Source organism: Sphaeramia orbicularis, chromosome 8 (assembly GCF_902148855.1).
Source record: "Sphaeramia orbicularis chromosome 8, fSphaOr1.1, whole genome shotgun sequence".
In the NCBI taxonomy this organism is placed as follows: domain Eukaryota; kingdom Metazoa; phylum Chordata; class Actinopteri; order Kurtiformes; family Apogonidae; genus Sphaeramia; species Sphaeramia orbicularis.
In genome coordinates this window covers 40,864,312-40,936,292 of record NC_043964.1, presented here as the reverse complement: position 1 = coordinate 40,936,292, position 71,981 = coordinate 40,864,312, and the positions used below count along the sequence as shown (strand labels likewise).

General features: G+C 36.8%; 3 protein-coding genes across 5 annotated transcripts in view; 2 read left to right on the top strand and 1 right to left on the bottom strand.

The window, feature by feature from the left end:
* pdgfbb (platelet-derived growth factor beta polypeptide b) overlaps positions 1 to 7,027 on the top strand; it is a 13,130-nt gene extending 6,103 nt beyond the window's left edge. For both annotated transcript variants that reach the window (XM_030142035.1, XM_030142036.1), the window contains 6 exons: positions 1,523 to 1,579; positions 2,597 to 2,790; positions 2,866 to 3,057; positions 3,721 to 4,585; positions 5,082 to 5,241; positions 5,353 to 7,027. In XM_030142035.1, the coding sequence (XP_029997895.1) occupies positions 1,523 to 1,579; positions 2,597 to 2,790; positions 2,866 to 3,057; positions 3,721 to 4,585; positions 5,082 to 5,224 (1,451 nt within the window). In that variant the 3' untranslated portion in view covers positions 5,225 to 5,241; positions 5,353 to 7,027. The remainder of the gene's footprint in view (positions 1 to 1,522; positions 1,580 to 2,596; positions 2,791 to 2,865; positions 3,058 to 3,720; positions 4,586 to 5,081; positions 5,242 to 5,352) is intronic.
* A 12,153-nt stretch (positions 7,028 to 19,180) lies between these two features.
* csf2rb (colony stimulating factor 2 receptor subunit beta) lies at positions 19,181 to 43,657 on the bottom strand. Of its 2 annotated transcripts, XM_030140157.1 has the most exons (16): positions 43,603 to 43,657; positions 34,893 to 34,975; positions 34,581 to 34,769; positions 31,362 to 31,488; positions 31,073 to 31,239; positions 29,541 to 29,707; positions 29,052 to 29,196; positions 26,111 to 26,243; positions 25,832 to 25,986; positions 24,922 to 25,055; positions 24,044 to 24,221; positions 23,840 to 23,936; positions 23,154 to 23,220; positions 22,961 to 23,040; positions 22,525 to 22,687; positions 19,181 to 20,395 (listed from the first exon to the last, which is right to left on the bottom strand). In XM_030140157.1, exons 3-16 carry the CDS (start codon positions 34,681 to 34,683, stop codon positions 19,982 to 19,984), a joined length of 2,130 nt encoding a protein of 709 aa, XP_029996017.1. In that variant the 5' UTR covers positions 34,684 to 34,769; positions 34,893 to 34,975; positions 43,603 to 43,657; the 3' UTR covers positions 19,181 to 19,981. The 2 variants fall into 2 exon arrangements, with proteins under 2 accessions (XP_029996017.1, XP_029996018.1); XM_030140158.1 differs by lacking the exons at positions 34,893 to 34,975; positions 43,603 to 43,657 and having other exon boundaries at positions 34,581 to 34,806.
* Positions 43,658 to 58,997: 15,340 nt separating this feature from the next.
* Positions 58,998 to 71,981, top strand: part of pvalb6 (parvalbumin 6) — a 78,842-nt gene continuing 65,858 nt past the window's right edge. Inside the window, exon 1 of the mRNA XM_030142156.1 lies at positions 58,998 to 59,256. The gene's annotated coding sequence lies outside the window, so the exon portion shown is untranslated. The remainder of the gene's footprint in view (positions 59,257 to 71,981) is intronic.

Here is a 71,981-nt window from a genome sequence, read left to right as displayed (position 1 = left end):
AGCACTCATTCTGGCCTCATCTGTTTTATTTGGACCTCTAATAAGCAATCTATTCCATATTAACATTTTACTTTTTACATTCCTCTGTTGATCAGATCTCAGATCAAATAGAAGCTTTGATGCCTGGTGCGTCAGGGTTTGATTGACAGGCCTGGATGACAGCTTGCTCAGACTTTCGGAGTTTTGACTTATTTAGTAAAACACATTTTTTTTCTGACAAACAGGTTGACATTGATTAATTGTGATGAATAGATGGTACTTAAAAGAATGTGAAATGACTTTCTTTTGCAATGCTGATGAAGTTTGCTGTGTTTACTGAGTCCATTAACTCACCTCTGAACCCTTGGGCTCCTGTAGTCCTGCTCCTCTAAATATGGTTGCCTCTGGCTCCAAACAGCCTACCTGGTGATGGCCAAATTGGATGATATTGACTTGGAAATGTCCGTTCAGAAACCAGTGAAGGATGTCACTATCCCTCTGCCCACTAATATATAGTCTATGGATTAACTCTTTAGAACCTGACGTGTCATCGCTGACACACCCTGCACATATGCAGTTTAGATGGCTGTAACTCTTTCACTGTTTGTGCAATTGGAAAAATTCCAACAGTTTCTGACACCTGAGACCTTGCGATTTATAGATTTTACTGGGTCATTACAGCAATTTCCCTCATGCCTGTACTAGTAGCTGGAGAAGAAGCCACTTTAGCAGAATTACTCATGTAGTAAATTGTAAATGATTGCTAGATTTGGAAAGATCTGGGGGAAAAAAAGTACTCTGGAAAAACGGACTAGCGGACTCATTCACAACATATTTTCTAACCTTTTTATAGTCAAAATAAGAAAAATAAAGTCCAGACAGACCATTTTGGACTAAGGGTTTAAAGGGTTAAGTATGTTAGCCTTAGCCAGAGTCATCATGATTTTCTTCTTCTTCTTGAATGAATTGTGCTCGTTTTCGTACCCCCTTGTTTTTCCTCCATTTACTGAGCCAGGTCTGTGTGCAAATGGAGATACCCTCTGAATCTGACAAAAGTGTGCGGGATTAGAATGGCCTACTCCGCCTTTAATTTGCATATAAACGTTGTAAATGATGCACAAGTGGCTTTTTACTGTTCTACACTAACTGTGACTAGTAAACATCCTCAACTGAAGTAAAACCAACTCAGACAAACAAAGAGTGATTCAGGGTGTTTGGAGAATGTCTGCTGTCAGAAACATACTCATTCTGACAAATCCAATGGACATAAATGAAGGAAAAATGACTATGGAGCCAAAGTACCTTAATGACTTTTAGTTCTGTCCCTCATATCAACATATAATAAACTACTTCCCCCTCTCTTTCTTCTTCCCTGTTGTTTTCCCTCTTGTTCATTCACTCTCGACCACATACTTGGACTCATTTTTTCACTATGCGTGCAGAGGGCGCCAAAAGGCCTCAGAGTACTATTCATGTCAGATCTTTAAAAGAGTCCATTCCTTGCATATATCAGATGTTGTATGTATGTATTGTTTATTTCCAGATGAGGAGGATGATGCTTCACCAGCTAATGGAGGTCACAGATTACCAAGGAGCCTCGGTGAGATAACCCTGCCATCCTTTGTGTTGCTCTATCTCTGTCATTCTCTATCGCTGCATATTTTTCCATGCCATGCGCTCCTTATTTGTACCAGCTGAGGTCAAATGAAGGATTTCTCATTTGGTGCAGATGTAAACTTCAAATTTGTTTACTTTATCATTCCATCATCATCCTGACATGATCTTTTTCTGCTGGTGGTTTGTTACTCATCTGTGAACAGTTATAAGCATGTTCTTCGGAAAGCTGACATCCAGTAAAACAATTTGTGATGATAAATGAATAACGCTCAAACGAATAGGTTAATAGAGGGTTGTAGAAGGTTCCAGATTTTCCTCATGAATGAAAATGTGCTCCATCCTCATTAGTAGAAGCCTGAAGATGGCGTTTTTAGTGACACGGCAAAATGATTCTCATTAACCTCTTTTTGCTATCATGATAAAGTGGATGTCTGAATTATTAATGACATAAGACATCAATTTTCAGCAGCCTTGGTTCCTTTATTAATCAAAATATCAACTATGCAGAATGTCCCACGTCCTACCAAAAAAAGCAAAGCTGTAGTAGCATTTGTACTAATCTGAAATGTTGCCTTTGTTGCAGACAGATACAGATTGTGATTCTAATGCAAGGCAGCGGCAGGTAGCATGACTTAGACAGTGGAAAATTTGGCCTCTGAGAGAAAAGCATCTGTTGCACTATCCCATCAATACAAATTTATCTAAGATAAGCGAGTGACTGAGTAAGCCAAATGGAATTTAACAAATTGGGCTGATCGTATTTACCAGACGCTGTTCTCCTAGCAACTGGGAATGGTTTAGATTTCTGTAGCTAATATTGATAATGACTGATCCCATGTGGATTTGGATTGTTGTTTTTTTCTTATTGGATGAACACATATTGTACACAGACAAGGAGCCTGTTGCTGTTCACAGTCAAATATGGCAGAATTTGATTTTTCAGAATACCATATGTTCTGAATATTCCCAGCTGTACTCACATTTGTATCTCATCGATCAGATGCCCAACCAGCTCAGCAAGCCCTATGTAAAGTTCGGACTGAGGTGGTCGAGGTCACGAGGGCCATGTTGGACCGTAGCAATGCCAACTTCCTGTTATGGCCGCCCTGTGTTGAGGTCCAACGCTGCTCTGGCTGCTGTAACACCAAGAGCCTGCAGTGTGTCCCAGTCGTAACACACACCAGATACTTGCAAGTGAGTAACTATATTCAGACACAAACATATTCTGCCATTTTCCCCCTATACTCATGATCTTTCCTGATTCTCCAGGTTATGAAGATCGAGTATGTCAACAAAAGACCCACATACGCCAAAGCGGTGGTGTCCGTCATCGATCATGTAGAGTGTCGATGTCAGACTGCACCGCGTCTCCCTGTGTCGAGGAAGAAATCATCCCGCAGACAGCACAGTCACAGTAAAGACCAGCATCGAAACCAGACACTCAGCCAAGGCCAAGGACAGGTACAGTTTACCAGTTCAGTTAGACTCATTCAGTAACAACAAAATGGAAGAAAAACAGAAACAAACTGGGAACTGGGAGAGCTTCCAACAGTAGGTTTGTAGGGAATAATGAAGGCTGTGTAGTGTTGTCAGGAGAAGATGTAGAGGTGTCTAAGTGGCTGTGATGTGGAGTTCATGGATGAGACTGAGGAATATTTACCTCTGCCCAGGAGGTTATGTTTTCATTGGGGTTTGTCTGTCTGTTTGTTTGTTTGTCTGTTAGGAAGATAACTCTAAAAGTTATGAAAGGATTTTGATGAAATTTTCAGGAAATGTTGATAGGGGCACAAGGAACAAAATGACAAAATTTTGGTGGTGATTGGCGGGCGGGGGGGGGCTGATCTGCCTTGGCAGAGATATGTGCTCTCCAAGTGCTTTTCTAGTTTGTTTATTTTATCAGTCCATCTGAACCTGTTGCTGTTCTTCATCATTTTAGTTAACGTCTTGCTACTACTTAACTAAGTGTAGTGTCTCAACACCTACGTGATAAAAAAAACCTTTGGTCTAGTAATTATCCACTACTGTTGATATGTTGTTTCGAGTGCATTATATACAATACATATAAATGTCAGATAAGTCTTCTAATTAAAACTGAACCACATTTAATTTAATTATATCCTCAAGGTCAAGCTTCACTCCAAAGATGAACTCCATCAGTGGGACGAGCTGAAGCAGAACCAGAGGTCCCACTTGGAGGATCTGCTGGAGCAGCACTGGAGCTCCAGAGGAGACACCTTCACTCAGCTTGGAGACGGGTACAGTCTCACTGGGGAGGATGTGTCTCAAACTGATGACGCTCTCCTCTATGCTCCACACTGGGCGCAAAACTCCACCAGGCCTCTAGGGACTAAAGACCAAACGGAGACTCAGGGGAGTGTGGAGAGGAGGAATGGGAGGATCTCAGATAACAACAAGACTGTAAACTCAGCAGATAATGTTACTGCTGAGGTAAAGAACAGACTGGTTGAAGGAGGCGATGGACTGTTGCTTAACAGTACTGAAGGAAAAGTTCGAGTGGATGAGAGACAGCTGGATATTCCAAGCTCCAATACAGAAAATGGAGCCCAGACACACAGCCCATTATGGCAAGAAGACAAATCCAAAATGTCAAAGAGCCACACCAGTGGTTTCTCTCAGCTTGTTACTCCAAATCCTCAAGCTGAGAGTGGTCCGACTGAGGCGGCTGGTGAAAGATCCAGGAGGAGATTCCGACCGACCAAAGAGCCAAATCCAGAGCCTCGAGAGCTGGCCAGACAGAGAGACAATGAGACTCCAGAGAAGGAGAGGATATTACAGATGGAGGAGGCAAAACTGGAGGAGGAGAGGAAAGAGCTGTTACTTCTCCATAAAAGGCTGGACCAAGAGAAGGAGTTCCTGAGACAGCAGCAAATGAAACGAGAAGAGGAGGAAAGGCACAGACAAAAGGAAGCAAATAATCACCAGCACAATAAACATCACCATCATCTGCAAATGACAACTCAGAAACCAGGTAAAGAACGTTACTGAACACTTGACGTTAGGAGCTGGAGGTTTGTTAACATTAACTGTTTTCACTGCTAATGATAAGATAAGATAAGATAAGATAAGATAAGACTTTATTTATCCCACCATGAGGAAATTTCACAGTCAACAGCAGCAACGTACTACAAAAAAGTACAGAGAAAAAGACAGGTAAAATCACAAACAAGTGAAAAATGAAATATAAAGAAATAATAGCTATTCTTATAAAATGTTGCTGTGGAAGATGAACAGAAAAGAGGCATGAGGATAAGGATTTCCAACAGCCCAGTCCAACTCCACAACATAAAAAAATCAGTGCACAGGCTTTTATTGTGGCTTTAGGCAATGACTGCAGTTATTTACTTAGAGATGGAGTTAATCAAATGTCAACAAGCAACTGGCTCCAAAGAAAAACATTAACACACAAACATTCACAATGTTTTATATTAAAACAATGCATAATGTATGAATCATCATTTTTGCAGATACAATATCTACGTCTACCACACAACAGCCATCAGCTCCAGCAGGTCCCAGACCACCTGCTCATTCAAAACCAACAAAGAGGAGAATGAGGAAAAATCGCAAACGGATCAGCAAGGCAGCTATGAGAGCGATGCTAATGTAGAGCTAAAGTAAAGCCGGGTGAGCTCCTTTAGATAATAAAATGAAGGTGTATTAATCATTAATCATGTTATTTCTGGTGTTTAATTTCTGGTATTTCTATTTATGCTTCTTGTTTCTTTATCTCCCCAGGCACACAACGTGAACTTGGTGTATTTTGTGGATAATCCAGAGGTGAAGCAGCGACTCCCTTCCAATAAGTATTTATTCACCTGTCAGTAACCTGCTTATCCTGTGAGATCTCCTCGGTAACACTACTAATGACCGTCTGGTGAACCTGTAACTACACATGGACGGAGAAGAAGGAATGATGGGATATTAAGAACCGGTGGACCTTTTCAAGAAAACATTGTCTTTATGACAGTCGCTGGTGGGAAGTAACAAGTGGCACCCGAAGACTGATGAACCGGGTGTGAGAAGTACCTGTGGCAGACTGAAACTGCATAGCTGTAGAACTGTGGAAAAATAGTGCAATTTCAAAGCTCTCCTTGGAACCTTGTTTTGATATCGAAAGAGAGAAACTGCACTTGACGTCTTTCCGGGATTTTTTAATTTTTTGCTGAATGACTTTATGCTAACCACAGTCAGAGACTCATCACGACTACTAAGTGCATTTGGTGGAACAACAGACATAACCCTCATGTCACTGAAGAATTTGTTGTTTTATTGTAATTGGATAATCTGAGACAATCATCGACAGACTGCAAAAATGTTGACTGAAATGAGCAGTATTTCCACTTGTAATCATTCTAACATGTTTCTGGTTCAGTGTTGACTATGATAGGATGATAACATGTAGATTTACCGAACTGAGGCCTGATATCATTTATTAGTTCATTAAACCACATGGTCTCACTTTAACCATATTTAATTGTATTTAACTCATTGCAGACACTGGAATTACAAACCATGTTATTCGACAACAAAAACATCAAATGTTTTTTCTGTTTCAAAATTCAGGTGTGCAGAAAAAAAAAGGTGCTCTCTAAATACTCAGTAGCATTTCACCTGTGACCTGACTGTGTGGTATGTCTTTATTTATTTATCCTTATCATTACTGTGGATTAACTTTCTACACAAATACTGCAAATAGGATTCAGATTTGGAGAAATGCTTCAACCTGGCATGACGGCTGGATGGTTCAGAAAGGAAATCGACCGGCAAAGTTTAAGAAAACTCCTGTGACCGCTCAGTATAATGCAGTGTTTGGCTTCTGTGTCAAAGTGTGTGTATGTGTATTTTTGTATTTTTGTATGCCGGAGTGTGGTGTAGTGTACATGGATTGTGCCGATGCCAACACTTTCTGTCAAGATCCATACTTTATCTGTTTCTCTCTTTGCTTAGAGAGATGTCTCTCCTCTGGTGATTACGCTTTGGAAAAACAATCACATTCCTCTCAAACTCTGGGAAAGCAATACCTTTGTTCAGTGTATTTTTCTCCTCTACTGTCCCCACTGTATTTGTGTTATCACTCTGCCAGATATTGTTTCTGACATTTCATTTAACAGAAAACTAAAAAAAAGAAACAAAAACAACAGCTTGTCATCCACCAACATTGTCTTATCCCTTACAATTAATTCAGTTAGTTTGAACATATAGAAATACAATACACTGGTGATGCTGTGTCAATAATGCATAATTAGCAGTCGACATCTTAAGTTATTGAAAAACGTGTACATTCTTCATGCTAACGTAGAACTGTTAACTGATTTGTCTGTTTTATTATAATGAAAAAGAAATGTTTGTGATAACATTGCCACCTAATGCTATTTTCATATGGTATAAGAAGCTAATGTGCTTAAATGGACCCTGCCTTGTGTTTTTATTCCTTTTCAGTTTCAGTTTTTCCAGCTCTGTCCGTTAATGTACTTTCCAAATGCCTGAGGTATTGTTGAAATGACATATAGAGTTTATTTAAAGAAGCTGCCACAGTCCCATATGAAAAGTTAAACAATACTAGCTTTAAGAAACAGCAGAGCTCATATGTGGGAGGACAATTAGAGAACAACTCTAATTTACATGTGATTTCAGGATTGGAGACATAAGTGTTGCAGATTGTCCCTTGTTGAGCCATTGCTAAACATTCACGCAGACATTATAAGTTACAAGGATCAAGTCCTGACAGATTGGATTTTATGACTTCCCTGCCGACAATATGGGTCTAGGTGGACTTATTTTTTAAAACCATTTGGCCTGATGCACCACGAGGCCTGTTCAATCTGACATGAGCGAGAGAAAAGACCCTGTGGGGGGTTCACATACTGTAGGTGAACTCTGGCACGCATTGTCTTTGTGGTTTGTTTTTCACATTTACCCACTTGACTCTTGGCTGCAAAAACCCCACAACTCAGCAACCAGCTGCATAGCTACGTCTGCTAATTATTGAGTCAAGAAGTCATCTGCTCTTGCTGTTTAAATGAAATCATATGAGGAATGGCTTTGAAGCACAATAAATTCTAATATGCTTGGATTTATTCCTTATTTAGCATGAAGAGATGCACTCGCATATGATTTTAGGCTTATAGTCTTATCTTTTACCATAAGAAATCCTTTAAATCTTAACAAATCTTTTGATCGTACGTTAATATATTACCGGTGTGACATGAGTTCACATCTGCATTTCATTCTTAATCTATACACCGCAAAAATCTAAATCTTACCAAGTGTATTTTTCTCCTTTCTAGTCAAAATATCTCATCAAACTTAAAATAAGACAATCACCTAAAGAGGAACTCGTGAGATAGAACTTATTTTTAGACAGAAACATAAAGTAGAAGAGCAGATGAAAACAAACACTTTTACACGTAAAATTTATTATAATGCAAAAATGTGTTTTGTTTATTCTTGATTTACCTCAATGCTTCTCCTTCAATCCATTATAAATACACAATAGCCATGAGAACATCCAGCTGAGAAGTTCAAAGCTGTTGTAAACCTTACCATTCTCCAACTCTACCACCATTACATAGTGTCATGAAACAAAGGAGCAACTTAGCTCATGGTGCAATAAAATGAAATCAATAGAATTAATCATTCCACAAGAAAACGACTAACAAAAAGGGTAAAATACACCATAACTCTGTTATCAAACAAGAACAACACTTCTTTTAAACTTAGAACACTGTAAATACATAAAACTATCCCAAATTACTTTGTCCCAATGCATGCTGGGAAACTTCCCCCAGCTGCTCCTCCAACATGCCACAATATATTTTATTTTATTAAACATAGAAAATTTAGACAAATTAGACATACACTGCAAAAATTTCAATCTTCCAATGTATATTTGTCTAATTTCTGGTCAAAATATCTCATCACACTTCAAATTAGACATAATCACCTAAAGAGTAACTTTTCAGTGAGATATGAGAACTTATTTTTAGACAATAGATCTTGAAAGTCTTAATTCAAAAAATGTTACCAAGATTATTTTCACTTGTTCCATTGGCCGATTTTTTTTTTTTTTTTTTTTTTGCTTAATTCAAGATTTTTTGCTTAATTCAAGATTTTTTTTTTTTCTTAATTCAAGATTTTTTTTGCTTAATTCAAGCAAAAAAAAAAAAAAAAAAAAAATCTGCCAATGGAACAAGTGAAAATTACCTTGATAAGATTTTCAAAATCTATTGTCTAAAAATAAGTCCTTATATCTCACTGAAAAGTTACTCTTTAGGTGATTATGTCTTTTTTTTAAGTGTGATGAGATATTTTGACTAGAAATGAGAAAAAATACACTTGGCAAGATTTTGATTTTTGTAGCGTATGTGACTCTTTAGACCTGATTTGCGTATTCAGGTCCTTACTCAGCACTTCCCGTTGCCCAACTGTCAATCTCACACAGATGTATGATTTCTAAACAACACACCATCTCCAAATTCAACATCGAGGTGGGATGCCTGCTTTCCACGGGTGTCCCAGCACTTCCCCACCCCCCGTGGACTTCAAACAGGGAGAAAACCAAGGAGCACACGGAGGCTTGTTGACTGTGACAAACACACACACACACACACACACACACACACACACAGGCATACTCACTCATTCAAACACACACACAGGGATCACCCACCATGACAGAGTGGGAGTGTCTCCAGAGTGGGACCAGAGACTGTGACTAAACACCAAACCAGGGAACAACCAGTGGAAAAATATAATGACCCTTCATGACAAAAACCTGAACACTTAAACACAGATTAGAACAAACCATGATCCGTGCATTATTACATTTCTTGTGGTAGTTTGATCATTGAACTCATGCTACAGGAAACAAAGCAGAGGTGGAGCTGTGGAATTAACTCCTCCGTCTTTAAAGACTATAAAAACAACTGCTCATTATGTTTGTCATGGGTCAGAACTGTCAAAGTATGAGGGGTTAAGACTTGGTTTAGGTTTATTCCACAGAGTAGAGTTGAAGAATGTGGTGGATATGGGAGTGAACCAGTGCGATGTCATCCGATGTGTGTGAAATCAGCCATTTAAACATGTGTCTATGCCCAACAGAAGCAGCCGCCGTGTATAATGATCTTACAGCTACTTTCTCTACAGTGTTGTCTTTTGATCAGTCATCACCTACAGTGTTACACAATTACAGAGTTTCTCAGTGATGTGAAGTGATTAAAAGCATTGTTCTTGTTGTAAAGTTTCATTATTAATATAAAAAAAGAAAGAAAGTGGACATTTCACCCAAACATACTCTTCTAGTGAAATTTGACTCAATAAAACACTCTAAATTATTATTATCATGATTTTTGCTTCCATAATAGTCTGGTTTATTAAATAACGGCCTTATTAAATGACTTGAATATGTCCAAACATACGGCATTTACAGGTGATGTAACTGTTCATGTACAGGGTGGGGAAGCAAAATTTACAATATTTTGAGGTAGGGATTGAAAGACAGTGTATGACCAGTTAGTTTATTGAAAGGCATGAGAATTTATTTGCCACAAGAAAATTTACATAATAGAAAATGTTTTTATTCTATGTGTCCTCCTTCTTTCTCAATAACTGCCTTCACACGCTTCCTGAAACTTGTGCAAGTGTTCCTCAAATATTGGGGTGACACTTCTCCCATTCTTCTTTAATAGTATCTTCCAGACTTTCTCGTAATAGTTTTGCTCATAGTCATTCTCTTCTTTACATTATAAACAGTCTTTATGAACACTCCAACTATTTTTGAAATCTCCTTTGGTGTGACGAGTGCATTCAGCAAATCACACACTCTTTGACGTTTGCTTTCCTGATTACTCATATGCACAAAAGTTTCTGAAAAGGTATGGATAATAGTGTTAGGTATGAGTATGACATCATATATGTTTGGTTTTCAAAACAACTGACGTAGTGCCTGCTGAGAAAAAACAACTAAATGTTTCATTGTAAATTTTGCTTCCCCACCCTGTATAGGTAGATATGTGACAACTCCACACGAATGATTCTGATTGGCTGCTTCGAAACAGTTAAACCAACTACTCAGTGTTTAAGAAAACAGCACACACGTCCTTCAATACATTAACTAAAGTGAAATATAAAAGCAGGTGTTCACGGTGAAGAGGAATGACATGGATTTGCACATTATAAGACCTTTAATCTTTAATAAAGCATATGTAAAGTCATGGATTCTTATATTTTACATACTGTAGCATATGTACGTAAGACATTAGTCATAAAAAATAATATTTAAAGTTAAAACCCGTCAATTCCTCTTAGAACGATGAAATAACTATTCATGCACTCACAAGACTAAACTCAGAATACAATCATATTTCCTTCCCCTTCAATACAATTATTATTTTTTACTAGAATTTAGTGACTTTTCTAAGACAGAAATTAAATAATAATGCAAATAAAAATAAATAAATAAATAAATAAAAAAGTAAACTTTTGTCAGTATCAGAATCAGCTTTATTGGCTAAGTACGTGAACATATACAAGGAATTTGGCTTTGATTTTTCTTTGCACACATGTTTCAACATGAACCCAGAACAACATGAACCCAGTCACACTTGAATACAGACCTAATATAGACAAACATTTGACCAGAGACACGGACAACAATGGGATGAGATTTACAATGCATTTATATTGTAATATGTACAGAGTGCAAAGTGGAGATTTATACAGTGAGTGGATGTGTTCAGGGATCCGGTCTATTAGAATATATATTATATATTATATTATTTACAGTGGGTTTTATATTGTAATATGTTCAGAAAGTGCAAATTGGAGTTTAGCAAACTTTTGTTGTAGTTTTTATACAGTAACACTTATTCAGGTCAAATATCATATCTGTTAAAATGCATGTTCTTACTCTATGTTCAGTTTTAGTAACAAATAGAACATGCTAGTAGTCAATGCATCTTCCTTCTCATACATCTGCTGTAAAATACAAAAAAAAAAAAAAAAAAATGAAAAGGATATGTTTTTGTATTTTAAATAAATCTATAGATCAAGTTTGGGTAAAAGATCACACTATGATGAAGAAAACGAACATTATTTAATGGTTAAGCTTTACTGTGAAGTTTATAGTGATTTGTTATTGTAGTAAGTTTATATAAATGTCATTTAATCACCATAAAATGATTCATTTAAGAGAAATAACAAACAAGAGTATAGGGTCTACACAGCACCCTCAGTAACTACATCAAATTAAGCAAATATAAAAACAACTTTAATTAATGCTTAAATTCCAATAAAATGGCAAATGAATGTAACTTTTGTAATGTTTTGTTTAATCTAATCATCTGTCACTCGTCGGAACATAACGTGAATGTGTCACCACTTTTCAACAATTACCATGAGTACAACTTTAATTCATTATCTCATCTGTAAACAGGATATGTGATTCTGTGAGTCATGTCACATATTTTCAGTGGCAATGGCGGTGAGAAGAACTCCCACGCTGCTTCAAGATGCAAAAAAACTGTCTTTAGTTATTGTATAGACTAAGAAACTCCAGTGTGTGTTCAGAAAATACTAATTTAACTTATAAAGACTCAAACATCCACTGGCGACCAAAATCATTTACTGATATAGAAAGTTAAATACCTGTTGATCCACTAATCCTATCAATCCATGTAAATAATTGGTGTAAAATGCAGTTTGTCATCTTTTCATGGTCATCAGATATGACCCATTTGGACGTTCAGAGGCTCCGTAGTGAATATGGAAACACTGTCATCCTCTACAACACTGATTCACCAGTAAAACCCATGGAGTTGGATCAATGGCAGTGAATGGAGACACTGGGTTCATGTTCAGTTATCAGTATCTTTGCCGAAAAAGTCACTTTTTCTTCTGTTTTCTCTGTTTTTGATATAATAACCCTTAACTTTAGTCTGAGCTTTGAGGAACATCTACATGATCAGTGAGTTGAATACAGAAAAACACCTAATTTTCCCTTAAAGGAGTGATATTTTGCTTTTTTAAATGGAATTATCCATTTTAAAACATTTCCTTGTGGTCTACATAAACTGTAAATGCTATGTTTGGGTCTGAATTCTTCATTAATTCAACTCCACAGGTCCATCTTCAACCCTATTTCTGAGTAGTGACACCAGAAAGGTCGTTTTGAGCACTGGCCCTTTAAATGTAAATAAGCCACTCCATGCCCCACCCCTTCCAGGTTGTTGGCTGTGCTGTTCTGTCCTGTTCACCCACTTGTGTTCATTAATACAACCAACAACTGAACATTTTAGGCTCAAAGTTTGGACAAATTTTCAGTATGGACTACAACCGCTGCTGCTGACAAACAATTATGTCATACTCGGAGAAATGTTCATCAGAACTCTTGACTTTATATGTGCAAATGTCGTGAAGTAACTAGTTATAGACGTAACAAATTAAGAGGGAATTAAACAGGTTGTAGAAATCCACTTGATTTTTGCCACAATGAATATAAAGATATCTTTGCAGCACCTGGAGGGTTCAAATTCAAACTTTATGAACTACTAGAGTCCAAATACACAAATAAATGTACCAAAGACTAATAAAAGTGGGTTTAACAAAATATGACCCCTTTAACCCATAAAGACCCAAACACCGACTCCTGACCAAAATCATTTACTGATATAAAAAGTTAAATAACAATTGATTCACTAATTCTGTCAATACATGTAAATAATTGGTGTAAAATACAATTTGTCATCTTTTCATGGTCATCAGATATGACCCATTTGGACGTTCAGAGACTCCATAATTACCATGGAAACAGTGTCATCTTCTACAACATTGATTCACCAGTAAAACCCATGGAGTTGGATCAATGACAGTGGATGGAGACACTTGTTTTTATGTTCACTTAATGATATATTTTACTGAAAAAGTCCCTTTTTCCTCAATTTTCTCAGCTTTTGATATAATACCCCTCAATTTTAATTTGAGATTTTATGGACATCAATCATGAATCAGTAAATTAAATGTAGAAAAATACCTGATTTTCACTTAAGAATGCAAAATATCAGTGGTGGGCCATCACGGCCTGCAAGGCCTCCTGTGCTTGCCTAAAAAAATTTCTGAATCACAGACTGATGTTAATTATATTTTGTCCATGAATACTTCCAAATGGTCTGTCTGCTTCCTTTCATAGCTTTTTCCCTAGTTGTGCTGCTTCCAGACATGTATTTTCATATTAAAGCATTTAACCAATCACATTACAGCCATCATTTGTTAACAGGCAGGGTTAAAGTCAAAGAAATCTGCCTGGAGACCTCCGCAATTGGCTCTGCGGGCCCTCCAGCAAAACATAAGGCTCGATGAAACTGTTGCTTCAACCAATCAGATTTTGAGTTGGCCACACCAAGGCCCTCTAGCAGGCGTACGGCAGCTATTTCTCAAGGACTGTAAGGGAAGCTCAGCTTCTCCTAAAATTACGAAAATTAAATGGTCAAATATGTATGGTTGTGTTGACATTTCATTGACTACAAATGTGTTAGAACACGTTCATCTCACAGACGAGTTCGTTCAGAATCAGCTTTATCACAAACCAACAGACTCGATGTTGTTCACTTCTCATACATTCCCGTTGCGCTGTTTTCTCATGCGATCTATGCTCAGTGCATTTGCCCGTAGACGCTCAGCGTCCATGCACTTCAGTGGGACTGAGTGGAACAGTGTTTTTTCATTGCCTCAAAACTGGACGGTAATTGGATAAATGCCACAATGTTGTCCCGCCCCTGGACGCTCAGTGTCTCTGGGGGTGAATGGAGCTATGGGCGGAGCTCGGCTGGGCTGGACGCTGAGCTTCCACGTGCTGATTGGAGGATCAGTTGAAAGGCTGAATCCCGTTTGATTGACAGCTATTTTGAGATCTACTCCTTCACTGACAGAGTTCAGTTTAATACCGTCGCACATCCTGCTATGAAATGGAGAGAGAAACCACTACGAAATTACTTGTTCATTTCTTGCACTGTAAATAAAACAGACTCATTGTACTTCCTTGTTTCAATTTAACAATTTCAACGTTTTCTTGTTTCAGTTACATAATTCAATCATTTTTTGTTCATGTTTAATATCGTTTTGTAGATAGTTAAATCAATCATACTGTTGGCTAGGTCGGAGTGAACTATCTATCCAGCAAAGTGCACATGAAGGCAGACAATGCTTATGGAACAGAGGGCTGAATTTATGTTTAAATAACTTGAGAATTTTTTGATGTAAGCCGACAATGAGCTTCCCCTGTCTGACAGACCAGCAGCCGCCCTGGCGTACGGTAATGTCAGCGTATTCACAAACTTTGACTGGATGGTCAGAGAGCGTACTAGCCAAAGCTAGCAAACTGCATCTGTAGCCAGCTGCATGAACAGAATTATAGTTGTGTTGGTTTAACAGCTGTGTTGTCCACCCACAATGGCTGAGGGAGGAGAAGAAATGGATTTGGAAGCAGATTTATTGTCAAAGCCATTTCCAAGACGGGCTTTTCAAGAAAAGCTGGACATCGTCAAGAAAGGTCGGACAATTCCTAAGCTAGCAAGCCGGTCACAACCAGGAAAAGGATTTGTCCGTCACTTTCACTCCACTCACTGCCCCCGGTGCCCACAGGGATAATCTGTGCAACAGAGCAGTTAAACTCCTTTAGAAGAAAGAAAGGAGGATGGATTTGGTGTACCAATAATCAGAATTTTTGTTGAGTAAAATGTTGCTATTTTCCTAAATAATATTTCAAGTTAATGAGGTTATTATTGATGCTTTTTTCTGTGTGTCGCAGCTGTAGCTGCTGTAGGAGACTTGTGCACCCCAGGTTTGTTTAGTTTGTTTCAGTAAAGGCCTTTATTGTGGCTGCAGGAGTTATCTATCTGTGATGCAACGGCTCTTTATACTGCATTTCTGCATAATAAAATGGTTTTCATAACCATAAAATAGTTACTGCGTGGTGGATTGATTCAGACAGAGCACTACCGAAGGCCTAGGAGTGAAATGCATGGTCCGCCACAGCAAAATATTGACCATAAAGTTAAAAATAGAGAAAAAAATCATTTGGGAACTGCTACAAAAGTAGCACTGGGTCTTTATGGGTTAAGTGTGTAAATCTTCTTATTTCTAGTCAGAAGTGTGTTACTGAAAGCGTGTTCATGTTATTTTTAACTGTGTCGTCCCAAATTATTCTATAAGTGTCATATAACTGGATTTCAGTTTGGTCTGGGCTCCCTGATGAACAGTAGCGAGGAAACAGGAGGCCTTTGAACAGGAGGTTACACAAGCATCCGTGTGGCGCCACGCACTCCCTACACCTTCCAGCACTTTTATTTTCCTGTTTTTATGTACGACAAAGGGGACAGGGACATGCTGTACACAGATGGCCACCCTTCATCAAGCACATACACGCTGCCTTTTCGTCAGCGTTCACCTTTGTCCTGTATGTGTACCTCTTATGTCTCTTCACTGATGAGTATCGTTCCAGTGTGTCACTCATTCATTCATTCATTTACACACTCACTTACTCACTCTGTCTGTACCCACCACTTCAGGGAACAATAGTCCTCTGATTGTGTCTGAGGAATGTGACTATTTCAAGGGCTGGACATCTGCAAAAAAAAAAAAAAAAAAACCTGGAACGCTGGGAAAACTCATAAAATCACCTTCCTCTTGCCTTCAAATGCAACATCCAAGGCCGAGTTGATGCTAACGTCTTTTTATGGGGGGGATCACCACTGTCAAACTAACTGTGTCAAACTGCTCCTCGTCCTCATCAGACAGGAAGTTGTACCTAGCGATGGGCCGAAAACACAGGAAGTTGATATCAGCATGCTTGGAATTCCAGCATTGTGTTCTCTCATGCATCGTTCAGGCACAACATAAGGGTTTTACAGTAACAGTGACACACACACACACACAGAGACACACACACACTATGTATATCCTGCAGACTCACACTCGCTGAGAGTTGGTCTAGACAGATGTGCAAATAAACAGAGCAATAACTTATACAACTGTGCGATTTTTGTGAGTGTGTATGCTTGTGTGTGGTCGACAGAATCCAGCTGCAAACCAGATTCACCTGTTAATAAATCCTGATACATACTAGTGTAGTGTGACCAAGGTTTATAAAGGTGCACAAGTTCAGGAAAAAAGCCACACACACACACATACTTACACGTATATATTAGGTACGAGATAATAAAATAGGCACATAAATAGTTCGATTCATGATGCTGATGTCCGTTTAGAATGTCTCTTGCACAATCACTGCCATGTAACACAGAAGTACCACATTGTAATATGCATAACATTTTGCCTATTTACATTCAGCAACACTTAGGTTACAACGTTGACAACATGGTTCCAATTCACACACCTTTGTGCAAACATATATACATGACCCCAGCGAACTTGGCAGTCTGCAGATTCACACGTTCCCTATGAAGCGCAGTTTACATAACTCTGAGAGGACATTTAAGGAAACTGTACAAAAGAGTCAATTTCCAGATAGTTCTTAAAGGTGGGGTGCGAGATGTTTTCCTGGAGCATTTTTTACAAATTGCTTAAAATCCCCTTGACACCCCGATTACAACCAATTAATTTAAAAGCTCTAACACAAAAATAAAAAAATTTAGTCACCTGTAGAATGGACAGGACTGAAAAAACAACATCCAATCATTTTAAATGCCCAGTTGAAATGATTGAACGGTGATATGTCTATCAAACTCAGCTGCCATTTGGTCCCCCCCCCGCTCGTACCCCTCTTCATGCTCGAATTGTGTGTTCTCAGAGGCTTGGGGCACTTGTTCAGGAAACGAAGCCAGAGCTTAGCTGGTTATATTAGCTATATTATGATGGAAAGTTCACCTGCAAACTGTTGTGTCATTAACATAAATCAGTAGGAAATGTAACGTTAGCCAGACAGGTATGAACGGGCTCTATGCACAGCCTCACTACTTCCTGAACTTCAGGTGGGTCCTTTACTTCCTGTCTTTCATTGCAAGGAAAATGCTTCCAGAATAAAAGTAATGAAATTTTACCACATGAGAGTCACTGATAAAGAAAAATTAAGTCAAAAATGCTGGTTGGCTGAACTTTTCAAGATACAGCCTTGGGTCAAAATGTGAAATTCAAGAATTAACGAGAGAATGGGTTTGACTCAAAAGGAATATTTGTCTCAGAGCTACAAGATCTACTTCAAAACACTGTCTGCACATTAGAATACATTCACTTTACAGGTTCTATTTAGTGGAAGATTTATAGAACTATTATATAAATGTAAATAAACCAATATATATGTGTAATAACACTTAATCATATACCTTGAAAACATCAGCAAACCGGCACTTTTGTCATTTATTTTCCAATTAATCTTATTAAAATACGTAACATTTAGCACATTTAATCTCTGAAACAAATCATTTCTAAAAAATTGTAGACCAGTGTTATTGGACACACTGACTAATCCAGGTGTGTCTGCTGCTTCTAGTTGGGACAACTGATCAATTAGACACACCTGGATTAATCAGTGTGTCCAATAATGAAAGACAGGAAATAAAGGAGCTGCTTTAAGTTCAGGAAGTAGTGGGGCTGTGCATAGAGCCCATTGGGGCTGTTCTGGAAGAGCGGGGGTGTTGGAGGAGAGGTATGAGGTATGCATTGATTGGGGCCGCCGGAGCAGGTGTACTGTCGAGCCACCCTACCTGTCGAGTTGAGCTACCTAGCGCTACTGAAGATGTGCACGCATGCGCATGACCCCTAAGTATTTTCACAGTTTAAATGTCGATTTGTGCTACCCCAGGCAGAAGTGAGTCATATTTTGTAAGTATATTTCTTATATAGTGCCTTTTGAGCAGTAGTGAGTCATATACACTACTGCACAGGTGTCAAACTGGCCCGCCAAAGGTTCCATTCTGGCCCGCAGGATGAAAGTGCAAAAATTAACCTGAACAGTCCAGGCTGTCCAAATCATTTTGGTTCAGGTTCCACATACAGACAAATGTGATCTCCAGTAAAAATAACAACACAATAACTCATGAATAATGAAAACTACAAATTTTCTTGATGAAAAATTCTGTAGAAAAAGTTAAAGTGAAAAAAACAACATTACACATTGAAAATATTTACATTTACAAAACTATTCTTTCACAATAAAATGCAAATAAATATATAAATAAAAACAAAGATGAACAGCCCGAAATGTGCAATTTGAACAATATTCTGCCTGTTACTAAATGTTTTATGCATTTATGGATCCACTGTGGTCTGTAGTTGTGTTAATAATAACAGATGGAATATTGTAGAAATTGTTCAAATTTTAGTTCCAAACTCCAAAATTTTAACAATATTCTGCCTGTTACCAAATGTTTATGTAACATTGTGTGTAATGTACATGCACAAATAATAAGTTGAGGCATAATATTGTTAAAATTGCACTAATTTTCCAAATGAAATTTCTGTTTTTTTCAGGTTATTCCCATCTTTTTTTGAAAAATGTAAATATTTTCATAATTTAATTGGGGGTTTTCTGTACTAAAACAAAAAGAAAAACTTGGAGTTGTCATTATTTATTGGTTATTAAGTCATTATTTTACTGGTCTGGCCTGCTTGAGATCAAATTGGGCTAAATATGGCCCCTGAACCAAAATGAGTTTGACACCCCTGCACTACTGGTTGCTTACTTCGACGAAGCAGCTCAACTCGACAGAGCACCAGGGCAGCCAGACTTGGGCGAACTGTTGCTGTTCAGCGCTTGAGAACCCTTGAGAACAAGCATTGCGCGTGCCAGTACTCTGGAGGCGTGACTTCAGGGGTATGTCTGAAAGAAGGGTTTGGACTTTTGAATTGAGTATTTTCAAAATGTAGCTTGTTTGAACCATTTTTCTAAGATCTCATACCCCACCTTTAAGAGTCTCTGCTAACGTGTGTTCATCATATGTTAGGAAAACACCAGCTAACTTTCCTCTTTAACAGAAAAGAATGGAACCTCTTGCCACAGGTGTAACATTTTGAACGTTCACAAACTGTGTTAAAACTTTTTTGTGTTACTGCAGAGTGGAGTATACAGTGACCATGAGGATATTTTACTATGGCTCAGTAAGCATATGTGATTAAAAACAAATAAATACTAGTTTTGTGTGCAGTTCTGAGGTCCTTCTGCGCCTGGTCATCTGTGGTGGTTCTCAGTCTTAGCTCACTACTACCCCCTATTGTTCAGGCCTCCAGCAACAGTTCATATCAGAGCAAAGCAACAAAGAGAAAAACTTTCTTGCAAGGAAGACAAAGTAGTTGAAATCCAGTAGATGCAATTCAGGAAAATCCTGCTGAGTCCTGTGTAACATGCTCTTCTGTTTCATGCTTTACTGGACTGTTCTGTCATGAAGGCTGCTGGGAGCTGGCAGTACCCCGAGGCCTGCATGGTGCCCCCTTGTGGCCAGGAGATGAAAGCTCCAGGGGTGATGGTGGGAGTGGGGGGTGGGAGGCAGCTGGTGGGGTCACTGAGCTGATGGGGGTCTGGTGCTGCTGTATCTGGACTCTGCAGGTCCTGCTCTGTGTCACTGACCCGCCGCTGTGTGTCTGTGCTGGTGTGGCTGTGGGATGTGAGATCCTGAGTGGACCTGGACACACTGTGGTTTGGGAGACACACATATCCCTCCCTGAAGAGGCCCAGATTCACCGGGATGGGGGACACAGAGGGTGGTGGGCCTTCTGCTTCAGTTTTCAGGTCAGAGGTGACATCTGCCGGTGTGTCATCGGACACTGGTGACTGAAAGATAAACACACGGCACACACAAGGACATTTAATGGCTTTAGACCGAGGGCTGGCAAAGTTAGATTAGTTCAGGAGCAACATTCAGACCGATATGATTACAAGTGGGTCCAACATAGTAATCCATAAATAATAATCCAAAATTTTCTCTGCCTTAGTGTGTAAAAAGTAAAATTACAATATGAATATGTGAATAACCTGAACAACCATGTACAAACTGAGATTTCTTAGGAAAAATAAGTGTAATTTCAACAATATCATGTCTCGGCTTATCATTTACACAAATTACACATTACAGTGGCTCTACAAAAACATTTATTATCAGGCGTAATATTCTTAAAATTGCAGTTATTTTTTTGAAGACATTTCAATTTGTTCATATTTATTCAGATTATTCACTTTTTTTTGGTGAATAATAGAGATAGTTTGTAAATGTAAATATTTTCCTAATGTAATTTTACTTTTTTCACATTAAACCAAGACCAAAATTTGGAGTTGTCATTATTTATAAGTTATTATGCTATTATTTCACTTGACATCCCAATGGTCTGGATGTGGCCCCTGAACTAAATCCAGTTCGACACCCTTGACTGTTACTATCTTCAATACAATTTTTGCACTAAAGGGCCTCCATGGTGCATTCAGGTGCACCTTATAAATAGGTGAAAATGAAATCTATAATAAAATAAATACATGGAATACATAAGCCTGTGTGAAATCTGTCATTCCAGTTTTTTGTTCTTTGGCTGCAGCATTTTCAATAATTAGTATAGTATCATTATTAATTAATTTTTAATAATAATTAACGTTTTGGTGGGCTGGTTTCAGCCTGCGGGCCGTATGTTTGACACCCCTGCTTTAGACCAAGGGTTGGCAAACTCCTTGAGCCCCAAAATATTAATTAGTATCTTCCAGGGATTCAAACTTACAAAATATATAATAACTTACCCTAAAATCTCTAAACTAATTGTTACAACACAACAAATCATGAAATTTGTTTATATTCTTTTACAAAAAATACAACAACATATATTCAGGTTTCTAAGTGTAAAGTGACGTTTTAACAATGTGATGACTTCATCAACATAAAATAATTTTATTGTGTAATTATATAAATATGATTCATTGTAAGATCAAGGTCAAAACAATAAGAAACCATCTCATTTTGAGAACTCTTGTCATCATTTTGAGAATGTTTTTGATTATTTTGAAAATGTCATTAATTATGGGAACATTTTTCATATTTTGTTTTGTTTGTCTGGCTTTTTTAGAATAAAGTAAACAGATGGTAAATTATTTTACCTAACACAACTTTTATGGGAGTTTTTATGTGCTGTGGATTGGAATTGAATCGGGTATCTTCATTATTTTAAAAACTAATTACTGGAAATGCTGCTGCCAAAGAACAAAAACTGGAATGACAGATTTCACACAGGCTTATAAACTCTTTGTATTTTTTTTTTTATTGATTTATTTTGACTATGGAAATACAAGCTTCCTGATTGCTACTAATTGACTTCTTTGCACAACATAACATTGAAATGAAAATTCAAGGAAGCATAAAATGATAATACACACAAAAAAGAAAAAGAAAAAAGTCATATTCGAAAAGGAGCGAGAAGAAGCATAGCTTATTAGCTCTCACTCCTTTGTCTAAATCAACAATATGTACATATATACATACGTACATACACATACACACATACACACATACACATATACATACATACATACATACATACATATGCATACATATACTGTACATACCCATGCACATACACTTACAATATACATATACAAATACATATATACACTGTTACATACATAAACATATACATTCACATTCACATGTATTTATTTCGTTGTAGATTTCAGAGTTTATAATGTGCACCTGAATGCACCATGGAGGAACTGTCTGCGTCTCAAATTCAGCAGACGTGTTTTTATTCTAGGACTATTTTGGTGCAGAAATGTGATCTTCCATGTGGTGACCTATTGCTTGGGACCCATATGTTGGGGTTATGGGGGGTATTTATTTTCTACATGTATGAATTTTCTTGGTGGAAGCAATTTGGCAGCATTTTACTTAGAGACTGGTGTTTATCCAGATGTAGTGTGCGGCTCACCTGACAGAAGATATAAGGCCCACTGAAGCTCACTGCAGATGTGTCAGGTGTGTTAATCCTCTCATCCAGGAAGGGCAGTACCTCACAGTTCCAGATGCCTTCGTCCAGGTTCAGATGTTCCTTCTCAGTGTCTTTTGTCAGACACAGTGAAACATCTGAGGAACTGCAGGGAGAATAAGGGGGCGGAGAGTGTTTTTTGTCATCTAATATCCACCATCATGGTTAATATCTCCATTTTACAGTTTACACCCACTCATTAGTACTGCTTACATCTGGAGGTTTTGGTGCTATGTATGAAAGTTAACCCTGAATTTTCACTGTTGCATTAAAATATTATTCATACACCAAACAGAGAAATGTAACAATAGTTTTTACAGCTTTAAATATTTATATCATCATGTACAATAAGTGGAAATCTTCAGTGTCGAGGTTGTACCATGTTGATATGCTGTCCATGTGCAACACTTTGCAGATCAAGGTGTTCTCACTCTGCATGAGGTTCTGGGCGTTGGCAGACTAAAAAAAACATATATATGTATAATCAGAATATATACAAGTATTTCCTCATCCATCAGAAATGTAATAAAATAATTCAGTGTAGCAGAAGGAAGGTTGTATAGAAGTCTCACCTTCACCTCAGACAGGATTTGGCTTTTTTCTGGAGAAGGAACTGACTCCACCCAAAGAACTGCCCTCCTATTTGTACAAAATATACTGTGGATCAGTGTTGTCAAAATTATTTTATATCAAGACTGTACCTCATCTTACCCTTATAAACCCTTACTTTTCACCTTTTTTTTTTTTTAAATTAACCCTGTAAAGCTTGAACCATTAGTCCTTCTGAACAACCCCCCAATTTTTTTTTTTTTTTTCAAATTTCAGTTTTCATGTATTAGTTTCAATTTTGTATCATATTTATTACATTGGGTCTCAATGCTCAAATATTATTTTTGAACAAACAAAAACATAATATAACATAAACTGTCTAACAAATTGGTAATTCCTTTTCAAAATTGTCAAAATTCTGCCTCCTTCCTCATTAATGACAATCTTGTAGTGTCACTGGAAAGGCCTCTGGTGAATGAATTCCTCCCCCCGGTGGATTATGTGTGTATTGCATGTATCTAATTGTATACATCAGGTTTTTCAGGGGGAAAAATATCCCACTGATCATTTAGAGGGTTTTCAAAACTCATGTATCAAATATGATGCATTTGGTGTTATAGGTTTAACACTCTGCTTATCCAATAGATGGATAAAAAATATGGAAAATAAGTGTGGATAATAATTGTATGGTGTAAAGTGAACAAAATACCTCTTACAAGCTGGAATGGAGCAATAGAGTGTGACGAAGACTACAGCCACACAGACGCTGATTAAGATATAGATGCAGGTGGTGAAGGACCAGGATGCTTTCACAGGACAGAACACAGGATAAATGATGATGAGTATCTAAGACTATTTAAAAGCATGTACACGTGTGAAAGTCATTGCCTGCATTTTTGTTCATATACATTACCTGCATGTGAGGTCCAGTCATCAGGATCAGACCAGTCAGACGGCGTTCCCTTGTACACATCTTCAGGCCAGAGCACAGACCTGACCTTGACCTGGTAACGCTGGGACGGAGCCAGAGACGCTCCCAGGATGCGCATAGATCTGGACCCCTCTGGACTGTTCAGGCACGTGGAAGATTCCTGATTAAAAAAAGTAATAATAAAATTAAATTTTATACATATATATAAATACATATGGTATTCATTCAATTTCTAATTGTTTTTATACATATACAAAATAAATTGCACATTTTTATACATTATTTTTGTTTGCATTTTTCTGATTATCTTCAGAGAAGTTAGACATGACTTGTAAATAACTGTAAAAACAGAAATATTACTTGAATCATCTTGCCCCCCCCCCCCCCCCCCAAACACACTATCTACACTGAAACTGACACATATCAAACATTATTGTATTTAATTGATAAGACAGGATGTTGTTGAAGATTACATCATTTTTGTTAGACATATCAAATATTGTGAATTGCATTTTAATACACAGTATTAATATGCCCCCCCTCATAAAAGAAAAAGAAAAAACATTTATTAAACATTAGATATTTCCATTTTATGATATTTTTCACATTAACAAAAAACCTTCTCACAGTACACTACAGTATAGTTCTTGTACTGTAAGGAACAGTACAAGAACATCTTGATTTTTTTTTTTTTTTTTTCTGACTGCAATATACTTCCATTGTAGACAGCTACAATTTTTCGTCTTTTTGGATGAGAAAATGAACATTTTCAATCATTAAAGTATTTTTTCCCAGTGTGAAATATTTCAACTCACAGAGATGACAGAATAAAAATTACAAAAAAAAAAAAAAAATCTTACCTGATCTTGTGTCCTGTAATAGCAGACCTCATAATACAGTCTGAGTTCTAAAGGCATGTTTGGTGGAGTCCATTCCACCATCCAGTTGTGGTCATTCTCTCTCACTTTTACCTGCTTTGGTGGGTCTGGACGAACTACACAAGAATGTTTGACAAATTGAATTTGTTAAAAAATGCTTTGATATATATATATATATATATATATATATATATATATATATATATATTTGTTATAATAACAACAACAACAACAATAATAATAATAATAATAATAATAATAATAATAATAATAATTTATAGTTAATAGCTTATAATAGAAGTTTATAAGTTTATTGCACTTTTTGCAGAAAGATTTCATTAAGTGCTTTACAATAACATCAGAAGTGAAATATAAAGGCAAAAAACACAGGTATAAAAACCTACTACTACATACACAGACATAGGCATGAAAATATAAAAGGAAATGGTTATAAGCCCCCCCACCCAACTTAAAGCCTGTCTAAACAAGAAGGTCTATAGTTGCTTTTTCACTCAATCACATTTAAAGTTCAAAGTGCCAGTGGCAATGCATTCCAAAGTCTCACCTTTATCTTATCTTATCTTATCTTATCTTATCTTATCTTATCTTATCTTATCTTATCTTATCTTATCTTATCTTATCTTATCTTATCTTATCTTAACCATATTGAACTGCAGTAATGCCATTCAGACACTAGGTGGTGACATTCCATTACATCATACTTGCTCTACTGTCACTCTGCACGGCTCCCTGCAGTTTTATCACTCCATTGTGTGTTTTTCATTTGGCAGGACATGTTACATCACATCCAATAATTAATCTTCTCATACTGCACCAGACCCCCTCACCCCCCCACCCCCACCTCGAAACCTTATGTCTCATTTGTACCCACTGTGTTTCCAAGCTATAAAAGTCTTGGCGTTGCGTGTTGGTCGGAGTTCCAGCAGCAGATGTGCAGGGTTTTCAACAGTCAGTGAGCAGCTGTACTTTACTACAGTGTGACTACGGCCAGGACTGACTTCTGGGTCCACACAGCATCTCTCAGATCTGGAGGCAGGAGGATTAAAACAGTTCGGTCAGTGTGATGTGAAACTAGTGGGTCTATTTCAACTCAAAGCCTCACCCACAGATCTCTCATTCGCACATGGCAGCGCTGTCACAGCAGACTTACCGTGCAGCCTGGTTTTGACGACAGAGCAGCTGGTAGGTAATGAAGTGAACCAGCTCTTTGCTCACCTCCCAGCCACACCTCACCTTCTTCTCTCCATCAAGCACACAGTGCAAACTGGGAATCTGCCCAGTGTCTAGGATGAGAAAGATACACAGAGAGAGCTCATAACAACAGCTGCCAAGTGCCAGACTCCTCCAGAGCACCGACACAAATGGACAGAGGGGAATGTGAGAAAATGAGATAAGGAGCAGGGCCTTCAGGAAGCTTCCAAAGTACAATGATGCGGTGCGTTAATATACAAACCCAACATCTCAGCCTTTAAGTACCCAACATCCACCAGTGGCTAAAAACATCAGACAATGTATTTTCATCAAAATTTGTGCAGCTACTCTTGTTTCATTGCAACAAATACATGACATGTCTGTATTAGCGACTTAATATAATTAATAATATTGCATTCATACTTTAAAAGGAAGACTTAAAGCAGTGGTTCTCAACCTTTTTTGGTTCGTGACCCCATTTTAACATCACAAATTTCTGGCGACCCCAGACATTCAAAACAGAGACATTTTTTTACTAAAATTAATTTGGTTTTGATCATGTAATAATTTGCTATACTGTTGTAAATAAACGTTAATTTTAAACAACATTTAGTCTATATAATGTATATTATTATGGACGGAGGCAGAAAAGCCAGGAGTAGATTACTGCACAAAGTGACAATTTTATTTCCCTTGGTCAGGATATGAACAGTCAGTCCAGCTTGGATTTACAAGGCTGACAATTAATACTGAACAAACAAGAACTCAAACTATGAATTATGAAAGAGCTGCAGCATCTGAAACTGACCACAATGAACATTTGAAAGATAAATAGTACCACAGTGCTTCTGTTTCAGACTCACAATTTGTCATGTCTTTTATGTATTGGGATTGTCTCTCTCAACATAAATTTTTTATTAATAAGCTTTTAAAATTTTTGTTAATTACTGGAAATTTGAGGTGACCCCATTTGAATTCCAGGCGATCCCATGTGGGGTCCCGACCCCAAGGTTGAAAAACACTGACTTAAAGTGACAAGTGGAGATGACATAAGGTTCATAATATGACTGTTGTGAATCATTGTAAGAAGACTCAAATTCAGAAATTCACAAAACCTTCATTGCTTGTTTACTGAGTCTCTCCTAATGATGCATCCCAGTAGTCATTTTCAGCCTCCTGTCATCTCTATTTGTCTCCTTCTTATGAAACTAAGCCTTCAGTGAGCACAGATAAAAATGTGATTATCTTCAGAGCAGTTATAAGTAACTGTAAAAGTAGAAATACTAATTCAATTGTCTTAGTTTTTACATTTCCCCTAAAACACAGCACAGTGACACATCACATTTTTATATTTTATTGTTACAGAAAAGATAAGATAAGATAAGATAAGATAAGATAAGATAAGATAAGATAAGATAAGATAAGATAAGATAAGATAAGATAAGATAAGATAAGATAAGATAATCTTTCATTCATCCAGTGACTGGAAGATTTGCAGTGTTACAGTGGCATAGGGATGGAATTATTATGGAATAAAATAAAAAAATATATATATACAAAAAAAGAAAAATAGTACAGCAAAAATCTAAATATTACCAATTGTATTTTTCTCATATTTAGTCCAAATATGTCATCACACTTAAAATAAGTCATAATCACCTAAAGAGTAACTTTTCAGTGAGATATAAGAACTCATTTTTAGACAATAGATCTTGAAAATCTTATTTCAAGAAATCTTATCAAGATAATTTTCACTTTGCTTAATTCAAGCAAAAAATAAATAAAAAAATCTGCCAATGGAACAAGTGAAAATTGTCTTGGTAAGATTTCTTGAAATTTGAAATTTCTTCTAAAAATCAGTTCTCATATCTTACTGAAAAGTTACTCTTTAGGTGATTATGTCTAATTTTAAGAGTGATGACATATTTTGACTAGAGAAAAATACACTTGGTAAGATTTAGATATTTGCAGTGTGACAACAAGTAATAGAAGTAATAATAAATAGGTACAGAAAATATATGTAAAAGTGTAAGGTATGGAGTATTTATAACAGGTCTTGCACCATATTGAGGGCCATATACTCTGTAACACAGGTGGCCCTGGGGGCCAAAACCGGCCCTCCAAAGGTTCCAATCTGGCTCGTGGGATAAATTTACAAAGTGCAAAATGCAAAAATTACCCTGAAGATATTAACAGTCAAGGGCATCAAACTCAAAAATAACAGCATAATAACCTAGAAATAATGACTCCAAATGTTCTTCTTGGTTTAATGTGAGAAAAATAATATATTATGCCTCTAAATAATGGCAACACCATTTTTTTTTCTCTTTGATTAATTGCAAAGAACATTAAATTCTGATATCCTTTAAAAATAAAATGTCAATAACCTGAACAAATATGAACAACCTGGAATCTCTAAAAAAAAAAAATAAATAAGCGCAATTTTAACAATCATCTGCCTGTTTTGTGCCTTGGTAGATCTGATTTGTAATGCACATGTATAAATTATAAGTTGAGGCATAATATTGATAAAATTCTACTTATTTTTCTTAAGAAATTTCAGTTTTTTCCAGTTATTCACATCTTTTTTGTTTTGAATAGAAATAGTTTCATCATTTAATGTTATTTTTTGCACAAAAAAATTTGAAGTTGTCATTATTTATAGGCTCTTATACTATTATTTGACTGGTCCGGCCCACTGGAGATCAAATTGGGCTGAATATGGCCCCTGATAGAACATGAGTTTGACACCCCTGCTCTATAATAATAACTGCACATTACACATGCATATGCTTAATAACAGAAGGAGAAAATTGCACAATATCTGACATGAAGGTTGCCCAGGTGTGTGTACTGACTGCCTCTGTTTGTTGTGTGTTTGGCCGTGTGCTTCTGTTTACCCTCCTCCGTCTGCCAGGTCACCGCTGGACTCCAGTTGCTCCACTGGCCCACGCTGACTCGACCCCTGACCCTGGCTTCATACCTGCGACCGGGACGCAGCAGCTGCTTTTCTAGTTTCTTGCTGGTATTTGTAACTTCTTCATACTGCAGAGAAAACCAGCAGCGACACATGTGAGCGCAGTCTCTCCAAATATTTCAGTCAAGGTCTCCTCCGTTTATTACAGTGTGTTTTACAGTCACTATTGGTCTCTGTATGATTCATCGTCACACCACCAGGTTTCAGACTTCAGCTTTCTACAAATGATCTCAGATAATATTTCTGGAGAAGTAACTGGTTTTGTGGTTTTGTTTTTGCATCTTAAACAAAATGTCAGTTACACCAGCGCCCAGGGAAATGCAACTCTGACAAAAAAAGCTCAGTATTTTCTCACAGTAATGCATCAGTGGGTCCAAAGTGGATAGCAGAGTGGGGTTTCTGTAAAGCTTACAGTCCACGATTCCTGTCCATTGGCTCTGTAGCTCAGCTGGTATGTGAGGTTTTTGATCAGGGAGGAGGAGGAGGAGGTGGAGGAGGGGTAGGGACTTGACCACATGACCAGTCGGCCTCCGTCATCTTCTTCGTATGAGGTGAGGTTCACTGGTGGACGTGCTTTCACTGTGTAACACAAAACACAACAAGTATCCAGTTGAAGTTAGAACAGGAATTATCAAGAATAAATGCAATAATATGTGCACTTTTATAGCACTATTTATGTCCATATATTAAATCCTATCCTAAATCCTAAATAACTCCTATTAAATCCTATTATAAATCCTATTACAAAGCATTAATGATGACATTGATTAATGATTAATAATTAATAATCACTTATTGATTATTTGTTAATGCATAGTAAAATACATATCAAAAAGCCACAAAAAGGTTTAGGAAAGGATTAAATATATCAGAAAAAGTGAATTAGTTCAACTCATTAAACATGTTTGTAAAGCTGCTACATGTTAATGGTCATTAATACTTAAAAACATTACAGAAACATAGTGAAACATAATATTACATTTTATTTAAAATAGGAAAATGCTCGTTTGAATATATCTTAAAATGTAAATCAGTTTTTTTGTACAATCAAATGAATTTAAGAGAATGGATGGATCAAACATTTTAAATATTTGTCCAGAAATTAATTAGATTTACTTTATATGTCACAAAAATAATTTAGATAATTATCTGGACGTTTAGATTTAATGTCTAGTAAAGCTCCAGGAAATATTTAGCTACCTTTTACTTAATTTAACTCTATAATTTTAGAACATTTAAACCCTTTTTCAATTAGGTTCCATTTTATACTTTTTTCAATTCAATTCAATTCAATTCAATTCAGTTCAATTCAATTCAGTTCAATTCAATTCAGTTGTTCAGCCCCATATCAAAAAAATGTGAGCTTCACCATGACTGTCTGTCCTGTGAGTCAATAACTCATCAATAACTTCTTAAATGTCAGTTGTATCATTAAGCTTTATTTGCATCTAAACTGTTGTTTAAAAAACGCAACAAGTTGTAGAAACAGGAAAAAAAAACAAAAAAAAAACAACAATTGAAATGGCAGGGAATTTAAAAGCAAGATTAAAAATGTGTATAACATATAATTATAATAATGTATATATTACACAAAATGTATTAATTTAAATTCATTATTTTTTTGGTTGTTAATTCTCTTGTTTTCTGGGTACAGTTTATCAGTCAATTATTTAAATATGTTCATTTCAACTTAATATTTATTTCAACTTCTTTTACTTTTTTATTGAGTAATATTATTGTTACATTTATTGATTAAATTTTAAACCAACTTTCACTGAGGGTAAACTATCATACAAGCCTCTTATTAACTTTCTTAACCAATAATTCCCCATATATATTATTTATGCGTCTATGGATTTCATGACCCAGTCGCTCATTATTATCATAAGCACCTCAGTATTTAGAATGAACATATGCATGGTTCCTGATGTGATGTGAACTCACAGTGCTGAGACAGATTGACAGGTTTGTTCAGGACAGATGAGCACAGGGTCAGATTCTTGTTGAAGAAGGCGGTGTGAGAGATGCCCAGTGAAAAGCTGCCGGTTGCATATCGACACTGGGTGGTCCCGTGCTCCTCCGGACCCCCTGGATAAGGCTTACACAAGGCCCTGCATGGACATGAGCACAGAGCGATGAGGGCTGTAATATCTGAGCTCCAGCGTTAACGTAAAAATACTCTTTTCCTGTGTGACCCCTGACCCCTGGGGTGGCCTCAGCCCCTCTCCTGTACCTGTCGTTGTCTGTTGTCTCGAACCAGAGCTGCAGTGCTTTATTTGTGTGTGGTTCCTTACTCCATTTACAGTGGACGTAGGACTGGTAGTCATTATAACACTGTAAAGACTTCAACAGTGAAGGCGCTAGGGAAGGAAAAAAAGGTATTAGTAGAAGTATTAATACCATATCCTCCACTGCAGCAGTACATGAGTAACAGTTATGCCGTCAAAACATTAAGAAATAGAAACTTTTTTTTATCAGTAGTAGTTTGTCATACCAAAATTTGTCTTCTGCCTTTAACCCAGTATTTCTCAAAGTGTGGGGTGGGCCCCCCAGGGGGCCGCCAAGGCGTGCCAGGGGGGGCATGAGATCTTTCCTGGGTGGTTGTTTTTTTTTCTCCTTCAGGTTAGAGCATGTAGCAGGTGGAACTAATATTTTAGTGTTGGAGCACCCAGGACTCATTTTAGGGACGTACAACAAACAAATCTACTGCCATGGTGATCTGTCACTAGACTAGACAGAGAGTTTAGATTTGGACAATGGACAAGGACTGGACTGGAAAAGAAAAATGTGGAATGTTTCTGTTTTTGCACAGTTTGTACAGTTTGCACTTTAATGTTCTGAGATGTGCAATGGAAACGGGCACATTGCAGCCACTGATATTGTTAAAATGTTCATCTTTATTACCAAAATTTGTTTGTTGTTCTAAAAAAAGTAACTTTATTGTCATAGTTGTAAGATAATTGCGCATTTCCAATTTTTATTCGGAAAAATATTGTCTCGGAGCAGTCTGGTTAAGTTTATTTGTATTGTTCAAGCAAAAATCAAACTTATTTTTAATTTGAACAACAAATTATTCAAGGAGTATTTTATTATTCAAAAAGTATTTTTACAATATTGATGTTTCTTTCAATAAAAGTTATAATTTCACCACTGTTACAATGTTGCTGGGTTGGGGGGGGCCTGGAGATTTTTTGTCCTCCAAAGGGGGGCCCGACAGAAAAAGATTGAGAACTGCTGCTTTAACCCAACACTAGATCATGCATCACACACACTGCATGCTAGGAACAGTGGGCTCAACGTGTCAGGCACCCAGGGAGCAAATTGGGGGGGTTAAGCACCTTGCTCAAGGGTACATCAGCCAACAACTCTCCGCCAGTCCAGGGAATTGAACCCGCGACCCTTCGGTCACAAGCCGACTCTCCAACTGACTCTCCAGCAGTCTAGGCCACAGCTGACCCATAGAGACCCAAACATCCACTGTTGACCAAAATCATCTACTGATCTGAGGTATTTAATACCTGTTGGTCCACTAATCCTGTCAATACATGTGAATAATTGTTGTAAAATACAGTTTGTCATCTTTTCATGGTCATCAGATATGACCCATTTAGACGTTCAGAGGCTCCATAGTGAACATGAAAACACCGTCATCTTCTACAACATTGATTCACCAGTAAAACCCATGGAGTTGGATCAATGACAGTGGATGGACACACTTATTTTTATGTTCATTATCCTCCTAAGACACAGCAATGCATTTTTGTCCTCTGTAGTGGACAAAAGTTCCACAGTTTTACTTAAAAAATGCAGTCCATTGCAAAGGACGTTCCATTAAAAAATATAGAGAAAGCCTCAGATCAGCTGAAACACTCAGTTTATTTATATCCAGGTTAAAGACCCACCTGTTCTCAGCTGCATTTGAATAGTTTTTATTTAGAAGTTCAGATCTGCACTGTTTCTTTTAAGCTTAAAGTTTTTTTCTGTTTATCTGTTTTATCTATGTGTCTGCTGTTTTTTTCTTTTTTCTTTTTTTTCTCATGCCTATACTTTTTATTGCTTCCCTGCTCTAATGCTTTTAATGTTTTATGTAAAGCACTTTGAATTGTCTTGTACGCTAGATAAATAAACCTGCCTTGCCTTGCCTATATATATATGTATAATGTATCTGGAAAAACTGTTGCATTATACAGTTTCCAATTAAGACAACTGTTTAATGTAAAAAAGCTAAAATGTTCACTTTCCTAGTTTCAGGAGGTTAACCCTTTGCAGTTCATATAAATACTCTAAAATTATAAATTTCAACCTTAGTGTGGTATTGGAAGACATAACAAGGCTTTATTAATTTTGTGACATTTTAAAAAATTTCTTACTGTCATGTAGAAAATTAGGGTCAGTGAAGTTACCATTTTTGATTTCTTGCCCATAAGTGGCAAAAAAAAAAAAAAAAAAAATCTAAGACGCAAATATTAAAAAATACAAGAAAAACACATGTAAGGTGAAGGGAACATGCATTTTAGAACATTAGAACATGACTTTTACATCCTTCCAACATCATAAGTGCTGATCCAGACCCCTGTCCACATCCACATTATCCGTTTGAACGTCACTATTTACATTAGTACCATTACTTCATGGTACCTAACAAAGCAGGTCCACTCACTGTTCATGCAGAGGTGGACCTGACAGACCCTGTAGACCACATTGGACCTGAGAATGGTGACTCACTGTCCTCACTGGAACTGTTGCTGTCACTGTCTTGTAATGTGTGAGGAAATGACCAAACTTGTCTGATAACGGGTTAATAATATCATTGCTGAAAAAGTCACTTTTCATCAGTTTTCTCTGTTTCTGATCAAATAACCCTCAGTTTTAATCTGAGCTTTAATGAACATTTACATGATCAGTAGATTAAATCAAGGAAAATACATGATTAAAAAAAAAAAAAAAATAATAATAATAAATAAATAATTAAAGAATATAATATTGCAATTAATGGTGATAAATCATTTAAAAAAGGTTAAATAGAGACAAAAATTAATTTGGGAACTGACACAAAAGTAGCACTGGGTCTTTATGGGTGAAATAAACATATATAAGTATTATCAGTAGTTATTGGGCAGTAAAATGGTCACTGTAAGTCTTTTATTGTAATTCTGTGCTTTTTAGATCATATTACTGTTCCACTGATGCATTTCGAGCTCATTTTAACTGCATCATGCACTCATGGGTGTTTTAATCAATAATAATGCATCAAATTGTATAAAATCATATGTTTGTAGTGTTGCTGTCCTCAAAATGCAAAAATGTTAACTTGTTTTCTGCTATTTTCAAACAAATAATATTCACAACACAATTATGAAAGACAAAAACAAACCTAAATATATGGATTGAATTTAATGTGAAAACTGAAATTATTCTGATACATATATTGAGTTCTTGTATTCAGACTTACTGTTTAATGAGCTGGGACTTTCATGGATTTTACATTCGTTGGAACTAAAAACTGGAGCCAAATGAAGAAAAACTGACCATGGCAACAACCAGAAGAGACGCATTGTTCAGTGAAAAAAACAGGCTCCTCTTCACATTTGATACCAGGAAATGCAATCAGCTGTTCGCATTCGAATCATCGCAGAGAAGTCTGTTGTTGGGAAAAGACGCAGAATGTAACAGAGAAAGTAAAAGAGAAGTAATGTGTCTGTCAGACAGTCCATTTACTAGAAATAATGAAGAAATGAGTCATGACCACACAAACAGCACTCACTTCTGCTTTTAACACTGGCCTGTTGTGGGACGCTGCTGCACATCTGCCTGATTCTTATCGCTCCCTCACACACATGACAGACCCTGATAAAAACAAAACAAACAAACAAAAAAAATAAGAATAAAAATAAAATAAAATAGCAAACACTGGTGGAAAATGTCCCTTTTTATCCCTCCAATCTGGAAGAAAACTATTGCTTCTGCTGAAAACCTTTTGGGCTTAAATTTAATATAATAAACAGAATAAGCCAGTGTTTTTCAACCTTGGGGTCAGGACCCACGTGGGGTCACCTGGAATTCAAATGGGGTCACCTTAAATTTCTGGTAATTGATAAAAAAATTAAAAAAAAAACTTAATAATGAAAACTATATGGTGAGTTCAAAGAGACACTCCAATCCAACTTTGTTTGTAAAGCACTTTAAAACAACCACAGTGGACCAAAGTGCTGCACAGAAAAATAAATAAAAAAACAAAATAACAGAGTAAAATACAAGAATAGATTAAAAGACGTAGAACAATTTTAAAAATAAAAGTAAAAAATGTAAAAATGTAAAAATAAATAAATAAATAAAAATACAGAAGAACAGATAAAACCTAATAGAATAAAATACAATAAAACCTAAAGAATAAAATACAAGAATAGATTATAATATAAAAAGCTGTACAATTAATAACAACAAATAAGAACAATAAACCAATACCAAATAAACAACCACAATACAAGACACAAGACACAAGATAATCCCAATCCATAAAAGACATGACAAACTCTGAAGATGAAACTGAAGCACTGTTGTACTATTTATCTTTCAAATATTCATTATGGTTGGTTTAAGATGCTGCAGCTCTTTCATAATTCATAGTTTGAGTTCTTGTTTGTTCAGTATTAATTGTCAGCCTTGTAAATCCAAGCTGGACTGACTGTACATATCCTGACCAAGGAAAATCAAATTCTCACTTTGTGCAGTAATCTACACCTGGCTTTTCTGCCTCCGTCCATAATAATATACATTATATAGACTAAATGTGTCTAAAATTACCATTTATTTGTAACATAGTATAGCAAACTATTACATGACCAAAAAAAAAAAAATTTTAGAAAAAAAAAAAAAGTCTCTGTTTTGAATGTCTGGGGTCGCCAGAAATTTGTGATGTTAAAATGGGGTCATAAACCCCCCCCCCCCCCCCCCGATCACCACCAAACTTTAATCATTTGTTCCTTGTGCCTGTATCAACATTTCCTGAAAATTTCATGAAAATCTGTTTATAACTTTTTTGAATTATCTTGCTAACAGACAGACAGACAGACAAACCCTGATGAAAACATAATCTTCACCGTTTCATTTGGCGGAGGTAATTATAAGATAACAGTTTAATCAAATATTATAAAAGTGCATAAAACAACAAGAAAAGCACTCAGAGAGCACAGACCTCCACCAAGACAGATCTGTCACCCCCCCCATCACCACCAAAATTTTATCATTTGTTCCTTGTGCCAGTATCAACATTTCCTGAAAATTTCATGAAAATCCGTCCATAACTTTTTGAGTTATCCTGCTAATAAACAAACGCAAACACACAAAGCAAAGCGATCACAGTAACTTCTGGTGGAGGTAATAAGACACAACACACAGTGATAGAAGAGACCACAGATGTGAAACCTAAGAGTGTCTCAGTGCTAAGGGTTAAAAAACAGTCTGAACAGGTGAGTCTTTAGCCTGGACTTACAGTCACGTTTATTCTTGCTTGCTCAGATGGCGCCGCTGTGCATGGCCTTCTGTCCACCTCTGCTGAGTTTGTGCTTGTTTCTGTTGTTACTACAGTTGTTGTCAGAAACACCCAAACTGTGATCAAGTCATAACATAAGACAAAGCGCAAACTAAGATTAGACCAACACTTTGCAGAGGAAAGGGCGCCTTCACACCTTCACACATAGTGTACCCTCTGTTTAGTTTTGTTTTAACGCTGTGAGTCTGGGAGTGGAATACTGAGCCCTGCCATCATCATCTGCATGTGCTGCATCTGCCTCTGTCACTTCATTCAGTGCATGGAATTAATATATGGGTGCTTGTATGGAACTGGTACCTAAAAACAGGACAGAGGGGCTCAAAATTCAAACAAGATGTATGCTAAATCCCAATCCCCCCCCTTACCCCTACCCCTCCTTTTTGTGCATACACGTGAAGGGGTAGTGTTGTCCCGATTGTCAGTTACACAGAGGGATAGGGCTAAGGCGGAGGGCGGTATAAACCTCAAAAGGGAGATTTTTCAGGTCCACACTATGAACAGAGGGTAGAAGAAATTTCCCATAATTCTGTTCAAATCATTGGCAAGATGGAGGTAAACATGGCAAAAAAGTGCAGCAGTGTGATGAAAGAAACAAACAAATGTATGTATTTTCTTCTTCCAGCTACAGCTACATAGGGGCGAAGGCGGGGTACACCCTGGACAAGTCGCCAGTTCATCTCAGGGCTGAACATATAGAGACAAACAATCACTCTCACATTCACACCTATGGGCAATTTAGATTAACCAATTAACCTATTAGTGCCTGTGTTTGGATGGTGGGAGGAAGCCAGAGTACCCGGAGAGAACCCACGCAGACACGGGGAGAACATGCAAACTCCACACAGAAAGATGACACGGTGGTACAGTGGTTAGCACTTGTGCCTCACAGCAAGAAGGTCCTGGGTTTGATTCCAACGCTAGTCAACAGGGGTGGGACCTTTCTGTGTATTTTCTTCTTAAATAACTTAATCATTTGATCGACTGTTTAATGCTGTTTCAGTGTGTTATAGACCACATATCTGTGGTTTATCATTGACAGCCGTAAAAAGATGACCAAAGCTCATGGAACAGAGACACTGGTGACTACTTTCAGAAATAAAGTTTTCGCATCTGTTTATAGCAGCATTGATGACTGCTGATGACGTAACAGGTCACGAAGGGCTGTCCCATTTCAAACGGAGATGTTTCAACCCCTACCCCTTGCACCTCTGTTTCAAGGGGTAGTTTTAGAGTGTAATAGAGCTTGTGACTATATTGTGCAGGTGCAGCTGTGGCACAACCAGATGTTTACATAGAAAAGAATGTGTTTGCGTATGCCCAATGGTTTGGAGCAAGTGCATATTTCTTAGAGGGTAAAAACAATTTAAGGGAAAAAATTGTATGTGACTCTTGTCATATCTGTCCCTAAGATGAGTAACATTGTGTAAAGTGGTGAATCAATGTTGTAGAAGATGAGGGTGTTTTCATGTTCACTACAGAGCCTCTGAACGTCCTAATGGGTCATATCTGATGACCATGAAAAGATGAATAACTGCATTTTACACCAATTATCTACATATTTCCACATGAATAGACAGGATTAATTCAGTGGTTCCCAACCTTTTTTTGGCTCGTGACCTCATTTTAACATCACAAATTTCTGGTGACCCCAGACATTCAAAACAGAGACTTTTTTTTTTTTTTTTTCGAAAATGTATTTATTTTTGGTCATGCAATAGTTTGCTATACTATGTTGCAAATAAACATTAATTTTAGATGACATTTAGTCTATATAATGTATATTATTATGGACGGAGGCAGAAAAGCCAGGTGTAGATTACTGCACAAAGAGAGATTTTGATTTTCCTTGGTCAGGATATGTACAGTCAGTCCAGCTTGGATTTACAAGGCTGACAATTAATACTGAAGAAACAAGAACTCAAACTATGAATTATGAAAGAGCTGCAGCATCTGAAACTGACCACAATGAACATTTGAAAGATAAACAGAACCACAGTGCTTCAGTTTCAGCTTCAGAGTTTGTCATGTCTTTTATGGATTGGGATTGTCTCTCTCAACTCACCATATATTTTTTTGTTAGTATGTTTTGTTTTGTTTTGTTTTTTATCAATTACTAGAAATTCCAGCTGACCCCATTTGAATTCCAGGCAAACCCACATGGGGCCCAACCCCAAGGTTGAAAAACACTGGATTAGTTGGTCTAAAGTTACAAAAAATTTTACATCAGTAGATGATTTTGGTCACTGGTGGATATGTGGACCTTTATGGGTTAAATGTATTTGTGAAAAGTCTGACCCATTTCATTAAGTGTTTCATTGCTACTTTTACATATAGTGTGTTTTCTTTTGGATACTGTTGTTACAGGTGAACTCTTTGCGGACACCTGTTACAGATGATCTTTACACACACAGGTTCTCCTCCAAAAATGTATTCTCATTAGTGATACAGCAGGATTCAAACTGTAGTAATGATGTTAACAAATAAATCTAAAAATGCACACATTCTAAGAACTTTAACTATGCTCTACTCAGTTTAATCTGTGATATTTTTACACTTAAATATAGTGAGTAAATTTGAAAGCTGTGAAATCATTTAGATTTACCTTATGAATTAAGTAAATGTAATTAAAAACTTGAAGCAGATCTGACTAACCACATTGAGTACCATGAAATATAAAATTGAGTTGATGTAATTAAAATTTTAAGTCTATGCAATAGTAACCCTAAGTTCAAACCACTCAAAAAAAATTAGTAGATATAATTAAAATGTTAAGTAGATGCAACTGAAAATGAGATTATTATTTAACAAAACAAATCAGCTACATTTACTTAAAGCTTTTAACAGAATGTAATTTGTACTGGACTATCAAATATCAGTATAAATATGTTTACTTGATTTTTAAAAATGTGTTTACTCTTTAATCTAGGAGTATTTCAGGTCAATTAGGATTAGGGTTATGGGTTTGGCTTATAATCCTCTCTCTTTGTGCATGAATGGTGCATGTCATGACGTTCTGTGTAACAAAGCTTTCTCACTTTCTAAAGTTGTTATCAGAGATGAATACTACTGAGCTGGAATGAGTAATAATTAAAGTTCTTGGAACTGATGGGTACACGTGCTCCATACTCAAATATTCTCACTGGTATTTACAGAAAATATTATTTATAGAGTATCTTAAGAATATAATTTGTTACTCAAATACTAATTTCTTTTTGTGAAATAAACTTAAATAATAGACATAAATATAAGACAAAATTAACTGTTAGATTTTTAAGCATTTATTTTGGTATGTCCAACTCCAATAAGCACACAAGTGATTTTCAGAGATTTTATTAAGGTATTATACCTTTTTATTACTATAAGGCCCTGAATTATGTTTTTAGAGTGCAGACACTTGTGGTCTCACTGGGTTTTGAACTAAAACACAGTTTTGTCCAAGATGAAGACACAACAGAGAAAAACTATGGAGACTAAGAGCTTGAAAAATGCATCTTAATCCATAAAGACCCAAAGAGCCACCGACAACCAAAAGTATCTACTGATCTGAAATGTTTAATTAATGTTGATCCACTAATCCTATCAATACCTGTAAATAACTGGTGTAAAATAGTTTGTCATCTTTTCATGGTCATCAGATATGACCCATTTGGATATTCAGAGGCTCTGTAGTGAACGTGAAAACACCATCATCTTCTACAACATTGATTCACCAGTAAAACCCATGGAGTTGGATCAATGGCAGTAGATGGAAATACTTTTTTGTATGTTCAGTTATTGATGTCTTTGCTGAAAAAGTCACTTTTTCTTCAGTTTTCTCTATGTCTGATATAATTACCCTCAACTTTAAGATGAGCTTTTATAAACATCTACATGGTCAGTGAATTAAATATAGGAAAATACCTGATTTTCACATGAAAAACACAAACAGACAGAGGATAATATTATAATAAATGGCGATAAATCAATTTTTAAAAAAAAGGCTGAATCTAGAGAAAAATTAATTTGGGAACCACCACAATAGTACCACTGGGTCTTTATGGGTTAAGACCTGTCTAAGGCACTAAAAGACAAGTACAGGTAGTTCATAATATCTATATCGATCAATGTTAAACTTTCCCTAAAAAATACAATCATACAATAGAATAGAAAATATCTTTATTGTCATTGTACAGGTACAATGAAATTAAAAGAAAGTGCAATCATTCTAGTTGCCATAAAAAGTATAAATAATGTATATAAAAGAGTATAAAAACTAAAATATAAAAGAAAAACCCTGACAGCATAAATATCTAACAAAAAAAAAAAAAAAAAAAGCAGCATAAAAAAGTGTCACTAGAAGTATAAAAGACACATAAAACATCATCATATACCCTGGACAACATTCAACATTTCACACAATTAATTAATGTCCAGCAGTATTCAGTGCAATTATGGCCCTAAATAAAATATTGTGTGTTTAATAGCATGTTTTCACTGGGTGTCATAGTACAGTACATGTGGTAGGCGGGGCTTAGGCCTAACGCTTAGTGTGACATCATACTGTTGTGACACAACTAACAACAACTAAATGAAGACATATTACCAAGGAAGTTTTTTTTATTTCGATTAAGGTGAGAGAGGTATCTCTAAAACTGTTACGTAGGTGTTATCCAGTTAATTCAGCTTTGGTTAAGAATAAGATCAATGTCGACCCTCTTTGCTCATTGTGTCATAATACGGATGAAACATTAGCTCATTTGTTTTGGGAATGTGCCTTCTGTCAAATTTTTTGGTGTGATATCAATCTTTTTTTGAATAGAAAGCTGGATATTTCTTTAAACTTCAAAACTGAAGATATTTTATCTGGTTTCTTTATTAATGATCTGCCTGCTAAGAAATTGTTTATTCTTAATCTCATTTCCTTATTAGCCAAATTTCATGTACATGCCAGCAAATTTACCAATCAGAAACCCAGCTTTGTGGTCTTTAACCCTTTCATGCACAAATTATGAGAACCTTAATCAAAATTTTTTCCTGAGTGTTTTTATTCCTCTTTAGGCATGAAAAAAACAATGCGACCAAAAATTTTCTTCTGAAAAATAAATAAAAATAAATAAATAAAATAAAAATAATTGAAAAAAAAAAACAAAACAAAAAAAAAAACATAAAAAAAAAAAAATTCTTATGAACCTATTTTTCATGAAGTTGCAAAAATGTCCACTCGGCTGGACACCACATGTTTAATTTTTGATGCACAGAAACATGTATTTACTGATAAATTGTGTGAAAACTATGGGGAGGGCTTGTAATTCTGGGGGTTTATGATCAGGAGAGATCTACATAATGTTACCAATTCATGTCAGAAAAGATATGTAGTGTTTTAAAACTTTAATAAAGATATGTGTAAAAAACAAAACAAAACAAAAAAAAACGAAAAGAACAACAAAATCCATGAATATACAAGAGAACAGCTGTAGAATAGCTGTCCACTGTAGTGACCACTGTGCATGAAAGGGTTAAATCTTACTTAAAATCCTACCTAGACACACTTAACTTTTGCACTAAAGCTGTGAAGACTAAAGCCTTATGTAACAAATTTAAGTTGTAATTTTTTTTTTTTATTATTATTATTATTTTTTTCTCTTCTTGTTTATTCTTTTACGTTTATTTATTTAATTTGCTTACCTATATATGTATTTATATTTAATTTCTTCCTGCCTCACCTCGAGCATTGTTTTCTCCATGCCATGTTCTGTTCTATTGGTATATGGAATTATGTAAATAAAGTATGAAAAAAAAACAAAAAACTAAATGACGACATCCAATAATGGGGTGATATTTTTCTGTCTCCCAGTGCCGTCCACTGTCTGTAGTATTTATGGACCTACAACAGAAGGGTACCCAGAAATGATACAGTACGGGTCAATTACTTGGACCCCTTTTACAACGGAAACACACAAACTAGTGTACAGTATTGTACCGACCTAAACTATACCACTCAGCAGTAATAGTGCATGTCCAATACTGCGCAACATAGAAATAGCAATATTTAAATTTAAAGATTAAGATTATTTTAACACATGAGATATAACATTACAAGCACAAACATTTAACTCTGGACAGGCGTGGTCATTTCAGAGCAGTAGAATAAAAAGTACATCACAGGGGATTTCAGTGGTCATTCAGGTGTGACAGACCCCACTCCACTTCTGCCTTTTCTGTGTGTTTGTGTCTGATTATCCGTTTACAGCAACAGCAGGTTAGGGAAACCCCACATTAGGAGATTGTGGAAATTAGATCAAACAGCCCTGAAACCTTCACAAGTTACTATTGCCTACAGAGTGGAAAATAGAGCAAAACGGCAGGTTTGACTGCAACGCAAACATAAAACTATCAATAAGGTACAGAGGAACATGTAGGCTAATCAGAAAATACATACAGTCAAATATGAAAAGTGTCATTATAACAAGATGGCTTTTTTTTTTTTTTTTTTTTTTTTTTTTAAGTCTGGATTATATGGAAATGAAAAAAGCTGCATTTCTACACGTCCTGTTTCATTTTTAGTGTGCTGTTACAGTAATTCAACTCACTGCTCAGTTACAAAATATTAGTTAGTAGGAATTCATGTAGTCACTCATCAGGTTACACAACACAGATACTTCTTCAATTCATACACACAAGACAAGCCATAGGAATTAAAAACATATATAACAGCAGGTCAGTGATCAGTTTGAAGGCAGTTCACATGTAGGTGTTTTCTAATCCTCCTCCTCCTCCTCCTCATCATCATCATCGTCGTCATCACCTCTGTATAAAAGGAGCCCATACTTACAGTTTTAACCTGTACCAGTTAAACCAGTCCACTGCTGCCATTACTTCTATATTGATCAGTCCAACCCCCCCCCCCCCCCCCCCCCCCCCCATGTGTGATCAGACCACTGACCTTAAAGGCTGGGTTTCCTTTGTCCTCCTGTCTGTCTGTCCTCCTGTCCTGTCTATCTGTCTGTATATCTGTCTGTCTATCTGCCACCGCCGCTTCCTTCTTGTCAGCCAGGTCCTCATGAACACACTTCAGAGATCTGAGGGGGTTTCCGGTGTGACGACTTCAGTTTCCCCTTTCAGTCCACACTAACGCATAACATCATCTGCTTTCTGAGGCTTGATCAGCTGTTATATTCACATGCTTCAAAATATCATTTTGTATTCTGCATTTCTGTGTGAACACTTCATCGTGCAACACTGCCATGTTGTATCTGTTTTTTCATTTCTGATTGTAAAGTGATTTTTATATCAGTATTTTATTATTTTTATTATTTTATCAGTAACTTACACTATTTTTACTAAATGCTGCTGACAGTTGGGGACCTGAGTACAATATTTCGTTTCTGTATATTTTTATATGCTGAAATGACAAATAAACTTGAATCTGATCTGATCTGAATTCTTATCACAATAGAAACATATCCAGCATAATCAGGTTTTACCACATAAATAGACTTATCGGTGGTAAATCAACCACATGCTTTAGGGTAACAGCACAGACGCATGTTTCCTTTAGGTTTTGTGCCTCAGAAGCAGATCCGACTCATTCTTAACGTGTGCTCTGTTTTCCTGTAAGTGCTTTTATTCTGCCCACACAACCAACTTGAGGCTGGAGTGAAAGTGTCATCAAAGTGAGTCTGTGAAGGTGAATGAGCTGCACCCACTTTTTTGAGTGGGTTTAGGGAAATCACGGTCATGTGGTGTAAAACTTTTGCTAAATATGATGATCAGATAAAACCTTATAAGATCTTATATCCTCACAGAAGTGACAAAAAATGACAAAAATTGACAAAAGCTTGTTCTGATGAAACAGTTTTTACTGTTTGCAGAATAAATCAATGAGAAGGAAAGAAAGACAGAAAGAAACAAAGAAATTTAGTAAAAAGTAGTAAATCTACAGATCACCATCACAATTTATTATAAATACTCTTATTTGATAATAATAATAATAATAATAATAATAATAATAATAATAATAATAATAATAATGGATTAGATTTATATAGCACTTTTCTATGAACGCATACTCAAAGCACGTGCAGAGGATCCAATTATTCATTCACTCTCACATCCTCCCTCTGGTGGTGGTAAACTACATTTGTAGCCACAGTTGCCCTGGGACAGACCGACGGGAGCGTGGCTGCCAATCTCCGCCTACGGCCTCTCCGACCACCACCAAACATTCATACACCAGTGTGAGTAGCAGCACTTGGAGGCAAGGAGGGTAAAGTCTCTTGCCCAAGGACACAACAGCACATGGACAGAGCAGGATTCAAACTGCCAACCCTTCAGTTATTGGACGACCCGCTCTACCATCTGAGCCATATTTGAATACTTTCACTGCAAAAATGAAAATCTTACCAAGTGTATTTTTATCATTTCTAGTCAAAATATCTCATCACACTTGAATAAGACATAATCACCTAAAGAGTAACTTTTCAGTGAGATATAAAAACTTATTTTTAGACAATAGATCTTGAAAATCTTATTTCAAGAAATCTTACCAAGATAATTTTCGCTTCTTCTACTGGCAGCTTTTTTTTTTTTTTTTTGCTTAATTCAAGATTTTTTTTGCTTAATTCAAACAAAAAAATCTGCCAATGAAACAAGTGAAAATTATCTTGGTAAGATTTCTTGAACCAAGTGTTTCAAGATCTATTGTCTAAAAATAAGTTCTTATATATCACTGAAAAGTTACTCTTTGGGTGATTATGTCTTATTTTAAGCGCAATGAGATATTTTAACTAGAAATGAGAAAAATACGCTTGGTAAGATTTTGATTTTTGCAGTGGATGTCTAATTTGTCTAAATTTTCTATGTCTAATGAAATGAAATATATCGTATGTGTACTGTGTATTTTTAGTGGATTGAGGGTGAAGCATTGAGGTAAATGAAGAATAAACACAACAAATTTTTGCATAAAAATAAACTTTACTTGTAAAAATGTTTGTTTTCATCTGCTCCTCTAGTTTTTGTTTTGTCCGAAATCAGTTAACATCAGTCAGTCGTATAATTTTGGTATTATTATTACTTTTATTTATTTATTTATTTAATATATATTTTTAAATTAATTAATTTATTTTTTTGTCTTGTTCAGCATCATAACAGCAGTATGGCAGTCTGGCTGCCTTTTTGTGCTGAATAAATGTGCTTTGCCAAGAGAAACTTCCTAAAGTATATGAGGCTTCCCTTGATATTCTACCGTCTTTAGTATGAGTTTTGTAGAACTACATTTCAATGCCGGACCTGACATGAAGGAACAGGAGGAAGGAGAAGAAAGAGGGAGGAGAGAAAGAGAGAGTGAAGGAGGGAGAAAAAGGAAGAAGAAGGTGGCGAAAACCCTCACAAGGAAATGCCAACACAATTTTGGTAGAATTTTGATGTTCATAGCACACCCAAACATCGCCTTCACATCAGAACCTACATCTGTTTTCATTTTCACCTCATAATTAAATTAGAAACAGAACTTTGACTCAGACTTAAGGTTTTACTCATCTTTTGCTGAAGCATTAACTGTTTCCTCCAAAGTGCACTCCTTGAAGCTCTGTGTCTTACGTCAGAATGTGGATCTTCCTTTCAGTCTGCACACTGCCCTGCCATGTGCATTTGAACTACAGCAGCAGATAATGCATTTGATGTTATGTTACTATGATGTTTAAATCTTCATGGCAGTGGATTTTTCTGACAGGTGCAGCGGTGTGTGACTTGCTTTAGATGACGCTTTACATTATAGGCTGATCGAAGTCTCGTTTTGAAAGCCATGAAAAACAAAAGAAAAACATCATTCTGACATACACCCAAAACATGCAAAATGTAAAGGACATTTTAAGGCCACTGGAACATAGATGTGCAGAATCAAGTGTTTTTCTGAATCACCAGAATAATCACTTTTTGGTTTTTTTGAGGTTTTTTTGTATTGTATGATGTTTTCTGCCGCTGCATTTACTGTTCCTCTTCAGTGGAACCACATGATATTTGGAAGCTTCAGTAAATCAACTATTTGTCTGTCTCTCTGAGTTCCTGCTTGTAAACTTCACCACCCCAGTCTGAGTAAAGTTGATGATTAAAGATGCACAGTGACCAAGCCCTTATTTCAGCTGCTGCTTACTCAGTTTCAGTAACGCATGTCCTGCCCTTTGTGTGTAATGACATTTAAAGGCTTCATTTTGTTTTTTATCTTAACTGCTTATCAAGTCAGATCACATGTAGACATATTTTTAGAAGTGAGCTACACATGGTAGAAAAAATAAAGGAAAATCACTCTGTGCTTAATTCTACAGGTTAAGGGATTCATTCACTGACATAGAACTGTCACTGTTAGCGAATCAGTGTGGGTTCAGCATTTGCCATAACAACTTGGAAAAACTAGAATAGCTTCTTTCTCTAGAGACCTTAAAAAAAACCCTTCCTCTCATTCTCAGAAACAATGAGGAACTTGCCAATCAACTTGCTGATCTTTGCACATCAGTTTCTTGAGGTTTATTAGTGTCACAAATGGCATATGGTCAAAAAAAAGGACAAAAGTTCTCACACATTTGTGTCTTGAATGATACACAATGATGCATCGGAGGATATGAGCAATTTAACTAGATTTAAACTAGAATGTTACATTATGAGGCATTCTAACATCAATAAATAGAATAGAATAGAATAGAATAGAATAGAATAGAAAAGAAAAGATCAGACTTTATTCATCCCACCATGGGGAAATTTCACAGTTAACAGCAGAAACATACAAGCAAATGCAGAGAAAAGACAAATGAAAAAAAACACAAAGTGAAATATAAGAGACAGATAAGATTAAGATTTTTTTTTTTTTTTTTTTTTTAATTTGAATAGTATTTACATATTTACCTTGTGGTTGCACAGGCACATGGTGTGACATGGGGGGGGGGGGGGTTACTGTGAACTGTTGCACAGTCTGATGGCTGTGCACAGTAAAAAAAAAAAAAAAAAAAAGAGATGTCTAAAAACAAGATAAAAACATTAAATCTGAAGAAAAAGGTACTCAAAACAAGTGAAACATTTGTCCATGCAGCAAGATAATTTCACTTGACAAGATTCTTTTAAACTAAAATCATTAAATCTAGAAATAAGCATGTCTACAGATATATGAACACTTAAAATAAGAAATTAACTCTTAAAACATGATAAATTATCAAACACTTCTAAATGTTTTTTTTTTTTTTTTTTAATTATACATTTACACACATGTGCCTAGATATATGGAACCACACAGACACAATACCAAAAATAAATAAATAAATAAAAAATAAAATTATACAACAAACCTACAAACCCAAAATAACAACAACAAGATAAACAATATTATCAACTCCTCGTTACAATACTCAGGGCTGATTACGAGTTAATATAATGTATAATAACAAATTTCTCTGTCAAAAGGACATAGGAGACAGCAGGACACTCTTGCTGACAGTAGAGAGAAAAGGATTCCATTGTTGGTAAAACAAATTAATTCGTCTACTAACACTTCTAAATCTGAGTTTGTTTTTTGTTTTTTTTCTGGGTAAGAACCAAATAATTTGCAGTGCGTGTGGGGAGAATACATGGCTGAATAGAATAGAATAGAATAGAATAGAATAGAATAGAATAGAATAGAATAGAATAGAATAGAATAGAAACCCCTCAGTCACACACAAGCATACATTCTATTTTGCACTGATCCCTTTAAAACATTCATTCATCAGATGTGTTTTTCTGTACTGAGTGCGGTGACTGCTGTTGGGTAAAATCTGTTTGTCCATTGGGACTGAAAGTAGAGTATTATTGGAGAGTAGCTTAAGTTCAACACATGATAATAATCAGTGTTCACCAGGTTCTCATACAGGAAACGCCGTGATATAAAAGAGGCACATGTGTTAACAGATACTCAACACTTTCCTCATTCTATTTAGACTCTTTCATGAGAGTTTAGGACAGGGGTGTCAAGCATGCGGCCCACTAAAGGGTCCAGTTCAACCCCTGGGATGTTTTTACCAAGTGCAAAAATTCCACAGTCTTGAATTGAATTAAGAAAAAAAAAGAGCTTGAATTAAGGGAAAAATCTTGAATTAAGCCAAAAAAAAAAAAAAAAAAAAATCTTCAATTAAGTAAAAAAAAAAGAAGAAAAAAAATCTTGAATTAAGCCAAAAAAAAACCATCTTCAATTAAGTAAAAAAAATCTTCAATTAAGCCCAAAAAAATCTCAAATTTAGCAAAAAATCTTGAATTAAGCCCCCCCAAAAAACTTGAATTAAGTAAAGACAAATCTTGAATTAAGCAAAAAAAAAAAAAAAAAATTTCAGTTGAGTAAAAAAAAATCTTGAATTAAGCAAAAAAAAAAAAAAAAAAAAATCTTCAATTAAGTAAAAAAAATCTTGAATTAAGCCAAAAAACCAAAAAACAAATCTTCAATTAAGTAAAAAAAAAAAAAAATCTTGAATTAAGCCAAAAAAAAATGTAGAATAAAAAACTTATTTATTTATTTTTTTGTTTTAGTGCAAAAAATAACATTAAATTATGAAAATTTTTACATTTACAAACCATCCTGAAACAATTAAATGTGAGTAACCTGAACAAATATGAACAACCTGAAATGTCTAAAGAAAATTAACTACAATTTTAACCATTTTTCTGCCTGTGACTAAGTGTTTAGTGTCTTTGTAGATCTGATCCATAATGCACATATAGAAACGATAAGTTGAGGAATAATATTATTAGAATTGCACTAAATTTTCTTATGTTTTTTTATTTAAATTTCAGGGTTTTTTTTGGGTTTTTTTTTTTTGGATAGTTTATAAAAGTAAGCATTTTCATTATTTAATGTTTTTTTTACACTAAAACAAAGACAAAAATTTGGAGTTGTCATTATTTATAGGTTATTATGTTATTATTTTTCTGGTTTGGCCCACTGCAGATCAAATTTAGCTGAATATGGCCCCTGAACTAAAATGAGTGTGACACCCCTGGTTTAGATTTAAATATGTGATGATGACCTTAAAAGGAACCATTTTTGTCCACTTCTCAACCAGTCACGTCGTAGCATCATTTCTACCTCAACTGTGCCACCTATAGACTACAAACTAAAGCTGTTCACTGTTTCCTGCTTAACCTGCCTCCTGTGTTGGCTTTCTGTTATCATCTCTTAAGTTAACAAGTCGGTTTTGACCCATGTATTAAATCAGCTGTAAAATACACTAAAAACAATTATCTACCATCCAATTTGTTTCTCATCTCTTGGTTACCTTGTCAGGCTTCCTTATCCATGAAAATATTGGTTTTAATATTTTTGGTGTTAGCCTCTGGGCCTTTTTTTTTTGTCAGTATACCCCTCAAGAGGGAGAGGAGCCGGCTGTCAGTGTGTTGGCTGACAGTGCACTTATGATTTCAGTTTTGGCTCTAATTATTGCTTTATAACAGTGGATCCAAACCTTTTTTGGCTTGTGACCCCATTTTTTTTTTTTTTTTTTTAATTCTCTTTATTGAGTTTTTTCACATAGTAACAAAAACGTGTTCATGTATATTCATTGTGCTCAATGCAACAAAAATAAGAACACGCAGTAAAACAAAAAGCACACAAATAATAGCAAACACTGAACATCAAAAAACCAAACTGGGGACATCATATATTGCCCATCCTAAGTTGTTTACAAATTTGCATTATTAAAATAATCAATGAAAGGTTGCCATGTTGAGTGGAATGCATTTAATTTCCCTTTTAATGAAAATTTAATTTTTTCCAATTGTAAGTGTTTCATTACTTCTCTCATTAAGGCTGAATGGGCAGGGGGAGTTTTTTGTTTCCAATTTAATAGGATTAATCTTCGCGCTAGCAACACCACAAAAAACATCATATTGTTTTGGTTGTTAGAAAGTTCTACAGAATCGTGACCCCATTTTAACATCACAAATTTCTGGCAACCCCAGATATTCAAAACGGAGACATTTTCTTTGCTAAAATTAATTTGTTTTTGATCATGTAATAATTTGTTATACTATGTTGCAAATAAACTTTAATTTTAGACAACATTTAGGCCATATAATGCACATAATGCACCTTTTAAAACTTTTATAAGAAAAAGTGTGTGGTGATTTAATTATTGAATTTTTTATTCGTTTTTTTTTTTTTTTTTTCAATCAATTACTAGAAATTTCAGGTGACCCCATTTGAATTACAGGTGACCCCACATGGCGTCCCGACCCCAAGGTTGAAAAACACTGCTTTAAATCTTATTTTTATAACTGGGTCGAAACTGACCCTAACAACACAAAGGCCATCATTTCAACCAGAGCATTAACTTTTTCTTTTTTTTTTTTATCATTTTGTTGAAATAAAGGTTCCAGACAAAGTCAAAAAGCCTTGATGCAATAAACAAATTTTATGTGGTTCTTTTATGCATTTAAAACCAAAAATGGGTCGTTTTTTTTGCAGCTGTTTTTTTTTTTTTTATATTCATACAATTAACCTTTTACCTACATACGAAGAATCTGTCATAAATGGCAGCTGGAGATGCATGATGGATACATTCTTAAGTGTACTGTTAGATTGTCTTTTTAATATCAGTAGAGAAAATACGCTTGCAGCTTTCCAGGTATTAGGCAAATGTCATTGTTCTTAGAGTTTTAGGATACTGAATACAAGAGGTTTGGAATGAGATTTGTCCAATTATGTAACCAACGCATTACCTCTGGGGATTTCTATTTGACTGATTTTCTCTCTGTTTTAGTCAACGGTAAATAACATCACCCACAGACCTTTGCTTTCAAAAGCCCCAAATGAACAGAGGATTCCACAGTGTCAACAGCCACTCTGTGTTTTCACTTGGATTTAATACAAAGTGGAAAAATAAAACACACTTTAAAGTAATTGCACTTGAAAGAACAATAATCAGTTTAAAGTGGTAGCTGTGACTTCCCCTCTATAATTAGACATAATTCATTCGACTGTGTCACAATGGAACAGGAAACGTTCTACTTCCTTTTCATCACTTGTAGCAACACCACCTTGCATCCTGTTCTGCATCCCTACTGGCAAATGTGCAAGAACGACAAGAATGAATGAAATCGGAGAAGGGTTTGCTTAAAAAAATCATTAAAGCGTGTTCACATGTACAATGACAAACTGGAAGTTACAGTAATTGATCAGTTTTTATGAGCACGGCGAAGGGTTGTATTACTTGTGCTTGATGCTATGAATAGAGTTGCTGGAGTCATCTTTTTCAGCAAATATGCACAAACTATGCAACAGTTAACTGGATTTGCATATAAAACACAGTCAGAGATTATAGCATAATGTGTAAAGGACTGTTTTAGGGGGAAGTGGAAAGCAATCTCTTTTAGGAAGACACAAAATTATGTATATACTTGAAAGCAGACAGTTTGATCTGCACAGACTGAACACTTTATATGAAATCAAGAAACATTAACTGTGTTTTTTTCATAGGGAAAAACAAAATGTCAACTTTAGTAAATAAATGAAAATAAATCCTTCTTACTGGTATGAAAACTGCTAAATCAGTGCAGCGATGGCATTTATACACAGCATGAACTGAATGATTGGAGCAATCTGTTGTTGTTGACTAATGGCGCTGCTTCCACCGCTGCATCGCCATCATCCTGCTGGTGTAAAATTAAATACTCTTTGAGGCTAATGAGAATGTAATGTAAATTAATGAGATCAATAGTGTATGTGAGAGAGAAGGAGGGGGCTCTAGAGCGGTAGAAAGGGAAAGTCAATTATTGGACTCTTTATTAAAAAAGGCATACTTGTCCAATATAGATAGACTATAGTAATTATAAAGTAGCTGTGGTTAATCTGGGCTGAGTGCTCTGGGCTGATAAACAGCTGGAGGAGACACAGCTTACTCTCTTTATCATGTCTCATTCAGCCTTTCCTTTTGTGTCTCCTTCTATCACAGGACACACACATAGTGAGTTGCATTCACACACACACACACACACACACACACACACACACACACACACACACACACACTGACATTGTGTTATTGCTGCCACAGTCCATTACTGCCTGTTTCCCCGATATCACTTGAGAGCAATAAATAAATGGCGAGAGGGAAAATCACATTGAAATTTATGTCAGCACCAGTGCATCCACTGTAATGACATGTGCACTTAACAATGCATGTAATAGCCTGCAAGCAACGACAGTCAGAACCCTTATGTTTGTCAGTTTCTCCTCTAAATAACAGTACACAAAGCCTAAATGATTAATAAGCCTCGGTCACAAAAATCTGTTTTTATGTTGTTGTTTTTTTAAGTTGTTGCTGACAAAGGTTGGGCTCTTAAACCATTGCCAGTGTTTTTCTAATAATGAAAATAATTTGAAAAAAAAAAAAAAAAAAATTAAATGAATAAATAAATAAATGTTGAAAATCATACTTAGCTGACTGCCTTCAACTTTATCTCTAAAAGTAGTTAGTATTGTACACTGTTGCAGCTGCAGATGAACAAAAGAGAGGCTTTGAGGATATTAAAGGTGGGGATTTTAATATACAACCTGCAGAAAAGTCCACTACTGACAAATTGTTTAATAAACTGTTTTTTCATGAATGTCGGCAATGGAGCTTAGAGTTAGTTCAGGTCAGAACCTTTGACATCCTTTAATTCATGATTTGATTTTCAATTTGCACTGTTATTCTGAGTAAAATAAAGTTGGTTTTATGTAAAAGAAAGAACTTTTTGTCTTTTTCCTATCACAAATTTACAGGGGTTAATTTTGACCCATGACACCACAGATGCCACTAAGGTTAACAATGTTAAATAAAATAAATAAATAAATACAAGCATGTTTTTGGTAGGTGTGCTCTAATATTAGTTTGTTAGACTTAGATAATATACTCACCCATTGTGTTCAATAACGGAAATATGATTAGTGAATTTAAACAGTTTTTTAACTTGAAAACGAATGGAATATTGTAAGATAAAAGGCTTATGGGGCTGGGACCCCCCTGCACCTTTCTGGCACTAGGGACACTGTCCAGTTTATTTTTCAGATGGAGGCAAGCTGATCAGTCACACCTGTGACAGGTGAGACTCACCTATTTAAGCAGCTCAACAAAGACGTTCATTCTGTCTCGTGGGCCTGCTCTCTGGTGTGGTCTCTCTGCTCAGGTCCATCCTGCCCTGCTCCGTCTGCCACTGCTGCTCTCAGCTGGCTTTCTGCTGTTGCGCTTGTATTTAGTTGTTGTTAATTTGAGTTAATAAATTATCCTTTTGACTTATACCACCTCGTTTGTCTCCCTTTTTGTCACAGTCTCAGAGCCGGGTAGTGACAGGGGCCAAAACAAATGCATTTAAAACAGGGTTTACATGGATATGAATGTGTGCTAAAGCACTTCTACACAGAGATCCCAGAAAAAAGGTGAGATGGTGATCCCACCTTTTTTCCACCATTGACCGACTTCCACAGCCAAGCCACAGGAGTAACAGAGGTGAGACAGGATGGACTTTTACACAGCGGACCTGTGATCTGGAATCAAAGGGGCGTTGACGCAGCGCAGCATGTAGTGTGATGTATAACTTGAGCATCAGAAATTCCCTGAGCATAACAGTGTTGCTAACCTCTCCAGAGTCTTTCACCGTTCCACAAATGTTAGCATGGATAGAGTCCTCTGCCCGAAGCGACAACAGCTCACAGATCTCGGCGTCTCCCCAGTTCGACATCTTTCTGGTTGTGTTGGTATGTTTGTTTACTGTACACGTTCATTTTGTGGGGTCGCACACACAATATGTCATCAAAACGTCACACCTTGGTTGCAGAACAAGAGGTGTTCCTTTTACACAGCATTCCACAATCATGATTCCACCTTTATCACAGCTCTGTTACTACCTCCAGAGGCGTTACAAAGCCATGATAAAGATGGGACCAAATGATCTCACCGTTTTGTTTACACAGACGTCGTTCCAGAATAAAAGTGAAATATTTCAGAAACAGAAGTGCATGTAAAAGGGGTTTAAGTTAGCTATGAGGTGAAAAACAATGGATGAAAACTATTGGTTTTTGAATATTTTGGGCTGCATTAATTCATGGGTCAAATTTGACCCACTAGCACTAAAACTGTGGGCAGATTTCTAACATTTTACATGAAGAAAAAACAGCAACTACCTATATTGCACTAACATGTTAAATGCTGTTGTTGCCTAAAAAAACAAACAAACCAGAATATATTGGTGAATGTCAGGATCTTTGTGGAACTGCTTTAAGTGTTTATGTAGATCTCCATTAGCTCCAGGAAACCAGCAGCTGTTCTTTAATATGTCCAGAAGTGAAGACAGTTCCAGAGTAAGTGGAACACTGCTGAAAAAAACAAACACCAGGTTTACTTTCTCTTTAAACATCGTTAATTCTTGTGTCATTAATTTGGTTTTATTTATTTTACTTCTGTTTATTGAGCAAAACATTTTTCTTTTTGGCTTGACAAACAGATCAAATAGCTGCGGTTAATAAGTTACAAACTTTTTGCCCTTCAAGAGGGATGTGGTATCTCCTTAGGATATAAACTTGCACAAATATTTCATGACTTGTCAGATATATATAATTTTCATCTTGTGTCTTTGTGTCATTGTACTTTCATGTATTTTTCATCATCTTAACATATCTGAAATTTAAATATATCTTTCATAACTTCCATATTTATAATCTCTTCTTCTATTTCAATTGGTCAAATTAACTCTCAGATTATATTTTTAACATATAAAGTATCTTCTGTTGCCATTTGATCCAATAAAAGCATCTCCATAACCCACTTTGAGTCGACTCAAAGTTTAGGAAACACTTAGTTACACTAACAAGAACATCGAATGATTTTAGCAAATATTTGACAGTTAGTCACCATGTCAGTGGGCTAATACTGACTTCCTAAGCTCCACTTTTTTGTCCAAATATAGTCACATCTGGCTCCCAGAAGCCAAGATGCAAACTCTTAGCTTCATATTGGCAGTTCACAGAGTGATAAAATGACAATGGCTCCATCCACTTCCTCTTTACAGTCTGCAGTTCATAGTCAGCACAGTTTAAATAACTTACACAGTTAAATAGCATTAGAACCCACTCACCAAAGAATATATGAATTACTGAAGTTGTGCTCTTTGTCAATGATAATTCTTAAACATATTTTGTTGTGTAGTATAACATGTAATTGATTTCCCATTTTAGTTACCAGTCTCTGAATCTGTTTGTGGATGTTCAGACTGAGACTGAGTGTGGAGCTGAAAAAATGTCCAAACATCAAACAGTTTAAAAACAAATACAAACAAATGATTTTTACAAATTACAGAGAGGAAAGGGCCTGAGGGGGGAATCCGGTTGTTTTTCATAGTGGGGCTGTGCCATATATGTGCTGATAATATCCAGTTTAAATATGGATATATGATTATATTATTACTATATTACTATAGAGGACAATATAGAATGTTATATGTATTATATGATATGTGTATATGTGTTTTTGTTTGTTTTGTTTTTATTTTATAGTTTTTATTAATATCTGGAAAGATAAGTTGTAAATGGGTATTATCATATTAGTGTATATAGGAAAAAGGATGTATGATATTGTTATGCTACTACTATTATTATTATTATTATTATTATTATTATTATTATATTGATATTCATTCAAAATAATAATCGCTACATAGTGATCATAAGGAATAGTAATTGGGGGTAGGAGTGTATAAGTTTTTACTTCTTCCTACTCCTTTTCGAGCACGTATAATTCAATTTCCTTTGTTTTCTTTATATTATTATTATTATTATTATTATTATTATTAATAATAATAATAATAATAATAATAATAATAATAATAATAATAATAATAATAACAACAACAACAATAATATTTATGTATTTATTTTTGTGGTTTGTTTGCTTATCAATCATTTATATACCAGTACTTATATTTTGCTGGTTGATTTTGTTTTTATTTTATTGTCTACATGTTTGAAATAAAGATTTCACTTCATTTCATTTCATACTGATATTTAATGACATCTAGTGGTGAATATGTAGATTGAAACTGAACATCCACATGCTCCCCTACTGTGGTTGCAAAAAACATGAAGTTCTTTTTTCACATTTGGTGTTTGTAAGTAGTCGCCATCGATCCAAACCGCCATTGTGGGCCTATCAACGAAACATCAACGAAGCAGGGTGCCCACCTGAAGACCCCAGTGAAGCTTTTACCCCTACCCCACTCACCACCAAGTGCTGATCAATTAGGGATTGTAATACCAAGTCCTATTAGCTCAACTTGTCCATTGTGGGTCAGTTTAGATAAGGGGATATTGAACCCAGTCCACACTCAGACATATTAAGTGATGGTAGAGTACAGTGTCTGAAGTCACCTGCTTTAAAATGGAAAAGAAAGAAACTTTGGTGACACAACATGAAAGGAAGCTCACTCCCTATGAAGATGTAAATGGCTCAGTCGAAGGTAAAGAAAACATAACTGCTCTTGTTGCCATGTCAGTGTACAGTACAATGAAACATATTTATGATCATCATATTCTTTTTCTGTGATTAGATCCTTTTATATCCTTGTGAATCTTATGGACTGTAGCTTTAAGGAGAATTGTTCTTCAGAAAGGCTGGTGAATGAGGCCAAGTCAGACATTTCCTTCAGTTTTACTGTAGAAGAACATGTGGTGCAGTCGCTTCCTGTTTTATTGCCCGTGGTGCTTGTGCAGGACTGGCAGCCACGGTCTGTTCTGGGATGTTGAAGCTGCAGCTCTGGAGTCAACAGAAACATACAGTAGCTTGTAAAGCAAAATCCTTCAAAGCTGGAACTGTGCCCATAACTCTTCCTCTCCTCTCTCTCTTTCTGTCTATCATTCTGGTTGTCCCTTCATTTTTTGGATAAATATTTTTTTTGCTCTGTTTCCAGTCCACATCCCTGCACACACAGATGTACATGCACCACTGAAAGGTGATTTGGGTAGAGTCTCGCAGGGGTGAATCCCATGGCACAACACATTACTGTGTGGAAAACAAAGTTCCAGGCAAGCCTTAGGGCATTCTAGTTCTGTTTTAAGCTCTGAATTTGGCAGAGTTTCATAAAAATGGACAGCAGTGTGTTTAAATAGCTGAGTGAAGACATTTTTAACAGGGCAGACAAGAAGTCCCAGGATTAGACTTAACATTCACTCTGCTGAAGTGTCCTTGAGCAAATGAGTCACTGGCTCCAAATGGATGGAGCTCCAGAGGACTGGATCTGACCCAGACCTCTGACACCGAACACAAAAGAGGCTTTCCTCCTCAATAAGCCACATCTGTATTACCCAGGGCTCTCTGATGGTCCTGAATGACCCTGTACCCGTAATGTGAGATCCAAACCTTTATCTCACTGTACTGTGATGTACATTTAGGTCACATGTATTCAGTAACATGATCTATACATCAGCTGATATCCCCCTAACTGGAAAGAACGTAACAGATCAGTGGATTTTCACTATGTGATAATCCTCCATTCAGGCTTTTCCATTCTTTCTGTCTTACCATCTCTCCTCTTCACCACTCATTCACCCCTCACTGCATTTACCCAGAGGGCAATCTGCTCCTCATCTTCTCCTCTCCACACACCCAGTTTAATGCCCTCTGTCCTCACCCCTTCCCTATCTTTTCATCCCCTCTGCTTCCTTTCTCTTCCAGCCTCCCGTCCACTGCCTCTGTAAGTTATTGCTCCAAAGTTAATTGCAGTATCCATAGCGCAACACACCAACACTGGATTGGATTACAGTGTGATTTAATGGATGGAAGGACATTTTTTCCACTTTAAAATTGATCCTCTCTGTGGTTGATGCGGGGGCCGTCGGCATGTGACGGCTTACATGAGTTGTACTTCTGTTTTTTTTTTTTTTTTTTTTTTTTTTTGAGGGGGAGCTGTAAAAGGTTACAACTTGTAACAGTAAAGTGATGTGAAACGGTTTTAATAATTTTCTTCAAAGAGCAAAATGTGAACATACTTGTTTCTTTGCCCACTGTGCTCTTTCTTATGTCCTTCATCACCTTTTTAGTTTAGCCTCCTTGTTTTTCCCCTTCATCACCTCCACCAACCACCTTTATCCATCTTTCTGAGTATCTGCATCCTTCTCTTTTCATTCTACCTCCTTTCTCCAACTTTCCTCTCCCTCCATTCCCTGCAATCCCTCCTCCTCCTCCTCCTCAAACATCACACAATCCCCTCCTATCCCAATCCGGTGCACCCTCGCTCCCTCCCTCCCTCTCCCTTTATCTCTCTCTCCCTCTCTCTTTCTCCCCTTCATCTCACCTCCAGCCAGCCCGAGCACCCTCTTCCTCCTCTTGGATCGCAGAGACGCTCGTCCACTTTCTCTTTTCTCTCTCTATCTCTCTGCTGTCTCTTTCCATCTTTGTGTCTCTCATCTCTTTATCTTTCTCTCTCTCTCTCTCTTTCGCTCTCTCTCTTTCTGTCTGTTCTCCACTTCTCTCCAGAAGCTCGCAGGCTCACTTGCCCACCACTCTTCCTCCAACCACTGAAGATTCAGAAGCACTCGGGACGCAGACCCTCTCTAGAGGTAAGTGTCTCTGAATGTGTGTGTGTGTGTGTGTGTGTTGGCTGAGCATACCTGCATGAGCTGCTGTTTTAAAATGCAAAGAAGATTGACTGGAACAGAAACATGTAAAGGAGACAGCAGTTCTGCAGTCTACTGGAAATTGTCATGAAAGAATAGCGGAAAAAAAACAGATGTGAAAGAGGTACGTATTTGTAGAAGATTGCAACGGTGATGATGTCAATGTTAAAGGTGATGCTGTGACAGGGGAAAAGTGATAAAGAAGCATGAAAAAGATGCAGCAGCCAAAATTGACTGCTGCATCAAAATAGACAAAAAGACTCAGAGAGAGTTCACAAAGATGGGAAGAGAGGCAAAATTGGAAATGAGGCCATTTGAAAAAAAAAAGAAAAAAAAAAAAAATCCAAAACATCAAAAATGAACTAGAGAGCAGCCAATACAGAGAGTGAGAGAAACATTCTAGGATAAGGAGGGAGGAAATAAGGCAGAGACAACGGGACGGTTTCCCCCCGTGTAGCAGCTGTATGCCTACAAACGCAGCAGTGCCTCCTCCTCCTCCTCTCCCGTAAAATCCCATTCACAAACAGGACCTGAAAACAGGCAGTGGTGATTGGTTCCCTGAGCGCTCTCTCTCTGTGTGTGTGTGTGTGTGTGTATGAAAAAAAGAAAGACAGAAAGAGAGAAAGAGAGAGAGATGGAGCAACGGAGAGGGAGGAGGAGGAGGTGGGGGGAGAAAACCCATTAGATTCCTGTGCGGGTGATGCTGAGGCTTCGGAGCTGAATGAAGCTGCAGGGTGTGTGCATGTACAGACTGTCCATTCTACACAATGATGCAGAAACGGGGAGTGATGTGGAGGACTGTGCAGACACCGGTGTGGCGTGTGAACACAGGAATGTTAGTTGTGAATTTTAAAACGTGAATCAATGTTTTTTTCATTGGGGCAAAATAACATCACAGGGACAGATTTAAGGACAGACCACAGGAATGATTTTACACCATAGTTAGAATGAGTTTATTTTTTCCCCCTAACTCTTTCTACCAGATTGCATCATTCACTGCTGTTCCACATTGTCATCCTTCTCCCCTGCCGCCGCCGCCGCCACCACCATCATCTCCCCAATCTCGCTGCCGCCAACCCTCTTAGATTAACAGATGCCCAAACAGCGACGCTCTCCTGCCTCCAGTGCTGGCCAATTATAAAGTGACATTTGTTTGGGGAAGGGAGGGGGGGAGGGTCTTGGTGTCAAGGGCGGGGAGGTGATGAAGATGAGAGATAGATGGAGGGATGAGGCAGAAGAGGAGATGAAGGTGGAAAGGTGGACTTCAGGTGCCTTCAAAGTGTCAGAAAGCGTGAGATTTTATGAGAAGTTCAGGAATAATGAGATGGCGTAAAAAAAAAAAAAAAAAGGGGGAGGACACATTTAGTGCATAGATAGAGAAACCGAGGGGAGAATAAGTGTGAGATGAGAGTTTGAGGGGAGGACTTAAATCAACCTCGCTTCAGAGAACAGATAATATATACCATTCAGAAAGAAAACCACTTTCCAGTTCAATAATAAGCTGGAACCTATAGAATTCATACAATCCAGCCTTGACCAGAACCATCTACCACCTCTATGGCCTTCAAACCTGGGCTCGCATCTCTTAAACCCACAATAATACATCTCCATAAACTTTATTACCTCTTTCCTGTGAGATATAAAAGTCCAGCTTGATGCATGGTAGCCTATCTTCACCTGATTTCATGGGAATTTGGTGATTTAACGAGCGTGCGGTTCTGTGGAGTGTGAAATACCCAGGTGTGATATGATGCTAATAAGGGAGGAGATTTCACAAAGTGGCTGCAGGATGTGTGTGTGTATGTGTGTGAGTGTGTGTGTGTGGGGGGGGATAGAAAGACCAAAAATGAATCAGAAAAGGGAATGAATGTGTGTAAGATGGGGCACGAAAGGCTAAAAAGAGAAACAGCACGTGGAGAGATGGGCTTGAACTCGGACATGTGCATTAAAAAGATGAAGCGGGAAAAAGAGATGTGAGAGGTGTTCGTGTGAAGCTGTGACCAACCAATAATCGGTGTGTTCAGGGAGGAGTGGAGCAGCAGAACGGGGGGAAATTTAGAACCAGTGTGAGTGGATGTGGGACCAGTGAACAGGGAAAGTACTGGGAGTTCATAGTGTGTGTGTGTGTGTGTGTGTGTGTGTGTGTGTGTGTGTGTGTGTGTGGTTTACTGTACGTGGTCTGAATGACTGAATCTGATCGACTGCAGGAGCTTAAGTGCTGCTAAGTTCTGGTCCGAGGCCTGATGCTGATGTGACTTGCCTGCAGGGAAAATAAAAACTGGCAGTGGCAGACCTCCAGAACTGTCAAAACCTTTATATGAAAATGAAAACAGCTAAATAAGATAAAACAGTGAGGGTGCAATAAGTCTTTATGTTCAAGGTTCAATTCAGACTTTTATTTTCTTTTTTTTTTTTTTTAAATGACCATGAATGTGCTTCTTTTTCACCTGAGAACCTCCTATAATCTGTCCCCTCTTGACGGTGCATGTCGGTGGAATGAAGTGCTCTCTCATGACCACATAATGACTCCTGATTCAGTCTATTATGAAGTAAATGAACCAAAGAAGGTTTACTTTGCGCACAGACTCTGTTTAGAGGCCATGCCCTTGCACTGGAGGAGGTGTCCAGTCCCAGGTGTGCAGAAAACACAACCATAAATTTACTAAACATTTATCTAAATAGGATAGAATAGAACAGAATAGAATAGAATAGAATAGAAAAGCATAATTAGAGTAGAACAGAACAGAAGAGAAGAGAATAGAATAGAACAGAATGGAATCGAACAGAACACAACAGAATAGAATAGAATAGAGAATAGAACACAATAGAACAGAATAGAATAGAACACAATAGAATAGAATAGAATAGAAAAGAGAATAGAACACAATAGAACAGAATAGAATAGAACACAATAGAACAGAATAGAATAGAATAGAATAGAGTACAAAAGAATAGAATACAACATCACAGAGTAGAATAGAATAAATTAGAATAGAACTGAATAGAATAGAATAGAATGGAATATAATACAAAAGAATAGAATACAACAGAACAGAATACAACAGAACAGAATAGAATAGAATAGAACATAATAGTACAGAACAGAATAGAATAGAAAAAACTAGAAAAGAATTGAATAAATCAGATTAGAATAGAACAGAACAGAATAGAATACAAAAGAATAAAATAAATTACAACAGAATCGAATCAAATCGAATATCTTTCTTGACACTGTAACAAGTCCTACAGAAGTGCCACCCAATCCGTGCATCAATTCTAAACTGAAACTATTAAATTGTTGAAAATGTGAGGTAGGATGGTGATAACGGTGCAGATTAATTCCTGACATGTTTCATCCTGATGACATTAAATGTTAAATGTTGTGACTTGTGCGATGCTTCACCCTCCTTACAAATGTGGCGTGAAAGTTTGACAATTGTGGAAACATCTGAGTGTAATACCACTGATGGCCACTAGAGGCTGGCTCCAGTTGATTTCCATTCCATTCCATTTGCAACTTCTCCCTAAAAAATCAAGTCAATAAATTAACAGATAACATCATGAAAAAGATTTACCCACTATCTATGTGGTGTATGTGAAATTACACACAATGAAAAAAACACAGTGTCAGTGGTTGTGATGGCGTTTCTGTGTAGGCATGTGATTAGACTTTGTGTTGTGTGATGGAGCCCACCACAGGGCCAGTTGCCCTCTGGTTGTCTATTTTTCCCTCCTCTGCTGTTCATTGTTCAGTGGAGACATGACTCTGACTGAGTAGGATGGAAGCCTGACAGTGGGTGGACTGGATAGGAAAACCACATTTTACTGGGAGAAAATGGTGGTTGTATGTGTGGGCTCCTGGTCGTAGGTGAGAGTGTATTGGAAAAGGGTCACATCATTATGAGTGATCAAATAAAAACATAGCATGTGGGCTAAAATCCATGGAAAAAACGCTTTGGGAAAATATCCATAAGCCTTTAGGATTAGTATTTTCTCTGCCGTATTCATTATGACCTTCACATGTTCATGATCATCTTCCACTATTCTTTAAACGTGTTGTCAGCATTCATTTTCTCTCCCTTTTCTTCCCTTCCTCCACCACCTGTGCGCTGATATGTAGCCGGTAGATGAGTTGTGACTGCTGTACATATGGTCACCTCGTCATCATGGTTCTTCTTCTGCAACTTAAGAGGTTGTCTGGATAATTAAAATCATATTCCCAGAGACGGGACAGAGGTCGCTCTCATAGAATTTGCATTTACACTGATTTTGTCACAGAAAGCGCGATTAACCCAAGGCATTAATTAAAATAGAAATTTTGATAAAACAAAATGAGGAAGAGGGTGTCACATGCTTTAGTGGAGATGGCTTCAGAGGAGGAGTATGGGGGGGGGGGTTCTGGCAATGCCAACAATAAATGATTGATCTGAGTGTACTTTGGCTTTGCATCAAATCGTAATTGCACTTTGGGCATAGCTTGTCATCCAAACATATGGTGTATAAACTGATCCATTTCAAAACCAAACCAAATCGCAGTGAAATTTTCCCATTGTGTTACTGCAGACCACAGCTATGTGTAATCTCATTGTAATTTGTCATTGAAGGATGTGCTACAATTACAGATTGCCTACAAAATACAGGGTTTTTTTTTGCTGCCAGTTTGCTGGAGTTCACATCCCACTTCCTTTAGGAATAGATTGTGGTTTGAATATTACCAAGTACATTATCTGCTATTTTTATTACATCCATTTCATCTTGGGGGCTTTTTCCATTTGTAATCTTTCACTATATGCTGTTGGTGCCTACAGCCTGGGGTGCCAATAACAGGGGGTAAACAGAGGTGGATAGAATAGCCAAACATTATACTCAAGTAAAAGTACTGTTACTTCAGAAAAATGCCTGGCTACATCTGATTGGTGGTACGGAGTCAAATGTAGCTAGTGGCTACGTCTGATTGGTGAAACACGGTCGTGAGTTTTTGGCAGAAGTCATTCTAACAAAACACAAGAAATGGTTTGTGCATTAACAAATGACCAAAAATAAAAGTAACGAGCGGAATGTATGCCAATTTAACGGAGAAGAAGTAGTGTTTTTTCTTCATAAATATACTCCAGCAAAAGTAAAAAGTACGTCGTATTAAAAGTACCCTTAAAAGTACAATTTATGTAAAAAGTTACTTAACCCTCCAGTATCCGGGTGCGCCTTTTATGCACACTTTGCACTTTATTTTAAAAAACTTCATATTATTTTTCACAATTTAAATAAGATTAGAATGCAAAAGTTGTTCATTTTTGCATGATCTTTAAAATTCTGGCCACAAACTAAAATTTGCACATTGTAAACAAAAGAAAATTACAAGACTAGCATCTCTCTCCCAAGAGTGCCTAAAACGTACTATTTCTTCCATTTGATATGTATGATTAGGGCTGACCTTGATTTACAAAAATAAAATCAAATTAGAGCAGAAAAATAAATTAATTTAAAAAGATTTAATAGTTTGATTTATAGGTGTGCATTTTACGCATACTTGGTGACAGACGCTAGTAGTTTTGAATATTTGACCTAGCGCCAAAAATAATAATGCAAATTAACCATTGTTTCCGTTAATCATTGACATATGCCAGGCTGCAAAAATCAAATAATGCGTGATCCACTTTTTATGTAGTATATTGAAAAAATAATAATTTTTTGTGTTTTTTGCATTAAAAAAAAAGGTTTGTTTATATTACAAACATGGCATTTAAAGGGTTAAAAATGTGACAATCATTGAGTATTTGGTGTTTTTTATTTACGGCTCAATTTGATGAAATAGAAAAAAAGTGTAAAAGAATTAAAAACAAACTGCATGAAAAAATTTTTGACATTATTCCACAAGTGTGCCAAAAACGCACACTTGGTGCTTAGTAAGGGCCTTGCTGGATGGGATATCGGAGGGTTAAGTAAATGTAATGGAGTAAATGTATCACATTACTACTCACCTCTGGGGGTAAACATGACAAATTCATAGGGCCCAGCATTTGTGGGGGGCCCATTGAGCAGTGGAGGGGGTGGATATAGGCTAGAAGTTGTGAAAATTTCGTGTAAGATACGAGGGGTGCGATTTGTTGGGGTGGGGTCAACCCCCCCCTCTGGTTTTTACATCCCTACTTCTGCTCAATGAATTTCATTCCAGGGGGAGGGGGGGGAAACCAACCAATGTAAATAACAGGCAGGTTGTGACAGTTTTCTTACACCCATATCCTACATTACTGGCACTAACATTCACCTGAACCGAACTGTCGGCAGTCTCAGAATTTGCGAACGTACCCATGTACTACAACGCCGTAAAGGGGGGGTAAACGTGACAAATTCCTGGGGCCCAGCATTTGTGTGTCCAGTGGATACAGGTTAGAAGTTGTGAAGATGTTGTGCAAGATCCGCTGTATAAGAGAGGAATAGAACCTGGGAGATGGACGTTGAAAGTATGTAAAGTTTCACTTTCATTTCACGCCAGTGTTAGTTAGGTTAGTTATGCCCCCCCCTTTTTTTTTTTTGGACACCCTGCAGCTATCCATAAAAATGTGTAAACACTAGCCTATATATGAATCTTATTTCTGAGGGACACATTTAAACAGCATCATGAGTGGTTCAAACAGTATAGAATGGATGCGTATGTATATGCAAATGTCGCTATGAATCATAATAGAAATTTACAATCGGAACATTTTATTATAGCAGCTGAAATAGAAAAACCCAATTCAAAACATGTATACCTGTTATCTGCTACTATTCTTGATCTTTGCCCCGCAGATGAAATCAACAAATAAAGCAGCACATATAGAAGTGATGCATGGGAGGACACAAATGACATGCACTCCCCTCCTCCCGCCCCCACAGCCCACCCACCGACCACCCAATTCCATTTACACAGCATACACACGCATCGACAATACCCCTGATGTCATTATGAGCCCAGACAGAAGGCTGTGATAGGCAGACACTGGTGAGTCTTCATCACCAAGGTCAAGGACAGGTGTTGTGTGCGGTGGAATACATCTGGAGAGAGCCCGATGAGCTCGCCGATACGTTGGGTGATCAGAGAAAAACGTGCCTAATGCTGCCGGCTTGCGGCTTATTATTGTGTGTCTTTACCTGTGATGGAACGCCGTGTACAGATGTTAGTGTGTGCGCGCAAGCAATTGTTTGTGTGTTTGACGACTGCACCGGCGCTGGAACGGAGCCACCTGCTAATAACAAATTACGAGCATGAAGTGAACGGCGTCGACTGAAACATCAGCTGCTGCGATTTGGCGAATATTTAGATAAATGATAGGATTTTAGCTGTGGATTTGCACAAAACCAAACTCAGGATAGTTTAGTGAGGTCATATGAAGGTGTTTTACTTTAGATGTCTGTGGTGGAATTGTACTTCCTCTGTTTTCTCACATAAAGTAACACAGAAATGCAGAAACTGTACCTCCAGAGTAACTGTCTTTAAACACTCTGAGTATAAATCAGCTTTTTTCACTTAAGGGATTACTAGGGTCCGAAGGTTGTTAAAGCTATTTGAACAGTTCAGTGTATTTTTAAAGACAGCAGTGGCAGAAATGTGAGTATTTTTAGCGAGGTCAAGAAGTCAGTTCTAACTTTAGACTGACACAAAAGTCGTCTCAGCACAACAGGAGTGGGCCCACTTCCAATTATAAAACCTGTGACCCCTTAAATGAGATCATTAACGAAGATGTGGTCAGGTGGGAGAGACACGGAACAAAAATGGATGGAGACTTTTCTATTTAAGAGCTTTGTCTTCTTTTTTTTGGAAGTGAAGAACTAAATTGAGTGATGATGTGACCTATTTTGTCAAAGCCACTTAAAGCCTGTATCTTCTGGGATCAAAGTCTTGGTTTATATAGTTTACGTTCTGACACTAGTGCATTTGTGAATATGAAAAAATGATCAGTATTTTGCAATTTTTGTGTTAAAAATGTGTGTACAAAGTGTTCATGGGCAGAAGATGGAGCTTTACATATCTACAGGTGCTAAAAGCTCAGTTTCACCGTCTAGAACAGGAACATATTGGAGAAGATTCAACCCAGTCACAATGACATGCTGCTATTGTACTTTTCTGCAAGTCAGAAATATGTATCATCTTAATATTTCTGAAGTGAAAATACACTGTATGGACAAATATTGAGACGGATGACACAGCTTGTACAACTTCCCATTCTTATTGATTGGAAATATGATAAAAGTGTTCAGTTGTTGCCTGTAATTATCATGATAAATGTCTTTTTTTTATTACTTCCACCAGGAGGTATTGTGATCACTTTGCTTAACGTGTTTGTTTGTTTGTTTGTTTGTTAGCAACTTTACGGGAAAACTATTCCAACCATTTTTACCAAATTGTACCCACAGATAGGCCTGGGCCCTGGGACCAACCCATTAAATTTTGGGCCAAGTAGGCCAAAGTTCAAGGTCACAGCAAGGTCACAAATTATCAAATTTTCCTGTCTCTCATCATTGAGCAATTTTTGAAAATTCATAAAAAATTCAAAACGACTCCGATTAGCCTCCAATTTGATATACCCGTAGCTTATAACAATATCTTGTATCTGGCACAAAATTGTCCACGCCCACTGTAGAATGTGGACTCTGTGGACATTTACATTTAACATTGAAAATCCCATTTACGACACATTTTTCATTATAACTCAACAAATATTGATTGGAATTTAATATAATTTGACAAACACATGACTGATACCAAGCTTAAACTTTTTCTGCTGTATGGAACAACCTTGAAACTGTTTAATTTAAAAAGAAATAATCGATCCACACATGCATACCGTTCGGGGTGCTTGGCGGAGGTTTGCGTTCTCTGAACACTTGTTTAAAATGTTGATTTATCATTGTAATATTTATCATTATATACAATCATATAATGACATTTGACATTATTGTGTTGTAGCCCAGTCCCTTGTTACCTATGAGCACTTTGAGATTCCACCAAATGAAAATTGTTTTATAAATTAAATGTATTATTATTATTATTATTATTATTATTATTATTATTATTATTATTATTATTATTATGAAACACCTGAATTCAACATAACCCAATGGTTTTGTCCACATGGTGTAGATTTTGCATCAACATTTCTACACACCTGTGTATCACAGTTATAGTGTTTTAACAGTTCATGCGTTTGTTGTTTTTTATTATTATTGATAGAATTTTTAGAGGCTATAACACCTTCTCTCTGAAACAACAGGCTTATTTAACATAGTATGGTCCTAGAAGCAACCAAAACACCATCTTTTCCTTGCCCTTTTGTTGCTTCCACCTTAAAAATTCCAGGGGTTGGGATGTCAGCTCTACTCTCTGGTGCAAAGTGCTGGAAAAATTCAACTTTTTTTGCCTTTTCTCCAAAGAAAAGAGGGAAAACTAGTGAATCTTTGAGTGGAAAATACCCATATTAGTGGTTTTTAGAGATATGCAGTGGTTCAGTGTTTTCTTCTGCCAGACCATGAGTTGATCGATAAGCTGGGGGCTGAGCAGGAGCCCCTTCATCAAACAATTTGGCAGCCGCCAGACAACTTGAAAGAAAAGCCCCTGATCTCACCCAATCTAGAGTTGACCGCCAAGCAGAAGGTAAGTCAGGTCCTCCAGACAGAAAGTGCCAAGCTCGAGGAGATACAGTCATTGAGGAGGATGCATTAAGAGCCGGGGGGGGGGGGGGACTCCTCTGCTTCGATTTGAGGAAGACAAACTGGTAGAAGCAGAAGGTGGAGTCCTCATCCAGCTGGCATTCATTCATTACAACAGCTCAGCTCTCACTCATCTACGCTCCTCCACCCCATTCTTCCTCCCCCCTCCTCTTCTTCTTCAGCCCCCCCTTAATCATTAAAAGTCAATATACATGGGAGTGGACATTAAAGATGGTGAAGGGGTAAGCTGGACACAAAGTGAGTTGAATTGATGAATAATATGATGCCCCGAAGCGATTGACAGCTCATTTCAAAAGCAGGGATTAGACTAGATGAGCCGTAGCTTTGGCCATGGAAGGCAGCCATCGTTTTGAACCATATCCATCAATCCCACTTGAATGTCATATCCCAAGCCACTTCCTGCCCCTCAGGAAGTTTTCTTTCCATTTATCATGTCTTCTTCTTACTGTACTCCCCATTCGTCTGACCTTCATCTCCAATTCCCTGACTCTACATTTTATTTAATCTGCAATCCTTATCCCATCATCCATCCCCTACCTTCATCTCTCCCATATCACCTGCTTTGTCACTCTGTTCTCGACCATTCCCAGAAGAGCAGGAGCTAAACATTCATTCAGGTCAGTGCCCGGTCTGTGCCATTTACTTCTGGGCTATACTCGGACTCAAAGCAGACCTGAATATCAATCTCATGTTTAATACCTATACTTTTTCCTGTACACCTAACTGAAACGGAAATAAATAAATAAATAAATAAATAAATAAATAAAAACAGATTTCTCCACAACCTCAGAGATCATTACAAAGACTAAAGCTGCACATTCTGAGCTATCTATGCAGATTACAGCAAAGAAAAAAAACCCAAAAGAAATTGAATTTACATTGTTTTTCTCCATGGCTTTGTCCAATAAATTTCCAGGGTTTAAATACGGACATGTTTTCATTCACAATACAACGACGTGATCCAGCAAGATAAACAAAAGCCAGGAGCAGAACCCACACCCTGTAATAATGTTTATCCCATAATGCACTCCTTCGTGAGAACCATACGCCTCAGTGTCATATTCAATCTGGTATCATCAGGGTGAAATCTGTGTTATCACAGTAATAGACATTAGGTTGGAGACGGATGATTTTATGAGGAGGCTATTGTCATGTTCATAAAGCACTGGGATGGAACAAATAACTATTGTTCACACTATTCTAAGGTTTTGTTTTTATGCAGAAATCTGTAGAAACACATAAGACATCCAGTAAAATATTTATGAGGTTGTTTATTTCAGATGTGTATGTGCTTCTAGGAATGTATTCAAGTACTGGAGCTGCACCATGAAAGGTGATGATTCCACTCATCTGTCAGAGACTCCTCAGTCCGCCCTAATACTTCAAATCAGGCTGCATTACAACAGTAGGATAAAACAGATATTAGTTTATAAAACATTACTGAGCAGGGATAATATAAAGAACTGCAAACATGGAGAATCATAAAAACATTACCAGAGCTACTACCAGAGCTCATACACTTTACTGGTGGTTAAAGGTACAATATGTAACATATGTGATGAAAACAGCAGCAAGAAAGTTTAAATGTCTGTTTACAGGCTGTAGAAGAATGTGGCTGTTCATAGATGTTACAGAGAGGTACCTGATTTAAATGTTTACCTGACAGCTTTAATGCATAATGACCCAGTTCCCAAATGAATTTTTCTCTATCTTTACCCTTTCATAAGGGATTTTTCAGGATATATTGCAATACTGGGTTATTCAAAAAGAATGAACCGATTTCATTTCGCAATATTTTAACAAGTGTTCAGAGAACGCAAACCCCCGCCAAGCACCCCGAACAGTGTGCATGTGTGGACTGACTATTTCTTTTTAAAAAATGTCCACAGAGTCCACATTCCACAGTGGATGTGGACAGTTTTGTGCCAGATACAAGATATTGTTATAAGCTACGGGTGTATCAAATTGGAGGCTAATTGGAGTCGTTGTGAATTTCTTATGAATTTTCGAAAATCGCTCAATGATGAGAGATAGGAAAATTTGAGATTTTGTGACCTTGCTGTGACCTTGAACTTTGGCCTACTTGGTCCAAAATTTGATGGGTTGGTCCCAGGGCCTAGGACTATCTGTGGGTAAAATTTGGTAAAGATGGTTGTTATAGTTTTCCCGTAAAGTTGCTAACAAACAAACAAGCAAACAAATATACAAACAAACTAGAAGCACTCGGAGAGCGCAGACCTCCACCAAGGCCGATCAGTGGGCCCCCCCACCCCCGATCACCACCAAAATTTAATAATTTGTTCCTTGTGCCAGTATCAACATTTCCTGAAATTTTCATCCAAATCCGTCTATAACTTTTTGAGTTATCTTGCACACAAACAGACAGACAAACAAACCAACGCTGACAAAAACATAACCTCCTTGGCGGAGGTACAAAGCAAAGTGATCACAATACCTCCTGGCAGAGGTAATAAGGAAAAGCAATAGAAAATTCCAGCCAAGTCACAAGTATTCTACTCACAATCAACTTTTATTTCCTGTCTTACAAGTGTTCAATGTGGCCATCACCTGCAGCACGGGCAACATCAATGTGATAAGAGAATTCCTCGCAGACGCATATCAGCATATCACAATCCACAGAGTCCATCGCTGTTGTTATTCGATGTTTACGGTCATCAAGGCAGCCATTCAAAACTTAGAAAACTCCTCTTTCAAATTGTCACTGACTCATTTCATGACGATGCTTGAGAACTGAAGCAATGCTTCATAAAATTGTTTCATTCTTTTTAATAACCCTCTTTATTTCGCATTTCTTCAGTGAAGATCTGGTATTTTCATTTATTTAATTCACTGATTATGGAGATATTCATAAAAGCTCAAATGAATTCAAAGGTTATTATATCAGAAACAGAAAAAAAACTAAAGAAAAAAATGACCTTTACAGTAAAATCTGTCAATAA

Coding starts and splice junctions, on each gene's coding strand:
- csf2rb (XM_030140157.1), bottom strand. CDS start 34,683: ATGCGTCTCTTCTGGTTGTTGCCATGGTCAGTTTTTCTTCATTTGGCT. Junction 29,197..29,540: donor ATGGACAGGAATCGTGGACT/GTAAGCTTTACA, acceptor TTTTCTCTGCAG/TATGAAGAAGTTACAAATAC. Junction 25,056..25,831: donor TTTTATAGCTTGGAAACACA/GTGGGTACAAAT, acceptor ATTCTTGTGTAG/TTCGTCCAGACCCACCAAAG.